This window comes from Heterodontus francisci, unplaced genomic scaffold, assembly GCF_036365525.1.
Source record: "Heterodontus francisci isolate sHetFra1 unplaced genomic scaffold, sHetFra1.hap1 HAP1_SCAFFOLD_63, whole genome shotgun sequence".
Lineage (NCBI taxonomy): Eukaryota > Metazoa > Chordata > Chondrichthyes > Heterodontiformes > Heterodontidae > Heterodontus > Heterodontus francisci.
In genome coordinates, this window is record NW_027142037.1 from 3,471,764 (window position 1) to 3,543,852 (window position 72,089).

Consider the following 72,089-nt stretch of genomic DNA (forward strand, 5'->3'; position numbering starts at 1 on the left):
CTCTCGGTCAGTGGGAATGGATGTGTCTGGCTGTTGATTTCTATGTGTGTGTGTGTGTTTATCTGGACATGTCATTCTGCATGTGTTTATTTGACTGTCATTGTGTCTGTGTGTGGCTTTGTCTCTCTGTGTTTGTGTTTCCAATGCTGGATGTGAGGGTGGGAGAGAACACCGAAGGACACTCTCTCATCCAGTGGACACCTTATGAGTGGAACTGAAGAACAGAAAAGTATAGAAAACTAGAATAGCTTTTGTGTATAGACCCCCTGGCAGCAGTTCTGAGGTGTTAGATTGTATAAATGTACAAATTAGACAAGTGTGGAACAAAGGCAGAGTAGTATTAATGGGGGATTTTAAATTACACATAGATTGGGAGAGGCAGACTAGCACCTGTCAGAAAGGTCGTGATTTTCTGGAATGTGTCCGGGATAGTTTCCGACAGCAATATGTCCTTGATGTAACGAGGGGACAGGTAATATTTGATTTAGTTATGAGTACTGTGCTAAATTTAATTAGCAGCCTAACTATGCGTGAACATTTATCAAACAGTGATCACAACATGATCGAGTTCAAGGTAACGTTTGAAAGTGAAAGGCACGAATCAGCTACGAGAATTTTAGACTTGGGTAAGGCTGACTTTACCGGGATGAGGCAGAGACTGTCCACGGTAAACTGGGGAGATCTGTTAATGGGTCAAACGACTGAAGAACAATGGAGAATATTTAAAGAAACATTTAACACAATGCAGAGCGAGTATATACCCCTGAGAGGAAAAAGCTCCACTTCACGGAAAAAAAACAGCCATGGACTACCAAAGAGATTCGGGACAGCATCAAAGTGAAAGCAAGGGCTGACAAAAATGCAAAACACAGCACAGATCCGGCCGAATGGCATCGCTACAAAGACCAGCAAATGGTCACAAAGCAGCTTAAAAGAGCTACTAAAAGGGATTATGAAAAGAAACTTGCAAGGAACATCAAAATCAATAAGAAGAAATGTTATAATTATATAAAGGGAAAGCGGGTGGTCAAGAGCAATGTCGGCCCACTGAAAGCTGAAAATTGAGATATTGTCATTGATAATGGGGAAATGGCAGACATGTTGAACAATTACTTTGCCTCAGTATTTACAGTTGAAAAGGAGGATAACAACCGGAAGTCCCGAAAAATTAATAGCCGATAGGGGACAGGGACTTAATACAATTAACGTTAAGTAAAACATCAGAAATTAATGCAATTAAATTGTGAGAAATCCCCTGGACCTGACGGTTTCCATCCGAGCGTGTTAAAGGAAGTAGGAGACCACATTGTGGATGCCCTAACTATAGTCTTTCAGAGTTCCCTAGATTCAGGAGTGGTCCTTCTGGACTGGAAAGTTGCACATGTCACTCCATTTTTAAAGAAGGGTGAAAGGGGGAACCAAGGAAATTACAGACGAGTTAGCCTGGCATCTGTGGTGAGCAAGTTGCTGGAGTCTATAAACAAGGACACAGTGACTAAACACCTCGAAAATTTCAGTTAATCAGGGACAGCCAGCATGGATTCATGATGGGAGGTCACGCCGGACAAATCTCATTGAATTTTTTTGAAGAGGTCAATAAGATACTGGACAGGTGAATGTCGATGGATGTTATTTATATCAACTTCCAGAAGGCATTTGATAAAGCCCCACATCAGAGACTGTTAACTAAGGTAGAATCCCAGGGAGTTGAGGACAAATTATTGACATGCTTAGGAAGTTGGTTGAGTGGGAGGTGACAGAGAGACGGGATATTGGGTAAGTACTCTTATTGGCAGGATGTAACTAGTGGCGTACCACAGGAAACTGTGTTGGGGCTTTAATTATTCACACTATTTATTAACGACTTGGATGATGGCATAGTAAGTCATATATCCAAATTTGCTGATGATGCAAAGTTAGGCGGCATTGTCGACCGTCTAGATGATAGCATAAAGTTACACGGAGATATAGAGAGACTAGGTGAATGGACAAAACTGTGGCAGATGGATTTCAATGTGGGCAAGTGTGAGGTTGTCCATTTTGGACCAATAAAGTGTCGAGAAGGGTACTTCCTAAATGGGAAGAGGTTAAGCACAGTGGATGTCCAAAGAGACTTGGGGGTTCAGGTGCATAGATCTTTAAAATACCACAAGCAAGTGCAGAAAATGATAAAACAGGCTAATGGAATGCCAGCATTTATATCTAGAGGAATGAAGTATAAAGACGCAGAGGTTATGCTGCAGCTGTACAAATCCCTGTTTAGACCCCACTTGGAGTACTGTGAGCAGTACTGCGCACCACACCTTAGGAAGGCTATATTGGCCTTGGATGGAGTGCAACGTAGGTTTACAAGAATGACACCTGGACTACAGGGGTGAAGTTACGAGGCGAGATTGCACAAATTAGACCTGTTGTCGCTAGAATTTAGAAGGTTCAGGGGTGATCTGATCGAAGTCTTCAAGATGTTCCAGTGAAAGACAGGCTAGATAAAGATAAATTAATTCCACTGTTCGAAGATTCTAAACCTCGGGTACATAGTCTACAAATTAGGGCCAGACCATTCAGGGGAGATGTTTGGAAACACTTCTTCACGCAAAGAGTGGTATAGGTTTGGAACTCTCTCCCACAAACAGCGGTTGAAGCTAGAACAGTTGTTAGCTTTAAATCTGAGATAGACTTTTGATAATAAGGGATGTGGGCCAAAGGCAGGTATATGAAGTTAGGCTGCGGATCAGTCATGATCGAATTGAATGGTGAGACAGGCTAGAGGGGCTGAATGGCCTATTCCTGTTGCTATCTTCCTATGTTCCTATAATCTCTTATTAAGGATCTTTCATCTTAACAACTCCGATGAATATACCGAAATATCCTGCACAAAATATCAACCAGTTGTATCATAATACTTGTCAGAACAAAAGCGCCTCTCTCAAATTCTGCATATGTTGGGTTCATATGGGCTGATGATGCAAGTTTAGGTGGGACAGTAAGCTGTGAGGAGGGCACAAAGAGACTTCAAAGAGATTGACAGGTTAAGTGAGTGGGCAAGAAATTGGCAGCTGGAATATCATGTGGAAAAATGTGAGGTTCTTCACTTCGGCAGGAAAAATAGAAACGCAGAACATTTTTCAAATGGTGAGAAACTGTCAAATGTTGGTGTTCAGGAAGGATATACTTTTCTTCGAGGCGAGGAGAGAGAGAGAGAGAGAGAGAGAGAGAGAGATAGAGATGGTGTGAGGGAGAAGGCGAGTATTAAATGTCCCAAAGATACTACACAGGGTGCATTATAAAACAAAAATTCTGACATCAAACTCACATAAGGAGAGATTAAGGCTGATGCCCAAAAGCTAGGTCAAAACGATTAGTTTTAAGGAATGTCTTTAAGCAGGTATGAGAGGTAGAGAGGCAGAGAAGTTGAGAAAAGGAATTCCCCAGTGTTAACAGCATTAATTCCTGATTATTGGTAGAGATTTGTTAGGAAAGGGTATCAACATTTACGGTGCCGAGACAGTTGATTTGGATAAGAAGCAAATCAGCTATGATCTGAGTGAATGGGTGGGACATGCTCGAGGGGCCGAATGGCCTCCTTCTGTCTTCCTCAGGGTTTTATTAATATCACTGCCAATGCAATGTTGGTTTTCTGTTTGAAAAGAGCTGAAAAGGTCGGGGTTCTCTCTGGTCTCCCTGAACCCTCCCGCCAGCCTTGGAACGACTCATTGATTCATGTCGAACGGAACCAGTCAAGGGTCCTGGTCTATATTTGCTGAGCCTTCCAATCTCACTCAGTTTCTCTTCTATATTCGACTGTACATCACCCTTACTGTGCATCCACTCTGTATCCCATCCACCTGCCAAATTAGTTTAACCACCCTCCACCCCCAGACAGCACCAGCAAACCTCCCAGCAAGGCTGTTGGTCCCATTGTAGTTCAGGTGCAACCCGTCTAACTTGTACAGTTCCCACCTTTGCCAGAAACAAACCAGTGATCCAGGAAACTAACGCCCTCCCGCTTGCCATGCATGCATATGCTCGATCCTCTTATTCCTATACTCACTAGCACGTGGCACTGGAAGTAATTCAGAGATTAGAACGTTTGAGGTCCTGCTTTTTAATTTGCTACCTAGCACCCTAAATACTTGTTGCATCAGCTCATCCCTCTTTCTGCTTATGTCGCTGATACCAATGTGTACCACAACCTCTGACTGTTCACCCTCCCCCTGCAGAATGTCTTGCAGCCGTTCCGTGAGATCCTTGGCCCGAGCGCCAGGCAAGCAACATACCATCCTGGAGTCACTTATGCGGACAAATGAACGCGTGTCTGTACTCCTTACGATAGAATCCCCGATCACAATAGTTCCCCACTCTTTTTCCTACTCTGATGTGCAGCTGAGCCACCGGTGGTGCCACTGACCTGGCTTTTGCCGCGTTCCCCTGCGAAGCTCTCTTCCCCCGACAGTATCCAAAGTGGAACATCTGTTAGAATTGGAAATGGACCAAGGGGACACCTGCACTATCTGCCTAGTTCTTCTACTCTGCATGTGGGGGTCACCCAATTCCCTTTCTACATGAGCAGTCTTTACCTGCAGTGTGACCACCTCGCTTTACGTGCTATCCACGATGATATCAACCTCGCAGATGTTCCACAGTGTCCCCAACCGCCGCTCAAGATCCGAAACGCGGATTTCGAGTCGCTGCATCTGGAGACACCTCCTGCACACGTGTTCGCCCTGGACACAGGAAGTGTCCCTGACTTCCCAGATCTCTCAAGAGGAGCATTCCAGGTTTCCGAGCTGCCCTGCCATAAATTACCTTTAATTTATACCCTTAAATTACCCAACAATTAGATTATTGACACAAAGGACCTTGGGTCCCGAAAAGAAACGACCGACTATATTAAAAAAAAACTGTAGACCTTTCCCTTTCCCTTTACTTTCCAAACCAGCTACTTGGAGTTGTTCTCTAACAACTGTTATGCACCAACTGTTGAGCATTGAAGAAACTTTATTATCCAATACAATATTTAAAATGCTTATTTTTTCTTTCAAGAATCAACATTCCATTTTATTCCAGGCTTCACCATGTTTTGTTTGTCTATTCATTTGATTCCTCCAAAAATCAGTCCTTTGTCTTTGTCTCAGCTGTTGTTGCACTTCTAAATCCCAGTGGTCATACTCAAATATTTTCTCTCTTATTTGCATGATGTAAGTTTGGTTAAAACAGAAACTGGATTATCTTATAACTCAAATGACTTATTGCAAGTTGCAACAAAATAGTTGCCTATTTAAAGATAAATGCAGCTCAACTGATTTTACCCCACATTAACACATTTATATTGTTGATGGATGTTTCATTGTGAATCCTAGGAAAAGTTACAAACCAGTTACTAATCATGTTATCATTCACAAAGTATGAAATTGACTAATTCCTTTCTTAATGAGTCCACTGATTAATTATTATGAGGATTAAGTAACGTTAGTCATTTTAAAACACCATTCCAAGAACCTCCAATTCCCCACAGGACAAAATCTGCCTCCTCCTTAATCTGATTATTGTTGTTGACCACTCTTTCTGTTCTCTAGCTCATGAGTGCTGTGATCTGCACAAATTTTGCATGTTCTTACCTTCTAAAATATCACAACCCGAAGTGACTACTCACGATGAAGAATGTTATTATCTGTTAAAACTTCATTGACACCCCTCAGATTGAAGACTGTCACCCCACCTGCTGATCACCTCACTCGATGACAGTCAGTATTCTTTCACAGTTGTGCTGTTAATTCCTAAACTATTATCATGTAAGTACATACAATTAAAACAATAGATTATGCAGGCTGGCTTATTATTTACCTCAGATACCCCTTTCCTGTTGATAGGAAATGTACCGAATCATACTGATTATTTTTTCATCTAAGTTTCCCAAATTCAAATAATGCTGTCATCAATTGATAATATCTTTCATTTAATTATCTGAAAAGGAGGTTTTCCTTAATATTCAGCAACAACCTCGACAGTATTCACATTAACTTTTTTGAAAATTACGGATGTTTATATCCCTTTAAACTAAGGTACATTTCCTTTTGAGTACTTGGAATAGCAACTCACATTAATTTATTTATTATTGATCTAAATGTCTTAAACAATCATTTCCATGTTTCGTGGTTTCAGATGAATTTGTCAGAGACACTACTGTCCACAGTTGTTATGCGAGCTATCTGCAAATAATTACAAAGACTTTCTCCAGAAAGATAACAAATGGAAACAAATGTATGAATGAATTAATGCCAATTCCTGACTTTTTATAAAAATAAGGCCAAACCTTCAGATCAAAATATTACCATGCTGTCATAAATGTTGCAGAAGTCTTAAACTGCTGGTGTTGATTGATCTCTGTGACCATATGGTCCAATAATTTAGAGAAACAAAGAACACAAGGTCCCTTTGGCTTGGAGCCAGATAAGTTCCTTCTGTCCAGATACACGTGGTAATTCAGGAATGGTAATTATCACAAAATCCTATGTGGACACAAAATTGGCTTTGTGGCAGGAAACAAAGGGTAATTGTTGATTTGTGTCTTAATGACAGGAGGGCTATTTCCAGTGGTATTCCGGGGAGCTCAATACTGGTCCACTGCTTTTTGTGGTATGTCTTAACGATTTGATGTAAATGTAGACCTCATGATCAAGAAGTTTGCAGACGAGACGAAGATTGGCTGTTTTGTGGATAGCAAGGAGGATAGCTGTAGACTGCAGGAAGATATTGATGGTCTGGTCAGATGGGCACAAAAGTTACAAATGGAATTCCAGCCGGAGAAAAACGAGGTGATGCATTTTGTGAGGTCAGACAAGACAAAGGAGTACACTTTAAATGATAAATCACTGAGAAGTGTAGAGGGAGTGAGGGGCCTTGGCGTCAATGTCCACAGATCCCTGAAAGTAGCAGGACAGGTCGATAAGGTGTTTCAGAAGGCATATGGAATCTTTTCCTTTATTCGCTGTGGTATAGAATATAAGAGCAGGGAGGTTATGCTGGAACTGTATAAATCATTGGTTAGTCCACAACTTGAGTACTGTGTGCAGTTCTGGTCACCTCATTACAGAAAGGATGTAATTGCACTTGAGAGGGTACAGAAGAGATTTACGAGGATGTTGCCAGGACTGGAAAAATGCAAGTAGGAGGAAATATTGGATAGGCTGGGGTTATTCTCCTTTGAACAGAGAAGGGTGAGGGGAGATCTGATTGAAATGTACAACATCTTGAGAAGCCTAGATCGAGTGGAGGTGAAGAATCTATTCGCCATATCAGAGAGCTCAGTGACGAGGGGGCACAGTTTCAAACTGATTGCTGGAAAAATAGAGGGTAGATGACGAAAAACGTTTTTCACCCAGTGGGTGGTAGTGATCTGGACCTCACTGCCTGAAAGAGTAGTTGAGGCAGAGACTCTCGACTTATTGAAAAGGAGTCTTGATATGTACCTCAGATGCCATAATCTGCAGGGCTAAGAACTAAATGTTGGAAGGTGGGATTGGAATAGGTGGATCCTTTTTTCGGCTGGCACAGAAACGATGGGTCAAAGTGGCCTCTTTCTGTGCCTTAAACATTTTATTTTTCTATGAATCCATGGTTCTTGGAAGGTTAAAATACTAAGTTATTCATCTTTTCTACTGATATTCGTTCCATGTTTTTGGCCAATCTTTTACCTCGTAATTCATCTTATTCTCCGGTCTTGCGGATCTATGTCTGGTTGTTCCCCTAATGGATTCCCTTCCTTGAATGAAAAAAGTTGGTCAGACTAATCAGAGCAAGATTCCACTCAACTTCACAGCCAATCATTTCGGTTTAGCCTTTTTCAACGTCTGGCCCCAGGTTGCACCATTGTATGTTTTGGGGTTTTGAGGCTTAAACACTTTTATTTAAAAATTCTCGGTTCTGAATTTTCAATTTATTACAATGGTGTCCTCAGTTGTGCCTGACCTAACAAGTTACAAATAACGGCTACTTATGAATCCAGTATAATTTATTAAGCAAGATGTTATAAATACTTAACAAAAGAGCACTGAAGACAACATGCAAGTTTCTTATCCTTCAAGGCCAGGATTCATTGAATGTTGCCAGCACAGGCGATCCCTTTGTTCTCCAGTCTCTGAATTAAATTCTGCTAATTTACGACCGATCCTCTTGCTCTGGACCCCCGCTACCCGCCACTAACAGCTCTAGTTTTTGTCTTTACTCCTGCAGGCCATTTTCTTCTTGATCTCCAGCGGTCACCTCTTGTCCATTAACCACTTGATCTTTAAGCTGGTCTCAGTTGCTTTGTTTATGAATTAATTTAATAATTGATGTAACTGTATATTTCACCGCGCTCTTTAACTGCTCTCTGAACTCGGACTGAGTGGCCACATATATAAATATGTTTGTACAGCAACTTAAATTCCGCAGCATATATGCGACATCTTCAAAGGTATATTAAGAATCATCATCTAAGAAATAACCAGCATCAAATATATATAAAATATACACCAGCCACAGAAATATGAAACTGCCAGATATGGTGAAGAGTAAAATCATAGACTTCCTTCTTCTCTCCATTTCAGAGTCACTGTGATTATCTTTCTTTCTCTGACGTCTCAGTCTCTGACGAACACGATTGGTCACTAAAATGTGTCTGAACGTCAGAGCGTTCAGCAACAGAATTAAAATGAATGGCAATAATGGTGTTAAAACTTTTTCAAACATTGCAAATCCAATCCATCGAGGGTCAGTAAAATAGCTTGGCTTGTTAGAGCAGCCCCATTGTACATCATCGATGACCCCTCTAGGGTTAAATCTAAAGTAGATGGGAATATTTTTTGGACAGAGGAGAATGCCGGTAGTTGTTAGAACCACAGTCGCAGTTTTCCTGGCACAATATTTTGATTTCAGCTTCTGGCAACAAATGGCGACAAATCGATCAAATGTGAAAGTGATGGTGAACCAGACGGAACAGTCGATGGCTGCACGGATCAGGACAGAGAGAGTGCGACAAACAGAGGTGAGGTCCAAGAAATGTAATGGGAAATAAAGGTTAGTGATTCTCCGGAGTGTGATCTCAGTGATAATGACCAGTAGATCCGCCGTTGACATGGCGACCAGGTAGCGGGTGGTGCAGGTGGAGAGTCAACAATTTCCCTTGGACAGGATTACAATTGACACTAAATTAACTGTAATGGAGAGAAAGGAGAAGTGGTTGCGAACTACTGAAAAAACTGAAAAACATTCTCCACTTCTCAACACAAGCTGGAAGGATTTTCGCACAAAAAACCGTGTGGGTTGGGATCAGGTCAGATCGGGTCCATGACACCAACCTGCACTTCCAGATTTAACAAATCCAGGAAGGGACGAACAACTGCTCACTGGACGCTGGTCATCCAGTTCATTATAGTGACGAGGAGCCAAAAAACGGGTAGATTGGTGAACATTACCCAGTCTTCAACAACTCCCACTGTCGGAACCCATCCCGGGCTCGAATCACTCCCTGGCATTGAAGTAATTTCAGCCTGATTCGAATCACTCCCTCGGATAGGAGGCACTCATACGTCTTTGCCCATTCCTTCTGATGTATAAATGATTGAAATTGAACAGGGATTTGCATGAGACAGTGCAAATATGATCAACGCACAGGCTTTCATTTCTACAGGAATATCATTAACATGTTAGAAAGGCGGTGATTGAACACATAAATAATAATGTACTCTTCTGGGCTACACATGATAAAAGTATCCAGGGTAACCAACAGGTGCACACATTCTTTACGAAAAATACAATAACTGAGAGATTATAATTATTGGGATATGTTGTGGCTCGATTCTTTTGATAAGAGAAGTATGTGTGTCCAACTAATAGAGGCCTTTGAAATTATATAGGGATTAGAGAAGGAAAACGTGGAACTGATATGTCCACCTTTGCTGGTGACCAGTTCAGTATTTCCTCAAAATAAGATGATCATCAATAAATGCACGATGGAATTCAAGAGAGACCTATTTACTTGGAGTGCTGAGAACGTGGAAGTTGCAATGGAAAAAAAAAAGAAGAAGCGAGGTGAGAAAATGAGGGAGACAGGATTGGAAGGATATACAGATGGAATTAGATGAGCGGGAATGAAGAGAGCATCGTGTAGAGAGGGAATACAGTCGTGATCTAGTTGTGCCAAATGTCCTGTTTCTGTGCTGTAAAATCGGTAACTTGTCTATTAACAAGTCATAGTCATCAGTATTATTCATAATATTGAAGAGGATTATTTATTATTGCAGTGCACTCATGACCAAACGCTTCTCAGGACCGTGCTCGGGAAGTCAATTAATCAGCATCTAATGTCAACAACACTACTTCGAGTAAGAGTAAGATGGGGACCAGCATTGAATACAATGACAGATACTCCAGAAAATACATGGTACCAAGTGTTACTTTGTCCACACCAGTTAGTCAGACACAAGCAGTGTAATTCTCGAGTGACAGAGACTCCCAGTTAGGCATGATCACTGAGGTCAGGGGCTCCACACCAGTTAGTGCACACACACTGTATAATTCTACATTAACAGATAATTGCAGTAATCCTTACCCTCTGATATTCTCCTGCTTTGAGCTGTGATTCTACAGAACACAACATTCCACATAATTCAATAACTTTACAATGCAGTGTGCCTTGAGCTAGGAACAGTTGAGACAACAGATTCAAACTGCACAGATAATTCAGGAAATTAATGCAATTATATTATTGAATATGTGTCTGTCTAACTGTAACCATTCGATCTCATGTAGTATTATTATTCCCATGGTAATGGAAGAAACCAGCTCATACACAGATTTGGCTGTAAAGACAAAGCTGCCACAGATTTCACATTCATGACAAACAGAAATCAAACACTCGGACTCTCTGGTGAATCAGATTCAATCCTATGTAAATACAAACATTTTTCTGTTTCAGAAAATGGGTGGCACAGTGGCGCAGTGGTTAGCACCGCAGCCTCACAGCTCCAGGAACCCGGGTTCGATTCCGGGTACTGACTGTGTGGAGTTTGCAAGTTCTCCCTGTGTCTGCGTGGGTTTTCTCCGGGTGCTCCGGTTTCCTCCCACAAGCCAAAAGACTTGCAGGTTGATAGGTAAATTGGCCATTATAAATTGTCACTAGTATAGGTAGGTGGTAGGGAGATATAGGAACAGGTGGGGATGTTTGGTAGGAATATCGGATTAGTGCAGGATTAGTATAAATGGGTGGTTGATGTTCAGCACAGACTCGGTGGGCCGAAGGGCCTGTTTCAGTGCTGTATCTCTAATCTAATCTAATCAATAATTTCGTTACCATTCTCGGGAAGACCAGTTTACATTTTGTTCCGAAATAGTTGTGTGATTTTATGTTTGATTTCGCACAATATCAGGATGGATCAATTCTACACTTACAGGCTTGACATTCAACAAACCCCCAAGACTTCAATGCAAATCTGTCAGCAAAAACATGCCCACTTCCTTCAGCCTCTCCCTTACATGAGTTGCAGTTATTGCAGATGTTTTACTTTGCGGTGAGAAATTTCCTCATTGGTTTGAATTACCCTGAGAGAAGGACTCATAGCCTCATAGAATATTTCATTCACCTGCCCTGCACGGCCTGAAGTCAGGCAAATCCCTCGCCCTGACAGCGATCAACAAAGGAGAATGAAGCATCCCAATTACACGATCAGATCCTGGGAAGGCGCAAAATGTAGGTTCATTATTTACAAAATTTGGAAAACATGCATCTGTCAAAGGACAAAGCAGTAACCAGTCTTACTTCCACAAAGGTTTATTCACAATACTCCATACAGCATAAGTGTAGACTACATTTCCCTTCTCCGGACCAGCTCCCCCGTACCCCTCCCCAGGTGGAAACTGGTTATTCCATATGTATCCTGATCTTTCCACAATTAGTATCAGCTGCTCTTAATCACAATTAGAGCATGCAGCTATACATACTCAATTGACAAATCATTTGCAACATTGGCTCATTAGCAGCATTTTATTATCAGTCCATCAGTGTGTCCTTTGTACTTTATTATTTTTCTTGTGATTCTTGTTCGAATAGACAAGTTGCATGTGAGCATTTCAGCTCCACTTTGAAGACCAGAACTGCTCTTCATATGTCCTGCATTGCATGAATGCACACCCTCTGGACTGTTCATTCAACACTCACCACGAAACCTAACAGTATGCTACTCAATCACACAGCGACATACACAAACACACGTAAGCAAAGTACAGTTGAAAAGAATAGTGCACTTGTAAAGTTTATAAACAAAATAATAGTTCATAATTCACATGGCTCGTTTTCGAAAAGACACAATGCAGACCTTTTGAAAAAGACGGCTTCCCTCCTGAAGTGTCATTAAACAGCTGGAGTCGCGTGCTGAAGTGGCTTTCATGATTCTCTTGAAGGGAGAGAATTTCTGCAGGCCACAAACTTGGTTGCTTGTAGTCTCGTTACCACGAGGTCACTTTGCAGTATTGGTGGGTCCGAAATGGAACAGGCTTGGAGTCCTCACCATGTTACAGTCTGCAATTATTTAGGCATAGATTTTGCTGCCCTTTCTGCTGCTGCTGTTGCATCTTTCTTCAGACAGCACTTAAATAATAAAAATAAACCAACATGGCTGCCGTACCATGTGAATTATCACATTACCCTTTCCCAAATATGGAGTTGGAAATAGGGTGATTATTCATCAACTGACTTATTACTTGATTACGGTCTTTGTTTCAGTAAGCCCCATTCAGTTCAGGATTGCCTCTTGGATTCTTAGTGAAGTGCCCTGTGATACAGAGAATTAGATTACATAGTTTGTACAGCATTTGAAATGTTCGGAAAGAACTATAAATGTTGTGTAATATATTAACTGGGGGTGGAACCAATATTGTTTCAATTGCACTAATTATTAATAGAGTTATCAATTACACTCACCAAAAATGATGCTACTGATCTCAGGGGGATTTGCTGTATGAGCTGTTTTATTGAATCACCGACAATCTTCAAAACTAGGCCTTTTTAGATTAAATCATTCTTTGTATTTCATACATTTATATACACGGTGCCATATAACAATTAGTATTTCTCAGTCTATTTCTAAATGATTCACACATTGCCTGGAGTATTTAATATCCGGACATGTTTCTGAATCTCTTTCCACATGTCTCATACTTTTTATATCGTGCAATACAGTGTTTAATGGAAGATCTGGAGTTATTTCCCAATCTCAGGGGAAAGGCTGGGAAAGTGGATTTGGGTCAGTAGATCAGCCCTGATCTTATTGAACGGCGAAGTAGGCTCGGTTGGTTGTCTGGCCTAATCCTACTCCTGTTAAATTCTTTAATGTCCTTCTATTTGTTCCATACCCTGGTCACCTGTGGAACAAATTCTGAATTCGTTTTCATATTTAAATTCACCAGACAGTGCCCAGAAGAACTTGTACTGTAAATGTTCGATGCGTGTTTGGTTATTTCTTCAGTGTTGCAGAGATAGATTGCTAAAAGTTTTAGTTTAGTTTGGAGATACAGCACTGAAACAGGCCCTTCGGCCCACCGAGTCTGTGCCGACCATCAACCACCCATTTATACTAATCCTACACTAATCCCATATTCCTACCACATCCCCACCTGTCCCTATATTTCCCGACCACCTACCTATACTAGAGGCAATTTATAATGGCCATTTTACCTACCAACCTGCAAGGCTTTTGGCTTGTGGGAGGAAACCGGAGCACCTGGAGAAAACCCACGCAGACACAGGGAGAACTTGCAAACTCCACACGGGCAATACTGATTCACTGAAGTTACTGATAATGCTGTTGACGCAAAGAATCCGTATTGTTTGATGTGAGTTCCTTTTGTCCGGCGCTTTGCTTGTGGTTTTCAGCTACAATAACTGTATTTTATTAATTAATTTGCTTCTGTAATCCACAAGATCTCACTTAATTGCGAATGTTGTTCAAATTGGACCTAAAATAGTTGGATATAATATAATTATATAGATTCTTCACCCACCTAATCATCTGCCATGAGAAGCAAGTACTTTTGAACTCTCCGTATTAACTGTACATGGTAAGCCCTAAACCAAACCTGTCCGTGGCTTTGTCATTCATTCAAGAGTTTAAATTTTGGGCTTTGAATATCCCACGTTTGTCCCGTTTCAGTTCACCTCCGTTGGGTTTGTTAGTTATTATTAATATTTCTCTATTAGTGTTTAGGTAATACGGTACAATCGCAAGTTAACATAAGTATAAAATGTTAAAATAACTTCACAGTTTGGCACCAAAACCATTAGTCTAAACGTCAGGAAGGCAACAGTGCGACCACTGAAATTTGAGGCGCTGGGATCCGGGAGTCGCCACAGACAGTGAGAGCAGGGGAAACGGATAAGCGGGACGGTCCATGCCAAGATAACAGCAGCAGCAGAACTGTCGATCAGCTGAAGTTTACCTAGAGTAGGAGGCCGACTAGAAAAGTGTGAAAATAGTATGAATGTTCTCTGTATATATAAGGGATTTGGCTAACGTTACACAAAGAAATGCATTCAAACTTTTTCAAGAACAACAATGAGAGCAGTTAGAAATTGTCAGGAAGCATAAAAGAGTGAAAGGAGGAATCAGCAGATATGAGGAGTATTGTAGATACATGGAAAAATAGTATGATTGAGAAAGGGGAATGACCGAACATTTATCTGAGACAGTAAGAGATAAACTTGACGAATAGGCAGGTATGGGAGTCTCGGTTACAGATTGTTTTGTTTCATTTTCGGGATGTCAGTTCGCGGACCCGTCGGAATTTTCTAAACAACCTTATTTGGCCAGAGAGGGTGGAAGGGTGTTTTCTTGAACCACTGTCGTCATTTTGGCGATATTTTTCTGCACCCATTAATTGTTCACCCCGAGTTCCGCTAAGAAGGTGTGCATCGCCTTAATCCTTGAACCAGTGGATTATCTGGAAAAAAAATCTGGCGTGACATGGGTGGTTACAGGCTGAATATTAAATGCAGGAAATGTTCAATAAATGACTGAGTGGATTGAAGAAGATTCACGGACCCTAGAGAAGCACTGAGGCTGGTCACTGTAAAAGGTGAATTTGCAGGAGTTGACTATTATCTGGAAAAGTTGGTAGGCATGCTGAGGCCCCGTGACTGGGGAGAAGTCACACAGTATTTACATTCCATAACTGGGAACAGAAAGAGACCAGTGAGTTTATAGTTGGGAAACTGTAGCATATTCAAGATTACTCGGTAAACACAGCTGAGGACAGGAATCGTTATCCCATTGTCTATAGTATATCACCAGCGTATACAAAGAGACAGCGGTACATGGGAGAAATATTATCACCAGGGAGATGGGGAGCAGGTCAACACATCGTCTAATGCATATTATGTTTTTAAGAGAAAAACACCTGGAAATCTATGAGGCACATTATCCTCAGGGGGATGGGAGCAGTCAAAACACTGAATGCATTTTTGAAAATTAGAAACGCTTAGCCAGTAAACGGGAGGACCACTGATCGAAAATAATTTACAGATAAAAGAATAGGGCAGGCGGGCGAGGGCAGGTTACAAGAGAATCAGAAGAGCAGGAGCATGATAGGAAAAAGTCAGCACGCAGTTAGAAGACTGCCAGAGCATTCATCTTGTTTTGTTTTGTTTGAGAAGCTATATAATTCATTGAACGACCAAATAACCCAATTACACCTTTACAGAAACTTTGAAAGTTACAGGTCGAAGACTTTGCAGTAAATTGAAAGGCATTGAAATTTACCACAGGATCAAAACATCTTTAATTTGCGTTGCCATCCCATCAGGAAATTTATATCAGACTGCTGCATTCAATGAGAGTGCCATCACCAGCGGGTTTAAAAGGGGCTCCATCAGTACCGTCTTCTCAGGGCAACAACACACTGGTCATCAATGGTCAGAGCGCCATCAGCTCAAATTTACAGGGTGATGGGGAAAGAGAATGGGACGAATTAGACAGCTCTTGCAAAGAACCAGCGTAGGCACTATGGGCTGAATGGCGTTCCTCTGTGCTGTTCCATTGTAAGATTCTATAAGTGAGAGGATCATCACCACCACCTTTTCAGAGCACCTTCACACTGGTAATACATGGGGCCCACCCACCGTCACCACAAGGAGAGAGTGTATCTGGGTGTCAGTGTGTGTATATGTGAAAACAATTCTGGATACATTTTGGCCCAATACCAACATTAATTTATTGCAGAAATTGTATTTTCGATTTAAGGAATGAAGAACAGATCAGATCACAGATCCCGATATAATTTCTTCCGCAGGGTGACGGGAATAATGACCCTGCAGTTAGTAGTATTTGTGCCATTTCTTTCTCACAGTTTCATTCATTTCTTGCTGCACTGAACTCTAACTGTTAACTTCCTATTTCAGGCAGACCTGGGAACAGTCAGGCTGACCCGTTAGATAATCGCCCTTTATTTTCACGTTATCTGTTATCTTTCTGTTCGAATCCACCCCATTCAATATAAAGCTTGGGCGACAATCTCAGTATGTTTTTGATCACAGATTAACCCGCTGCCCGATTGTAAGTCAGAAAAGGAGTGCGTCCCTCATAGTGTTCCTCAAGATCTTTAACTCTAGCTGGGAGATAACTGCAACCTTCATGCGGAGGGACCTTAACTGAGGGTCTTCAAAAGCAGAGTATGAAGGATCAGCTCCAATGACACCGGCCCAAAAGGTGCTCGCATTTTAGACATCACCAATCAGCGCTGGAATCCAGATTACATGGCAATCCAGCCATGGTGAGGGTGCAATTTCTTTTGCTCTTTCCTGGTTCTGGGATCTCACTGTGTTGGCCCAATCAGAACTGAGCACGTAAACATGTGATGATTACAGTCAAATAATAAAAGCAAAATACTGCGGATGCTGGAAATCTGAAATAAAAGCAAAAAATGCTGAAACCACTCAGCGGGTCTGTCGGCTTCTGTGGAAAGAGAAGCAGAGTTTACGTTTCGGGTCAATGACCCATCTTCGGAACTCACAAATGTTAGAAATGACACTAGTTATCAGCAAGTGAGGTACGGGTGGGGCAAGAGATAACAAAGGAGAAGGTGTAGATTGGACAGGCCACATAGCTGATCAAAAGTTCATGGAGCAAAGGCAAACAATATGTTAATGGTCTGTTGAAAGACAAAGCATTAGTACAGATAAGGTGTTAACGTATTGAAAATTGAACAGCAGCAACTGCAAACATGAAAAAACAAACAGCGGGTAAGCAAACTGAAGAAACTAAGATGAAATGAAATAAATGCCAAAAAAAAGATTGTAAAAAATGTAAAAAAGATAAAAAGAAGAAATAACTGAAAATGAAAGTAAAATGGGGGGTTGTCATTCTCTGAAATGATTGAACTCAGTGTTCAGTCCAGCAGGCTGTAGTGTGCCTAATCGGTAGATGAGATGTTGTTCCTCGAGCTTGCGTTGATGTTCACTGGAATACTGCAGCAATCCCAGGACAGAGATGTGAGCATGAGAGCAGGGGTTAGTGTTGAAATGGCAAGCAACCAGATGCTCAGGTTCCTGCTCGTGGACTGAGCAGAGCTGTTCGGCAAAGCGGTCACCCACTCTGCGCTTGGTCTTCCCAATGTAGAGGAGACCACATTGTGAGCAGCGAATACAGTATACTACATTGAAAGAATTACAAGTAAATCGCTGCTTCACCTGAAAGGAGTGTTTAGGGCCTGGGATAGTGAGGAGAGAGGAGGTAAATGGGCAGGTATTACACCTCCTGCGATTGCAGGGGAAGGTGCCATGGGACGGGGAAGAGGTGGTGGGGGTAATGGAGGAGTGGACCAGGGTGTCGTGGAGAGAATGATCCCTTCTGAATGCTGATATGGGAAGGGAGGGGAAGATGCTTTTGGTAGTGGCATCACGCTGGAGGTGGTGGAAATGGCGGAGGATGATCCTTTGGATATGGAGGCTGATGGGGTGGAAAGTGAGGGCAAGGGGAACCCTGTCACGGTTCTGGGAGGGAGGGGAAGGTTTGAGGGCAGAGGTAGGGGAAATGGGCCGGACACGGTTGAGGGCCCTGTCAACAACAGTGGGAGGGAATCCTCGGTTGAGGTAAAAGGAGGTCATATCAGAAGCACCGTCATGGAAGGTAGCATCATCAGAGCAGATGCGTCAGAGATGTAGAAACTGGGAGAATGGAATGGAGTCCTTACAGGAGGTAGGGTGTGAGGAAGTGTAGTCGAGGTAGCTGTGGGAGTCAGTGGGCTTATAATGGATATTAGCAGACAGAAAAGTCGAGGAAGGGAAGGGAAGTGTCAGAGATGGACCATGTAAAGGTGAGAGAAGGGTGGAAATTGGAAGCAAAGTTGATAAAGTTTTGCAGTTTGGGGTGGGAGCAGGAAACGGCACCGATACAGTTATCAATGTACTGGAAACATAGTTGGGGGAGGGGGCCTGAGTTGGACTGGAACAAAGAATACTCGACATATCCCACAAAATATCCCTTCTCTCCGTAACGCTGCACATTCGTCCTTTTCAGATAACTGTCTAATTCCGTTTGGAATACTTCAATTGAACCTACCTCCACCAAATTCTCAGGCAACGCATTGTGGACTTAATCACTCGCTGCGCGTAAACGTTTTTCCTCAAGCCATGTTTGCTTCTTTTACCCATTACTTGAAATCTGTGCTCTCTCGTTCTCGATCCTTTCACAGGGGTGAGGGGGGGGGGGGGGGTGCGGGGGTGCGGGGCGCAGTGTCTCTCTATTTACTCTGTCCAGTCCCCTCATGATTTTGAACACCTGAATCAAATCACCTCTCAGCCTTCTCATCTCCAAGGAAAACAGTCCTAACTTCTCCAATCGATCTTCATAACTGAAATTCCTCATCCCTAGAACCATTCTCCTGAATCTTTTCTGCACTCTGACCAATGCCCTCCTGTCTTTCCTCAAGTGAAGCACACAGAACTGGACGCAATACTCCAGCGGAGGCTGAATTCATGTCTTATCCAGGTTCAACATAACTTCTTGGCTCTTTCCCCCTATTAAGAAAGTCCAGGCCACAGCTCTCTCAACCTGTCCTACCACCCTCAATGACTTATGCACATGTATACCCAGGCACCACTTCTCATGCACTCCCTTTAGAATTGAGCCCTTTTTTATATTTTATCTCCATGTTCTTCCTACCAAATTGAATCACTTCACATTTCTCAGCATTGAACTTCATCAAATTGTCTATGTCCTTTTGAAGATCTACACTATCCTCCTCACATTTCACAATGCTTCCAAGTTTTGCATCATCTGCAAACTTTGAAGTTATTTCCTGTACACCAAAGTCTAGGTCATTAATATATATCAGGGAAAGCAAGTGTCCGAAGACTAACGCCTGGGGAACTCGACTACAAACCTTCATCCAGCCTGAAAAACATCCATTAACCACTACTCTTTGTTTCCTATCACAACGCCAATTCTTTGTTCTCCAAAGTACCTGATGCAACAAATCCAATTATTTTTGTCTACGCCCATTTAAATACTGGTTTCCCGCTTACCAGGAGGTCTGCAGATCTTGCGTTCAATTTCCCATAGACACTTCCTGTTCCTGTCCAACATTTTGCAGAGATATTCTGTTTTCTTTGGTCGGGTTCAACAGTCATATATTGATATAATTTGTAGTTTAGTTCATTGATCCTTGACAGACAACAGCAATTTTTAATGTCCCTCACAAGTTACGGTTACACATTCAGCATAAGTACTTCCCTAATCGCGCCAGGCTGCCTGGACAGAGAGGAATGCAGATTCTCTGTTCGGATATGTGGTTTACGTTTCTAAAATTACTCAAATATCTTCATTGTCAAAGACAGATTCTCTGTTCGGATATGTGGTTTACGTTTCTAAAATTACTCAAATATCTTCATTGTCAAAGACAGAGTCCTACCCTTTCAAAAGTACGTGATTCTGTTATACAAATAATATTACGCTGATTTACGATCATTTTATAATCAACACAACCATAGAACATAATTCTGCACGAATATACTGCATATTGGAAGGCTGATGTTTAAGTGTAGCACTTGTGGATGTTACATTCTCTGGCATGAAGCGGAAGTAATACATACAGTGGTTGAAACTTTAAACCCGAAAGGCACAGCGACATCTGGCGAACTATCTGGTAATGTAAACCTGAATGGATGAATCGCATAAAGCATCATCGGGTCCTGGGTTTCTTTGTAAAAATTGCTCATTAATCAAAGGTCATCCACGAAGGGAAAGAGCACGCACAGCATATCTTCTCCATCACAAATCTTCCTCCTGAACGACTCCCCTGCTTCGTCCACCCTCAACTCCAAAAATAAGTGAAAGGAGCTCATGGAGTTTTTTGATACAAAGTTTAAAAACATCCGTTCAGTCGCCTCTGTAGCTTCCCTTTCTTCCCCAACCCACCAGGCCTAACTTCCTATAAGTATCCTCCCATGCCATCTCCCTGAATTCGCATTGCTTCTGTCTCTCCTCGAGACCTTCACACACTCTCTGCAATTATGCTCTCAATGAAATCCACTTATTATTGTCTGCACCCTATTTCTATGAAACTACTGAACACACACATTCCCTTCCTGGTCCCCGTGTTAGCTGACAATATTAACGATTCTCTCCCTCGCTTCATGTTCTACCCCCTCTCCTTCAAATCAGCTGTATTCGCATCTCTCCTTGCAAATTACTGCCCCAGCTCCAACTGTTATCACTTCACTAAAGTCCTTGAATGTGTTGTCCCCTCCAAATCCATGCTCATATTTTAAGTAGCTGCATGTTTCAATCCCTCAAATCAGATTTTGAGGGATACCACAGTACCGAAACAACGCTTATCAAAGTCACAAATGGCATCCTAAATGATTGTGACTAATGTAAACGATTTCTCTTCCCCCTTCTTGACTTGGCTGCAGCCTTTGATATGGTTGGTCATGAAATTCTGCTCAAACTGTTCTCCATTAACACCCGCCTGGGGCATGGGGTGGAGGGACTGCACTCAGCTGGTTCTATTCTTATCTATGCAGTAGTCAGAAAGTGACCTGCAATGGCTTCTCTTCCCGCTCCTGTAAAGTCAACAAAGGATTTAACTTTCGACACCTCATTTCTCATTTACATGCTACCTTTCTGTGATGGCCACAAAGACGGCCTTAGTTTCCACATGTATCTCATGGTACCCAATTATACCTCAAATCCAACACTCTTGCTTCCACCACTGCGTGGAACCTGTCAGAAATGCTGTCTGACATTCAGTACTGCACCAGCAGAAAATTCCGACACTTCAGCATTGAAAAGATGGAAGTCATTGTCTTCAGTCCCCATCATAACTGTTCCCTTGCCGCCAACGCTATTTCTCCCCATGCCAACTGTCGTGACTGAACTAGACTGCTTGTAACCTTGGTATTATAATTAACTCCTCGCACATATCCATACCATCACTAACACTGTCGATTTTTACCTCCATAAATTCACCCGATTTTTCCCTTATCTAGTCTTACCCATTGCTTTGTTCTCTCCAGACTCGATGATTCTAATGCATTCCTGGCTGGCTACCCTGGTTACAACCTCTACAAACTCTGCTGCCTTGACCAAGTGCCACTCAGCCATCTGCCCTGTGCTCACTGACCTACATTGTCCATCAATGTGCGATTTAAAAAAAATCAACCTTCTTTTCAAATCCGTTCATGGCCTCAGGGTTCTAAATTTGCAATCGGTTCCAATCTGACATCTGACACTTCTGGCTTCTTGAGCATTCCTGATTTTAATTGCGCACCATTGGTGGGCGTGGTTTCAGCTGCGAAGGTCACATGCTCTAGAGTTACTTACTTAATTCTCTATACCTCTCAATCTCTCGTTCCTGCTGTCAGACGCTCCATAAAACCGAAATATTTGACTTAGCTTCTGGTCATCTGACTTCGTATATTCTTAGGTGCTCCATGTCAAACCTTTTTCGATGTTACTCCTGTGTAGCGCCTTGGGATGTTTCATTTCATTAATGGCGCTGGATAAATGCATTTCGCATGTTGTTCAAGATAAAGGAAATAAGAGATGGCAGTAAATGTCGGACCAAGATTATAAATAAGGGTAACATACATGGACAAGGAGCAGATACCATTATATAACATGAGTATAAATTAACTGTTAATCGTGTGAGTGATTCCCTTTACAACAACGTACACAGCGTTTGAAACATAAAAGGGGGACTGGAGGCCAGAACTTGTCAGAGCCAGATGTAGTAGGATATCTGAAACATTTCTGTACTTTACATTATATGTAATAGGTACGTTTCGACAGATATTCTGTTGTATAGTTTCATTTACCGATCACATGTGCATTTAAAATGCTTTTTTAAGCTGGTGATAGTACAATGAGTTGGATTGAGTGATGAGGTGAATATATATTGTCAGTATAATCCTCCTACATTGTTGTCCAACAGACCACGTGCAGTTAAGGCTGTCCGACGGTGGGAGCCCATGTACTGGCCGAGTGGAGATTTATTACAATGAGACATGGGGCTCAGTTTGTGATGATTCCTGGGATCTGGTGGAAGCTAACTTGGTTTGCAAGCAGCTGGGTTGTGGAAAAGCATTAGACATGGTATTTCCTGCATCTTGTGAACCAGTCACAGGGCCAGTTTGGTTGGATGAAATGAACTGTTTTGCTTACAAAGCATTTCTCTGGAAATTTCCTTCAGCATCGTGGAGTAATCCCGACTGTTCTCAGAAAGAAGATGTGAGGATCATGTGTTCAGGTAAGGGTGCTACGAATGTACTCCTTTTCTGTAGTGGTGTAAACGAGGGTGCACACAGAGGTTATGGTATAGAATTGCATAGAATGTGTCATGGAATTGTATCGTTTTGCTCGTACAATTAAAAACAATGTGCACCTTTAAGACTCTGGAAAAATAGAGCACCGTTAAGGGAGAGAACGTTCTGGAATTTCTAAGGCACAGTGTGCCAGAAGCTTCATTTTTGTTACCTCGGCGGCAGCAGGATAGAGAGGTCACATGGTGTAATTTTGCTACTTAACTTTGTGGAAAACTAAAAAAAACGGATGAAACCAGACTCACCAGCGAAACGTACTGAAGAGAAAGGAGCTGTTTATTCTCTCTCAGCAAAGTCTACAGAGAGCTCCCAGCCGAATTAATTGCCTAAAGAAGAAATTCCTTCTTTTTTCAAAAAAACGTTTCTATTGCTGAAGGAACTGTTGTTGCCGACTGCAGCCGAAAAATTAAACGCCTGTAAAGAACAGACCAGTGCATCCAGTCCTCATGATGACTTGGAGTGGCCTTTGACTATTTCCACATTAGAATGCTTCATCCACCAGGAATGTAACTTATTTTTCTTCCTTTTTTTTTGCATTCCTTTTTACATTTTTTACAATCTTTTTTTGCATTTATTTCATTTCATCTTAGTTTGTTCATTTTGCTTACCCACTTTTTTTTCAGGTTGTTTTTCTTCAGGTTTGCACTTGCTGATGTTCAATATTCAGTATATTCACACCTAATCTGCACTAATGCTTTGTCTTTCAACACACCATTAACATATTGTTTGCCTTTGCTCCGTGACCTTTTGGTCAGCTATGTGGCCTGGTCCAATCTGCACCTTCTCCTTTGTTATCTCTTGCCCAACCCCCACCTCACTTGTTTATAATCTGTGACTTTTCTAATATTTGTCAGTTCCGAAGAAGGGTCACTGACCTGAAACGCTAACTCTGCTTCTCTTTCCACAGATGCTGCCAGACCTGCTGAGTGAATCCAGCATTTCTTGTTTTTGTCTCAGATTTCCAGCATCCGCAGTATTTTGCTTTTATATTATTATGTAACTTATTTTATTTGTTCTTGAGAAGTAGCTAAATTTCGAAAACACTAATTTTAAAACTAGTTAACTACTGTTGATTTTTGATGCATGTGTGCGAATGTGGGAAGTTAGTTTAAAATAATAAGGTCTTTAGTCATAGGTTTATCTTAATAGTGTTTAAGATTTTTGTTTCAATAAACAGTTAATTTGCTGGTGTCTAAAGATACTTGGTTTGGTCTCTTTTATTCTGGGGTTACCAGAATGTTTATTTTGGCTGTTTGCCAATTGGGTGTGAAAGCTTAATAATATGCTATGACCTGTGGAGTGACAGGACTGAATTGACAGTGCATTGCTCCCACTGCGGTTGTAATATATTAATTGGATGGCTCGTCTGAGATCAGAATCAGATGAATTGAGGGTCTCATGTTTGGAATCATATTAATTACTTGTCTTTTGGGCAGCATAAAATTTTGGATCTTGTGTCTGGCAGCATATTAATTGCTGTCGGCTTTGGGATCATATTAATTGGAAACTTGGTTGTCAGGATCAAAATCTAACACCAATTATGAAAAAAGGGAACGAATTTTCTTGTATAATAAGGTAGAGTCTATAACATCAGAATGGCTCAGCAGTTGCAGCAGAGTTCTAGGGAAAGGAAAATGTTCCCCTCAGTGGCTTGATACCTTTAACTCAGAATGAATGAAAATTGTGGGAGGAATTGAAACTAGGTGTCAAAAATGCAGAGATAATTGACCTAATGGTTCAACATTTAAAATTAGAAGAAAAATACGAGGAACAAGAACATAGTAAGTCAGAGATTGACACAGTAGAATTGGCAAAAAATCAGTTACAGTTGAGTGAAGTGGAGATTCAACACGAAACAGAAAAAGAAACAACAGTAAAAAAACTTGAGGCTGGAAAAGAATTAAGAAAACTTGAACTTGAACAAGAGGAAAGAAAGAAGGAGAAAGAATTTAGCCTAAAAGAGATGGAACTAAGACAAAAGGATAGCCTTGAATCCAGGGAAATGTCAGGTCATGAAGAATCTGAATTCAGCCCAGGCCCCAGCAAAAACTGTTAAATTTATACAAGCTTTTCCGACGTTGGGGGAAAGTGACGTCGAGGCACTTTTTCATATGTTTTGAAAAAATAGTCAAACAGATGAAATGGCCGAAGGAAAGCTGGACACTGCGTAAGCAAAGTAGGTTGGTAGGCAGAGCTCATGACGTTTATGTCATGCGTCCTGAAGAGGCTTCTGCAGAGTGTAAATTGGCAAAAATCTTATTCACCTAGCGTATGAGTTAGCCCCTGAAGCTTACAGTCAGAATTTTCAGAACTTACGGAGTTTGGCTGAGCAGACATATGTAGATTTTGAGAGAGTGAAACAATTTAATTTTTACCGTTTGATCCGGGCAGTAAAGATGCACACCTCATATGATAAACTTCGAGAGTTAACTCGCTTAGAGGAATTTAAAAATTCAATTCCTTCAGTAGTGAGAATTCATGTAGATAACCTGAAAATTATGAAAGCTAGGCAGGCAGTGGAAATTGTGGATGATTTTGGCCTTGTGAATAAGCAAAACCTTTTGTCCATCACCCCCATAATCCCGAGAAGAATAGAAAGTGGGAGAATGACAGGAAGGCAAGTATCCGGGGACAAGAATGAACAGTTGGAAGTGTCCCAGTATCACCTCCTGAAGTCTGAAAGGAAGGTGCTGAGGGTAGAAGTGTGGTTCGCAAGCCAACGTTTTATCATCGCCACAAAACGCGACATCTTCATTCAGAATGCTGGAAATTGCGAGGCAAACCCATAGGATTTGGGATGCAAAAGGTTAGCGCAAATGTAAAGGCTCTGCCAAAGAGGATAGAAGACCAAGCTATCCCTTTAAAAGCAGGTTTAAAACCAGATATATAAAGTAAATTGAAGATAAAGGGTAAGAATACGATGTCCGAACGCTATTTAATTTTTCAACGGGGAAAGTAACTGCATATCCATTAGGTGAGGCAGGAAGACATATCATTATACTCAGGGACACAGGAGCAAACCAAACCTACTGGTAAAAGGTATAACGTATCTACCAGGGAGTGCCTGGAATGCTAACGTTTTACTTAATGGAGTTGGCAGGGAGTATACACCCGCATCTTTATATAAGGTACGCCTAGAGAGTGACTTAATATTGGTATGGTAATTGTAGACGTTAGAACATTGAAAAAATACAGAACAGAAGGAGGCCATTCAGTCCATCATGTCTGCACTGGCTGAATAAGCTATCCACCAAAACTAACCCCACGTTCTAGCACCAGGCCCACAGCCCCGCGGGTTACAGAACTTTGTGTGCATGTCCAGGTGCCTTTTAAAATAATTGAGGGTCTCTGCCCCCACCACTGATCCTTGCAGTTAATTCCAGACACCCACCGCCCTCTGGGTGAAAATAATTTTCCTCCTGTCCCCTTTAATCCTTCTACCAAAAACCTTAAATCTCTGTCCAGAGTTTGACAGTAAAGGGAATTGATCGACTCCGAGGAAATGATTTGGTTAGATCAAAAGGATCAATTTTCCCTACAATTAGCGAGGAACAAGTGAATTACGGAAACAGAGCAATTACAGGAACAAGTTGCAGGAATATTTCCTGTGTGTGTAGTCACCCGAGCAATCGCCAAACAGAATCCATTGTCGGAGGTATAAGTGGCAGCACAGATAGATAGCCAAGTATCTTAAACCTTATTTGGGGATGTATCATTGCATTACAGCAAGCTGGTCCAGAGATATATCGAATTGCACAAAGGCTCTGACAGAAGCTGAGGCAAAAGGCGTTCCAGAAGGCTATTATATGGCAAACATGATTGTGAGGAAGGAATAGAGACTGCCTCATAGACCTGCGGATGAAGACTAGACAGTTGTTGAACAGATAGTGGTCCCTCCTAATTATCACTCGGGATTCTTAAGGTGAGCACATGACATTCCTTTTGCATGGCATGGAGGAGTTCAGAAGACGAAATCATGTATAAGTCAACATTATTACTGGCCAGTTTTTACAAAGGATGTGAGAAAATTTTGTAAGACAGGCCAAACCTGTCAAATGGTAGGAAAACCGTAACCTACCGCAGAACGAGCACCAATAGTTCCCATACCAGTGATTGAGGAACCATTTAGCAGGGTAATGGTAGATTGTGTAGAATCCTGACCAAAATCAAATTCTGGACTTCAATACCTATTTAGTATCATGCATATAGCTACTACTGAAATTCCAGAGGCCATTCCTGTGAGGGCAATTAATGCTAGAACAGTAGTAGAAAATTTAGCACAAGTCTTTATAAGATATGGGTTATCATTTTATGTTCAATCGGATCAAGGTTCTAATTTCATGTCTAAGGTATTTCAAGAAGTATGGGCAATTGGGGGATTAGGCAGTTAGAATCTTCAGCATAAAACCAAAAGTCACAGGGTGCTTTAGAGATAAAGAACAAAGAAAAACAAAGCAAATACAGCATAGGAACAGGCCCTTCAGCCCTCCAAGCCTGCGCCGATACAGATCCTCTATCGAAACATGTCGCCTATTTTCTAAGGGTCTGTATCTCTTTGCTTCCTGCCCATTCATGTATCTGTCTAGATACATCTTAAAAGACGCTATCGTGCCCGCGTCTACCACCTCCGCTGGCAACGCGTTCCAGGCACCCACCACCCTCTGCGTAAAGACCTTTCCATGCATATCCCCCCTAAACATTTCCCATCTCACTTTGAACTCATGATCCCTAGTAAATGAATCCCCCACTCTGGGAAAAAGCTTCTTGCTATCCATCCTGTCTATACCTCTCATGATTTTGTACACCTCAATGAGGTCCCCCCTCAATCTCCATCTTTCTAATGAAAATAATCCTAATCTACTCAACCTCTCTTCATAGCTAGCGCCCTGCATATCAGGCAACATCCTGGTGAACCTCCTCTGCACCCTCTCCAAAGCATCTACATCCTTTTGGTAATGTAGCGACCAGAACTGCACGCAGTATTCCAAATGTGGCCGAACCAAAGTCTTATACAACTGTAACATGACCTGCCAACACTTGGACTTTTTGACCACTCTATTGACCTGCGTTGCCATCTTCAGGGAACAATGCACCTGAATACCCAAATCTCTCTGCACATCAATTTTTCCCAGGACTTTTCCATTTACTGTATAGTTCACTCTTGAATTGGATCTTCCAAAATGCATCACCTCACATTTGCCCTGATTGAACTCCATCTGCCATTTATCTTCCCAACTCTCCAATCTATCTATATTCTGCTGTATTCTCTGACAGTCCCCTTCACTATCTGCGACTCCACCAATCTTAGTGTCGTCTGCAAACTTGCTAAACAGAGCACCTATACTTTCCTCCAAATCATTTATCAGTGGAACACCACTGGTCAAACGTCTCCATTTTGAGAAACTCCTTTCCACTGCTTGTCACTGTCTAGTGTTGCCCAGCCAGTTCTTTATCCATCGAGTTAGAGCACCCTGGACCCCATGCGACTTCACTTTCTCCATTAGCCTACCATGGGGAAACTTATCAAACGCCTTACTGAAGTCCATGTATATGACATCTACAGCCCTTCCCTCATCAATCAACTTTGTCACTTGCTCAAATAATTCTATTAAGTTGGTAAGACATGACCTTCCCTGCACAAAACCATGTTGCCTATCACTGATAAGCCCATTTTCTTCCAAATGGGAATAGATCCTATCCCTCAGTATCCTCTCCAGCAGCTTCCCTACCACTGACAACAGGCTCACCGGTCTATAATTACCTGGATTTTCCCTGCTACCCTTCTTAAACAAGGTGGCAAGATTAGCAATTCTCCAGTCCTCCGGGACCTCACGCCTGTTTAAGGATGCTGCACAGATACCTGTTAAGGCCCCAACTATTTCCTCTCTCGCTTCCCTCAGTAACCTGGGATGGATCTCATCTGGACCTGGGGACTTGTCCACCTTAATGCCTTTTAGAATACCCAGCACTTCCTCCCTCCTTATGCCGACTTGACCTGGAGTAATCAAACATCTGTCCCTAACCTCAACATCCGTCATGTCCCTCTCCTCGGTGAATACCGATGCAAATTACTCGTTTAGAATCTCACCCATTTTCTCTGACTGCACGCATAACCTTCCTCCTTTGCCCTTGAGTGGACTAATCCTTTCTCTAGTTACCCTCTTGCTCCTTATATATGAATAAAAGGCTTTGGGATTTTTATTAACCCTGTTTGCTAAAGCTATTTCATGACCCCTTTTAACCCTCTTAATTCCTTGTTTCAGATTGGTCCTACATTCCCGATATTCTTTCAAAGCTTCGTCTTCCTTCAGCCTCCTAGACCTTATGTATGCTTCCTTTTTCCTCTTAGCTAGTTTCACAATTTCACCTGTCATCCATGGTTCCCTAATCTTGCCATTTCTATCCCTCATTTTCACAGGAACATGTCTCTCCTGCACGCTAATCAACCTCTCTTTAAAAGACACCCACATATCAAATGTGGGTTTACCTTCAAACAGCTGCTCCCAATCTACATTCACCAGCTCCTGCCGAATTTTGGTATAGTTGGCCTTCCCCCAATTTAGCACTCTTCCTTTCGGACCACTCTCGTCTTTGTCCATGTGTATCCTAAAACTTATGGAATTGTGATCACCATTCCCAAAGTAGTCCCCTACTGAAACTTCAACCACATGGCCGGGTTCATTCCCCAGCATCAGGTCCAGTATGGCCCATTCCCGAGTTGGACTATTTACATACAGACATACCATCAAACACTCAAAACAATGATTAGAACATACTGTCACGAATATCCACATGACAGGGATCAGGGTCCAAACTTTCTTTAATTTGCCACCAGAGACTTTACAGAATGAGTCCTGAATGAGTGAATTAGGTTTCAGTCATTTCAAATTGGTTTACAGCTATGAATTAAGAAGTCCTCTAAAATTCATGAAAGACAGATTGTTCGAACATAATATTGAATCTTCGAAGTTGGACTATATATCTGTGTTCTGGGAAATGCTCAGGAAAGCTTGTGGTGCGCCTCAGGAACACACTAAATCATCCCAAACCAATATGAATAAATGGGCAGACACGAATGCAAAACCCCGCGATTTTCAACCAGGAAATGAAGTATTAGTGTTTTTACTGTTACAGGGACATCCATTAAAAACACGGTTCAGTTGCCCACAGAGAGTGGCCAAAAGAGTGGGTAAGGTAGATTACTTGATTGATATCCCTGATCGTCGAAGGAAGAATGGTTGTATCACATTAATATGTTAAAGCAATATTATCTCAGTGAGGAGGATAAGGCAGTACCGATATGACAGGTGATCAGTACTGTTGTGAAGGGAAAGGAGAGTGAGGATGAGGCAGAAGGAGGCATGGACAATTCTCAGATTATACATCCAACACTCAGATTAGGGAGTACAGAACGGCTAGGAAAATTGTACAACATGATTTTGCACTTAGAGGCAAAACAACGTTATGAGATAACCAAGCTTTCTACAATAGTTAAAGGAGTTTGTAGGGATACACTGGGATGTACAACCTTAGTCACACATGATATAGATGAAGGGGGAATCGTTCCTTCAAAACGGCATTCTTACCGCTTAAGTCAGGACAGCCAGGCCCAAATAAAAGCTAAGATCCCATACATGCTGGAAAACAATTTGATCGAACCTCGTCAAAGCAGCTGGAGTTCACCAATAGTGCTAGTGTATGTTCTGTTGAAGGGTCACTGACCTGAAACGTGAACTCTGCTTCTCTCTCCACAGATGCTGCCAGATCTGCTCAGTATTTCCAGCACTTCTTGCTTGTATTTCAGATTACCAGCATTTTGTAGTATTTTGCTTTTGTATTGGGCTATTATCTATGCCTGAAGGGTGAACCCAATTTTGTATGGACTACAGAAAAGTCAATGAGTTAATGAAGGCAGAGTCCTACCCAATTCCGCGTTTAGAAGACTGCATTGACAGAATGGGCAGTGCTAGATTTATGCCAAGATCGACATGTTAATGGGATACTAGCAAGTTCCTTTGTCTCCTCGAGACAGATATATCAGCTTGTCTAACACCTAACGGTCATTCAGGTGTAAAAAAAGATCCCCAGCCTCATTTCAATGACTAATGATTCAGGTGTTCCCGACTGTGTAGTGTATCTCAACGATGTACTAATATACATTAATACTTGGCAAGAACACTTAAAATAATCACAAATTATGTTTAAAATCTTACAAACCATGGACTTAGTGATAAAGCTGGCAAAAGGCGAATTAGGAAAAGCTAGAGTAACATAGCTCGGACATATAATGGGGCAAGGACAGTTATTACCAGAAACGGCAAAGGTACTAGTCTTAATAGAGTTCCCTATCCCTGAAGCGAAGCAAGAAATAATGAGGTTTTTAGGGATGTGCGGTTTTTACAGGAAATATGTACGGATTTTAGTACTGTGGCTGCTCCATTAACCAATTTACTGCAAAAAAGAACAACAATGTAGTATGCTCAGATGATTGCCAGACAGCTTTTTAAAAGATGAAGGCAATCTTAACTAATGAGCCAGTGTGCGCTGCTCCAAATTCTTCTAAACCATTTAAAATAGCAATTGATGCTAGCGACCTGGGGTCACTGCAGTACGATGGCAGGATGACGAATCAGGCATAGAGTAGCCAGAAGGGTACTTTTTAAGAAAAGTAAGTTGTCTTCAAAGAATGTATTGCACTGTGGAATAAGAAATATTAGGACTTTTGCTGGCTCTCGAACATTTTGAAATATATGTCTGCTAAGAAGATAAATAAATACTAATATACACTGACCACTAACAATTAACGTTAGTGTAAAAACAATAAAACCGAAATGTTAGAATATTTAGATGGTGTTTGTTATGACAGCCTAATCATCCAAACATCTCATTAAGAAGGATTATACAGCTAGGACAACATAGGCCTGTTATCTCTGCCAACGAAAGGACCAGCACAGGCTCTGAAACAAGACATTCCTAAAGCTGATAAGATGGAACCTTGTACCCTCACTGAACAAGGGCCTGGCAGAAGTTTACAGACGATACCAAGCACGAGATAAGGTGAAAGGTGACTTTGGGGAGCATAGTCATGGACAAGGGGGAGATGACCATCCCGACACTCCACGTACCTTTCCTGTGTTCATTGGTAACAAAGGTTCGAACAAATGATTGACATAGGGTGACTACCAGCTCCCCAAAATAAGATACATCAATGGATGCTCGGAGGAGCAGAGACAGCATTGTATTTTGAAATTACTTGTGAGTTATCGACCACCTATTATGGGTAAACTGTGACTACCGCACCTATATCTTACACTATCTACACGGGTCTTTTCTCACACTGAGGGAACAGACCAAAGAACAATAAGCTCCTCGTTCATATTTCCAACGGATGCTGTCACAGAATCAGTCAACGTCATCCAGCTTCTCTTCAGCTGAATTCCACATGTGGGCCCAGAACAAAGTAATCAGTTGGAAATTGTTTCTCATGATACCCGCTCATTTCTTCTTTCCACCAGACTGCTGCAGATGAACATATCAGTATGCAGAAACAATAGACACATAGATATATACAAAAGTATGCACAACAAAACTACTCTGCATTCACAATACCTGGCTTTGTCTCTTTGCTGCCATTATCATTGTGATTTGAATGTGTTCGCAGATAATTTACTGTTAAACGCTCGTGGGTTGGAATAAAACATTAATCTCTCCATCCTCCATCCGACAGGTTTTGTCACTCGTGGAACGGGTTCTCCTGCTGGTTTGTACCAAGCAGTTTATGCAGAGATTGGGAATATTGCACCTGGCAAGGATTCCTCTCAGTTCTGGCGTTCAGGTCTGTGTTTTATGTTTCATACCGAATTTTCACTGGACAAATGTCACTTCCCCTTAAATACCCCATTTTAATGGTCCATTTGCTGACTGAAACTGTCAGAAATCCGCTCACTATCCCCATGTGAAGGGGTCCTATCACAGTGTGAGTGTGTCTATGTCTGTGTGTATAGGAAAGCGAGCAATGGGTTTGGGAAGATTTCTGCCGGTGGCTACTGCTTAAAGAATGTGCTTTCTGTTTGTTTGCAACTAGCAATCAAAGTCGTTGTTTCATTTTCCCTTCCGTCTGCAACGGACTGCCTCAGATATCTGAAACCCTGAATAATAAACACATTGGTTGTTCGTGTTATTTTTAAATTTTATATTCTCTCAAACAGCAGCTGAATCTCATAAATCGACTGAAATTATCTTTATTTTTTCATTTATCGTCACATCCTTTATATTCTCTATCTGCTGACTTTGCAGTCTATGTCACTACCATTTCATTTTATTCCCTTTGAGCTGGACCATAAACAGTCACTGCTCTCAGGAGGAGACATTCACATTGACTGACATTTTATTTCTCTAGGTGACTGGATTTCTGGATCGGAAACACGCTCCCATCAGGAACTCCTTACCTGAAATCAGTGGTTTCTACCCAAAAACTTATTCTAACACTTGGTAGTCTGAATTTTCACATTAACCTACCAATTCTACTTCACGAAACTGGGGTAACAACTCTTCTGAATCGACAATATTTGCTCTTGCGCTATATTTGGGAGGTGATTTAACCATCGAGATATATTTATTGGTTTAAAACAAAACACACACAGCAGGAAAAAAAATCCGAAATGAGCCTCCTTGCACTCTTTCCTGCCCCATTATCCGGGGTGGGGTAAAATTTTGGTGTCACCGCTGGCTGTTTGTGTCTCTGAAAGGGGAGGAGATGAGGACAGGGTGGACGGATTCTGGATTAACAATCTGACCCACCAGCTGTATTGAGTATTGTTTTGACTTCTCGCTGTATGAGCCAACATTTATGATCCATGACTAGTTTCTGTTAGAATTAGAATTAGAATTAGAATTAGAACATTACAGCGCAGTACAGGCCCTTCGGCCCTCGATGTTGCGCCGACCTGTGAAACCATCTGACCTACACTATTCCATTTTCATCCATATGTCTATCCAATGTCCACTTAAATGCCCTTAAATTTGGCGAATATACTACTGCTGCAGGCAGGGCGTTCCACGTCCTTACTACTCTCTGAGTAAAAAAACTACCTCTCACATCTGTCCCATATCTATCACCCCTCAACTTGAAGCTATGTCCCCTCGTGTTTGCCATCACCATCCGAGGAAAAAGACGCTCACTATCCACCCTATCTAACCCTCTGATTATCTTATATGTCTCTATTGAGTCACCTCTCCTCCTCCTTCTCTCCAACGAAAACAACCTCAAGTCCCTCAGCCTTTCCTCGTAAGACCTTCCCTCCATACTAGGCAACACCCTAGTAAATCTCCTCTGCACCCTTTCCATAGCTTCCACATCCTTCCTATAATGCGGTGACCAGAACTGCACGCAATACTCCAGGTGCGGTCTCACCAGAGTTTTGTACAGCTGCAGCATGACCTCGTGGCTCCGAAACTCGACCCCCCTACTAATAAAAGCTAACACACCATATGCCTTCTTAGCAGCCCTATTAACCTGGTTAGCAACCTTCAGGGATTTATGCACCTGGACACCAAGATCTCTCTGTTCATCTACACTACCAAGAATCTTCCCATTAGCCCAGTACTCTGCATTCCTGTTACTCCTTCCAAAGTGAATCACCTCACACTTCTCCGCATTAAACTCCATTTGCCATCTCTCAGCCCAGCTCTGCAGCCTATCTATGTCTCTCTGTACCCTACAACATCCTTCGGCACTATCAACAACTCCACCGACCTTAGTGTCATCTGCAAATTTACTAACCCACCCTTCTACACCCTCTTCCAGGTCATTTATAAAAATGACAAACAGCAGTGCCCCCAAAACAGATCCCTGCGGTACACCACTAGTAACTAAACTCCAGGATGAACATTTGCCATCAACCACCACCCTCTGTCTTCTTTCAGCTAGCCAATTTCTGATCCAAAGCTCTAAATCACCTTCAACCCCATACTTCCGTATTTTCTGCAGTAGCCTACCGTGGGGAACCTTATCAAACGCCTTACTGAAATCCATATACACCACATCCACTGCTTTACCCTCATCCACCTGTTTGGTCAATTTCTCGAAAAACTCAATAAGTTTTGTGAGGCACGACTTTGGAGTCCAGAACCAGGGGTCATAGTCTAAGGATATGGGGTAAACCTTTCAGGACTGAGAGGAGGAGAAATTACTTCACCCACAGAGTAATGAGCCTGTGCAATTCACTACCACAGAAATCAGTTGAGGCCAAAGCATCGTATGTTTTCAAGAAGGAGATAGATATAGCAAAATGGTTCAACGGATATGGGGCAAAAGCGGGAACAGGCTATTGAGTTGGATGATCAGCTATGATCATAACGAATGCCGGAGCAGGGCCGAATATCCTACTCCAGCTCCTATTTTCTATGTGTCTATGTTTCTATGATGAAGGTATTATGTTATTTGTTCGAACGTCCCTATCAATGTCTCCAATAACCATCCATAATTGCGTTTAACAGTTGCTGATTCCATTGAGTCCCTCAATCAGATTGAATATTACACCAGTCACAGTTTGGGTGACACAGATCCTGGAATTTCAGAAAATCCTGAAGGGAACTTCTCCAGTATTCAGGGTGGGTACATTGTAACTCGCTACCATCACTTTAAAAAAAAATCACCACACTGTCTGCTATCTAAAATCAACAACTGAATATCTCAGAACCTGGTCGCTGTAAACTGATGCTGCTGAAGACATGGAGATTCTCTGGGTGATTTTAGCTTTAAAGAATGAAGAAATAACTTTGATTCCTACAAAATCATCCAGATTGCACCCTGTACTTTAATGGAATGAAACTTTCAGTTCATGATGTCTTCTGACATTGTTGTCTGGGCGGTGAAATGTGAAATTTGTGTGCATGGTGGATGAGTGATTCAAGGGATACATGTGACTTTAAAACGGAGGGCAAAATGCTGGTGGATAGCGGTGTGAAGGAATCCCAACGTTTTTATGCTGCTGGGTAATATTTCTAGAGTCGCCCGAGCTGTTGGGTCGAGGCCGTAAGACGATGGGCTGGTAACTGAGCTGATAGAACAGGAAATGCAAGGCAACTTTCCAAGCTATTCCCAATTTAGTGAAAGTCGCACGAGGATAACGGAGTTTCAGAGTCTGGTCATCTATAAGGAGGGGGAAGGTCAGTGGAAGATCAGTTTTGGATGCAAGAAGCAGTGTAGGGAGGGTGAGAGATACTGAATTGCGGTATGGACTATCTGGAGGCTGACCAATCTTGGCGAGCACATCGGAGGCATTCAGGTTGAGCATCCACTCCGACTTGCAACTTATGGGCGGCACAGTGGCGCAGTGGTTAGCACTGCAGCCTCACAGCTCCAGGGACCCGGTTTCGATTCTGGGTTCTGCCTGTGTGGAGTTTGCAAGTTCTCCCTGTGTCTGCGTGGGTTTTCTCCGGGTGCTCCGGTTTCCTCCCACAAGCCAAAAGACTTGCAGGTTGGTAGGTAAATTGACTATTATAAATTGTCACCAGTATAGGTAGGTGGCAGGGAAATATAGGGACAGGTGGGGATGTTCGGTAGGAATATGGAATTAGTGTAGGATAAGTACAAATTGATGGTTGATGGTCGGCACAGACTCGGTGGGCCGAAGGGCCTGTTTCAGTGCTGTATCTCTGAAACTAAAAAAAACTAAAACTAAAAGCGCTTCCCTCCTTGCCCGTGCTACCTGGATGAGCACTTCCAGCATGGCAGGAGAAACTATCGGCGTCACCCTTGCTCTGGCTGCTGCCATCTGCCAAATACACCAGTTGTCAGTCCATCCACCCAATGTCCTTCAGAGCTCCTGCCTTTCAATCGATTGCTGGCTGTCTTTTAAATATGACACTGGCCTAGGAAGACTCAACTACCGCCACATGACCTGGTCCTACCATTCGCCATCATTTAATCTCACTACAGCTGAAGATCACAATCTACCCTGGCCGGCCCGGGTAGGTTGACATTTAACAGTATAGAACATAGAACAGTACAGCACAGTACAGGCCCTTCGGTCCACGATGTCGTGCCGAACTTTAAACCAACTCTAAGATCAAACTACCTAAATACCCTTCATTCTTCTATCATCCATGTAATTAGCCAAGAGTCGCTTAAATGTCCCTAATGTATCTACTTCTACTACCACCGCTGGCAGTGCATTCCACGCACCCACCACTCTCTGCGTAAAGAACCTACCTCTGACATCTCCCCGAAACCTTCCTCCTATCACCTTAAAATTATGCCCCCTGGTGATAGCCCTTTCCGCTCTGGGAAAAAGTGTCTCGCTATCCACTCTATCTATGCCTCTCATCATCTTGTACCCCTCCATCAAGTCACCTCTCAACCTTCTTCGCTCCAATGAGAAAATCCCTAGCTCACTCAACGTTTCTTCGTAAGATATGCCCTCCAGTCCAGGCAGCATCCTGGTAAATCTCCTCTGCAACCTCTCTAAAGCTTCCACATCCTTCCTATAATGAGGCGACCAGAACTGAACACAATATTTCAAGTGTGGTCTAACCAGGGCTTTATAGAGCTGTAGCATAACCTCGTGGCTCATAAACTCAATCCCCCTGTTAATGAAAGCCAACACCCCATACGCCATCTTAACAACCCTATCAACTTGGGAGGCAACCTCGAGCGATCTATGGACATGGACCCCAAGATCCCTCTGTTCCTCCACACTGCCAAGAATCCTGTCTTTAAGCCTGTATTCTGCATTCAAATTCGACCTTCCAAAATGAATCACTTCACACTTTTCCAGGTTGAACTCCATCTGCCACTTCTCAGCCCAGCTCTGCATCCTGTCAATGTCCAGTTGCAATCCACAATAGCCTTCCACACTATCGAGAATTCCAGCAACCTTTGTGTCATCGGCAAACATGCTAACCCAGCCTTCCACTTCCTCATCCCAGTCATTTATAAAAATCTCAAAGAGCAGAGGTCCCAGAACAGATCCCTGTGGACACCGCTGGTCACTGAGCTCCAGGCTGAATACTTTCCATCTGCTACCACCCTCTGTCTTCTATGGGCCAGCCAATTTTGTATCCAGATAGCCATCATTCCCTGTATCCCATGCCTCCTCACTTTCTGAATGAGCCTACCATGGGGAACCTTATCAAACGCCTTGCTAAAATCCATATACACCACATCCACAGCTCGTCCTTCATCAATGTGTTTTGTCACATCCTCAAAGGATTCAATAAGGCTTGTGAGGCATGACCTGCCCCTCACAAAGCCATGCTGACTGTCTCTAATCAAACTATGGTTTTCCAAATAATCATAAATCCTATCTCTCAGAATCCTCTCCAATAATTTGCCCTCTACCGCCGTAAGACTGACTGGTCTATAATTCCCAGGGTGATCCTTATTCCCTTTCTTGAACAAGGGAATACATTTTGCCACCCTCCAATAATCTGGTACTACTCCAGTGGACAGTGAGGACGCAAAGATCATCGGCAAAGCTGCGGAAATCTCTTCCCTCGCTTCCCGTAATATCCTTGGTTATATCCCGTCTGGCCCTGGGGTCTTATCTATCCTCATGTCTTTCAAAATTTCCAGCACATCCTCCCTCTTAACATTAACCTGTTCGAGCATATCAGCCTTTTTCACGCTGTCCTCACAAACGAACAGGTCCCTCTCACTAGTGAATACTGAAGCAAAATATTCACTTAGGACCTCCCCTACCTCCTCCGATTCCAGGCACAAGTTCCCTCCATTATCCCTGATCGGCCCTACCCTCACTCTGGCCATCCTCTTGTTCTTCACATAGGTGTAGAACGCCTTGGGATTTTCCTTAATCCTGCCCGCCAATAATTTTTCATGTCCCCTTCTTGCTCTCCTAAGTCCATTCTTCAGTTCCTTCCTGGCTGTCTTGTAACCCACTAGAGCCCTGTCTGATCCTTGCTTCCTCGAGCTTAAGTAAGCTTCCTTCTTCATCTTGACTAGCTGTTCCACATCTCTTGTCATCCAAGGTTCCTTCACCCTACCATCCCTTCTTTGCCTCATTGGGACAAACCTATCCAGCAGTCGCAGCAAGTGCTCCCTAAACAACTGCCACGTTTCTGTCGTGCATTTCCCTGAAAACATCTGTTCCCAATTTATGCTCCGCAGCGTCTGCCTAATAGCATTGTAATTCCCCCTCCCCCAATTAAATATTTTCCATTCCCGTCTGCTCCTGTCCCTCTCCATGACTATAGTAAAGGTCTGGGAGTTGTGATCACTATCACCGAAATACTCTCCCCCCGAGAGATCTGCCACCTTGTCTGGTTTGTTGCCAAGCACCAATCCAACATAGCCTCCCCTCTAGTCGGCCTATCCATATATTGAGTCAGGAAACCTTCCTGGACACACCTGACAAAAACTGCTCCATCCAAACTATTTGCACTGAGGAGGTTCCAATCAATATTAGGGAGCTTGAAGTCACCTATGACAACAACCCTGTTACTTCTGCTCCTTTCCAAAATCTGCCTCCCAATCTGTTCCTCCATGTCTCTGTTGCTATTGGAGGGTCTATAGAAAACGGCCAATAAAGTGACTGCTCCTTTCCTGCTTCTGACTTCCACCCATCTTGACTCAGTGGACAAACCCTCCTCGACGACCTCCCTTTCTGCAGCTGTGATACTATCCCTGATTAGCAATGCGACTCCCCCACCTCTTTTACCTCCCTCCCTATTCCTTTTGAAACATCTAAACACCGGAACATCCAACATCCATTTCTGACCCTGTGGTATCCACATCTCCGTAATATAATTCGATGCATTCAGCTTTACCATTTGCCATTTGATTTCTGTGAAAATCATTATTTCCTCTCAGGTCTGGTTCCCGGTGATTATGATGATGCTGAGAGTGGAGCCATTGACACTCAGGATGGTCACTTGTTGCTGGACAGTGGTCCTGGTGATCTCTTCACACTGACAAGTGCCGGCAGTGATCTCTCCACTCTCGGTGAGTTGAACTCCCACAGTCACCAGCTTTCATTTAATTTCATTCCAATCGGCGATCTCACAGACAGCTGGTTGATTGAAATTCACGTTATGATTAAAGGAAATTAGATTAAACAAAGCATGCGGCGGCACAGTGGCGCAGTGGTTAGCACTGCAGCCTCACAGCTTCAGGTACCCGGGTTCGATTCTGGGCACTGCCTGTGTGGAGTTTGCAAGTTCTCCCTGTATCTGCGTGGGTTTTCTCCGGGTGCTCCGGTTTCCTCCCACAAGCCAAAAGACTTGCAGGTTGGTAGGTAAATTGGCCATTATAAATTGTCACTAGTGTAGGTAGGTGGTAGGGAAATATAGGGACAGATGGGGATGTTTGGTAGGAATGTAGGATTAGTATAAATGGATGGTTGATGGTCGGCACAGACTCGGTGGGCCGAAGGGCCTGTTTCAGTGCTGTATCTCTAATCTAATCATGTCTTATTTTAGAAAAGACATTCTGATGCTATTCTGTGTGTGATATCTCTCTTATTAACACTCCCACTGCAAATCCTTCAAGTGCTCAATCTGAACACCCTGATCCAGGCTCAGCGTATCCATTTCATCTGCTGTCACCCAGCGGTAAAATACCACTCGGTGAATGCAGCTGGAGAACATTTAGAGGCCAACAAATTCCAATCCTCTTTACATTATTGACACTGAACCGCACTGATCCCGCTTTCAGTCCAATCATTAATCCATAATCTTTATTTCCACAGTACACAGCTCTCAGACCCGCACTGATTCCGCTTTTAGTCCAATCATTAATCCATAATCTTTCTCTCCACAGGACACAACTCTCTGACCCGCCCTGATTCCGCCTTTAGTCCAATCATTAATCCCTAATCTTTCTCCCCTCGCTTTGCAGCTCTCAGACCCGCACTGAACCCGCTTTACTCTTACCCTCCATTCCTGAAAACAACGAGGATATTCACTGTGACACGTTCACAACACCAGACTTTCCACCAACGATGGACAGTGACTGTATAGTTCAACATCTTACATGTCCATCACCCTGGTAAGACCAATGCTTTATCATTTGTTCTATGTATTTATGCTGACACTATAAAGTCCCGGCTGTTTCTGATGTTAATATGATAATTAATGGTGTTTTCAACGGTCAGTGATTCCAAAGTATCAGAGAGAACAAGTTCTGTACTTACGAAAGAAATAGGAGGCCTATTGAAGCAGAAATATTCTGAGGAGATCATATACTGTATTTGATGCATGTGTTTCATGGTTAACATTGCTGCAATCCTCACAAGTCGTTTTTGTTGTCCTTTCAGGTAAAAGTCCGCCTGACGGGGTATATCCAAGGATGTTATGGGAAGCAAGGGATGAAATTGCAGAGCCGCTGGCAATGATCTTTTCATCTTCTCTGCTGACGGGGGTGGTACCAGGTGATTGGAGGGTGGCAAATGTTGTGCCCCTGTTCAAGAAAGGGAATAGGAACAACCCTGGGAATTACAGGCCAGTTAGTCTTACTTCGGTGGTAGGCAAGTTGATGGAAAAGGTGCTGAGGGATAGGATTTATGAGCATCTGGAAAGACACTGCTTGATTCGGGACAGTCAGCACGGTTTTGTGAGGGGTAGGTCTTGCCTCACAAGCCTGATTGAATTCTTTGAGCAGGTGACCAAGCAAGTGGATGAGGGTAAACCAGTGGATGTGGTGTACATGGATTTTAGTAAGGCATTTGATAAGGTCCCCCATGGTAGACTTATGGAGAAAGTCAGGAGGCATGGGATAGTGGGGAATGTGGCCAGTTGGATTAAGAATTGGCTAACTGATAGAAGGCAGAGAGTGGTCTTAGATGGTAAATACTCAGCCTGGAGCCCAGTTACCAGTGGCGTGCCACAGGGATCAGTTCTGGGTCCTCTCCTGTTTGTGATTTTTGTTAACGACTTGGATGAGGAAGTCGAAGGGTGGGTCAGTAAATTTGCAGATGATACAAAGGTTGGTGGAGTTGTGGATACTGAGGAGGGCTATTGTCGTCTGCAAAGGGACTTGGATAGGTTGCAGTGCTGGGCTGAAAAGTGGCAGATGGAGTTTAACCCTGAAAAGTGTGAGGTCGTCCATTTTGGAAGGACAAACATGAATGCAAAATACTGGGTTAACGGTAGGGTTCTTGGGCATGTGGAGGAGCAGAGAGACCTTGGGGTCTATGTGCATAGATCATTGAAAGTTGCAACTCAAGTGGATAGGGCTGTGAAGAAGGCATATGGGGTGTTAGCGTTCATTAGCAGAGGGATTGAATTTAAGAGCCGTGAGGTGATGATGCAGCTGTACAGGACCTTGGTAAGGCCTCATTTGGAGTACTGTGTGCAGTTCTGGTCGCCTCATTTTAGGAAGGATGTGGAAGCCTTGGAGAGGGTGCAGAGGAGATTTACCAGGATGTTGCCTGGAATGGAGAATAAGTCTTACGAGGAAAGGCTGAACATTCTAGGCCTCTTCTCATTAGAAAGGAGAAGGATGAGGGGTGACATGATAGAGGTTTATAAGATGATCAGGGGAATAGATAGGGTAGACAGTCAGAAACTTTTTCCCCGGGTGGAGCAAAGCGTTACAAGGGGTCATAAATTTAAGGTGAAGGGTGGGAGATATAAGGGGGATGTCAGGGGAAGGTTCTTTACCCAGAGAGTGGTCGAGGCATGGAATGCCTTGCCCGGGGAAGTTGTTGAGTCAGAAACTTTAGGGACTTTCAAAAGGCTTTTGGATAGGTATATGGATAAAGGAGAATGATGGGGTATAGATTAAATTGTCCTTGACAGAGGACAAAGGATCGGCACAACATTGTGGGCCGAAGGGCCTGTTCTGTGCTGTATGTTCTATGTTCTATGTTCTATGTTCAACTCCTGCCTAATGATGTCTGGAGGCGGATCACAGACTGGTGAAAAATATTCTATGAAAGTTCTGAGAGAATGGCATGAACTTTTCCAACAGTGTGTACACGATGAATGTGATTTGCTTTCCTATATAAACATCACTTTATTTTAAGCAACCATCATTTTACTTTGTGTTGAAATACTAGATTTGGCTTTTCTCCATATTTTGTCTGAAAGTGCGTGTTTTCTTTTCAATTAAAATACCAAACAGAATGGATTTCGGATCATTTCTCTGTCTGTACTAATACTGAGATATATTACTTCGCATGTAATTACCAACACTGTCACAGAGATTAAAACCATTGCTTATTAATAAAGAGTTTATACAAAGTCCGTTTAGTAACCGACTCACATTTTCATATCCTATTGAGGAAGGTTTATAATACATCAGGCGACCAATGAATGGTCTATCTCTTTTATCTGCATTTATTGTAATTGCTTCCTCCACCGCCATATACTCAATGTGGACAAATTAGTGCAGTTTATAATATAAGTGCTGATGTATAATGGAAATAGCCTTAAATAATCATACAATATTTATTCAATGTTTTATTTGGAACTTATGCCTTTGTCAATATTAATGCTTGTATTATGTTTCAAGTGCTAAATATACACTAATTCCTAGATACAATATCTTGTTGTTTTACTGCGCTACACTATCCCTGAGGATTCAGTAGTATGTCGGGAGAGCAGGAGAATCTGATCAGAAATTAATGTGTTTTTGCACTATAATTCTAAATATTTCAGCAGAACGCAATTGTTGCTCAGTCGGGAGAACGTCTGCACCGGCCATTATTCTCCAACAGATTGTGATTTTTATGCCATTCCTGCACCTACTGAAACACCAGTATCCACCAGCAGAGGGCGGACCAGCCTGAGACGGGCAGCGGCGGCGGGAGATAAAAGCGGCGGCAGCGTGCCCCCTCTACATTTCCCCACATGTCAGAGCCGAGGTGTGACATCTCAGGTAAAGAGGTAGCGATTGCTGGGCATCTCCTTCGTGTAGCATTTGATTTGTCAAGTGGTTTAAATCAATGACGTTATTACAGCTGAAAAGTGCAGATAAGAAATTCACTTCTAAAATATTTAACATCGAACATAATTAATTAAGTAGAATAGAGAATGGCAGGGCAGTCGATGTGTTGCATCTGTGGTATGAGGGAGCCGATGGACGCCGGTGCGATCCATGCTGATCACATCTGCAGCAAGCGTTGGCTGCTCGAGGTACTTTCGGCTCAGAGTTCATGAGTTGGAGTCCGAGCTGCGGACAGTGCGACACATAAGGGAGGGGGAGAGTTACCTGGACACTGGATTTCGCGAGACAGTCACAGCCTTAGATTAATTGCATTTCATTTGGACCGTGGTCAGAGACAGGGAGTGTGACTGCCAATGAGGAAGGTATGGTGATCTCGCGTTTAGCTTTGGAGGAGAATCAGCCAGTGCCCTTAGTCAATAGATCTGAGGTTCTTGTTCCCGGTGTGGACGAGGAGGCAGACTGCAGGGAGGATGAGCGAACTGACCACAGCAAGGTGGTTCAAAGCGCCAATCCAATGAGAAGATAAAAGAGACATGTAGTAGTTATTGGGGATGGCATATTTAGGGGAATAGATACGGGTATTAGCAGCAAAGACAGAGGGTTCCAAAGGCTGTGTTGCCTACCTGGTGTCAGTGTTCAGGACATCTGTTCTGGGTAAGAGAGGAACTTGGAGTGGGAGTGGGAGGATACAGTTGTTGTTTCACGTTTTTACCAACGATATTAGGTAGGAATAGGAAAGAGGTTCCTCTGAGGGACTATGAGCAGGTCGGGTCTAAATTAAAAAGCAGAACCAAAAAGGCAATAATCTCCGGATTACTACCTGAGGCACGTGCACATTGCCGTAGAGTCAATGCGATTAGAGAGGTAAACACGTGGCTCAAAGATTGGTGTGGGAGAAATGGGTTTCGATTCATGGGTCACTGGCACCAGTACTGGGGAAGGAGAGAGATGTTCTGTTGGGATGGGCGTCATTTGAACCAAGCTGGAACCAGTGCCCTGGCAAATCGTTTAACTATGATTGTAGATCGGGCTTTTAACTAAATAGTGGTGGGGTGGGGGTGGGGGGTTGAGGTGGTGGGGTGGGGATCAATGGAAGGGAAGTTTAAAAAAATCAAATAAGGGGCGAGAGAGCAGAGCTGCAGGGTCATGAGGAAGCGAACGCTAATCAAAGTGTGACAGGAAGGTGCAGAAAATATAAGCAGAAGAGTGCAGCAGTAGTTCGAACCTGAATAGTATTAATGGTTAAAAAAAAGTCAAAGCTTAAGGCTCTTTATCTGTATGCACACAGCATTTATAGCAAGATAGATGATTTGATGGCACAAATAGAAATAAATGAATATGACTTGATAGCTATTATCGAGACGTGTTTGCAGGCTGAACAAGACTGGGAACTCAATATTCACGAGTATTTCGCGTTCTGGAAAGATAGGCAAAAAGGAAAAGGAGGTGGGATAGCTTTGTTAATAAAGGAAGGTATCAGTGCGGTGGTGAGTAGTGATATAGGTGCAGTACATCGTGATGTGGAATCAGTTTGGATGGAAATAATGAATAGCAAGGGGAAGAAGTCATGGGTGGGAATCGTCTATAGGCCCCCGAAGAGTTGCCTCACTGTAGGACAAATTATAAATCGGGAAGTAATAGAGGCGTGTAAGAAGGGCGCTGCAATTGTTATGGATAATATTAATCTGCATTTTGACTGGACAAATCAGATTGGCAGAGGTAAGGAGGAAGACGAATTTGTAGAGCGCATCAGGGATTCATATTGAGAGCAGTACTGATCTGGGAACCGTCTATTTTAAATCTAGTAATGTGTAATGAGGAAGGATTAATAAGAGATATCGTAGTTAAGGATCATCCGGGGGTAACGATCACAAGATGGTATAATTACAAATTCAATTTGAAGGCGATCAACTCAGCTCTCAAACCAGTGACCTCAGCTTGAACAACTCTAGCCAAAGATCAGAAACATTCAGTCACTGCCCCACATGTGTTTGATTTGAATTTGAGGAACACGCAATTTTTCTCCCATTTAGACCTTTAAAAAACACGCATCAGCGAGAGGCTGGAGGCGAAGGTGAGAGGACCAGGAAAAGGGAATGTGAGCGCGGGAAATGAGGTAGCAGAGTGATAAAGAAAGAGAGGGAAAAGGAGAGGAAGTGAAAGGTGCAGGGAGTGAAAGAGGGGCAGACTGAGTGAGCGGAAGTGAGAACACAGTTAGTGGCAAGCAATGAGGGGGTAGGGAGAGGAAGTGAAAGGCAAAAGGAAAGAAAACAATAAAGGGGTAGGGAGAGAGAGGGAAGAAAGAGAGTTCAGAAGTGAGGGGCAACGGGAAAAAAGGTGAGGGGCACGGAGACGGGAAAAGTGCGAAGGGCAGCGAGAGAGTGAAATTGAGAGGGCCAGGAAGAGTGAAGGTGAGAGGGGCAAGGAGAGAGCGAGATAGGGCAGAAATAGAGAGAAAGTGTGCGGGGCAGAGAGAGAAAGAAAACGTTCTAGGGCAGACAAAGTGAGAGAGGTGACGCATGCTTCCTCCATGGACGAATGTCTGAGGGGTAGCTGGGATAAAAGTGCCATACTTAGGAAACATAATGATCCCCTAAATATTTTTTTCAATTGAATTCTCTTTTTTCATTGGTCACATTCAGCATTTTAATCCTGGCCTGTTTGGAAGTTTATGTTTTCGAATTATTTTTCTCTTTGTCCCTTCCAAAGATGGTGGGCGCTGAGGGGAAATGAGACGAGCCCTGGTGGTCATAGCTGACGAAGAGCAGTTAGGAGGAGAAAGGAATGAACGAAATGTACTTGTTTTACCAACAGCGCCACTGATAGCTTTTGGCCATCCAGCTGTAGCAAGCAGATTGTTTTGTTTAAAATAGCTATGAAAAAAATCTATACTTTCTTCTTGCCATTTCTTCCTCAGCTTCTAACATTCAAGTGGCCCAGACTTCCTCTGTAAAAACAGACTGGGAGATTTGACAGGCTTTTCGACCACCACATTCTGAACAACTGGGCCTGATTCAGTAACTCCTTAAATATCAGCAACTGGGGGAGCTCCCTCACCAAAAGGGATAGCAACTGGTTCAAGATGGAAGGTCCAAATAGCACTTTCTTAAGGGGAAATTAAGGAAGGGCAATTACCGCTGGCCTAGCCAGGGGCACCCGCATCCCACGAATCAATCTGTACAGTGAATGCATTTTGGAAACAGACGGCACATATTTTTCAGTGTTTTTCACAGACTCTGGTGAATGGGGCGAATTATTCTGCAGTATGTATGCAGGGCATTCAGGTACATGTGGCGTATGAATGAGTTAATGTGCAGTCTCAACCTCACTTTGTCATTGAATGTGAGCAGATGGTTGTATAATTTCTGTTTCTTCCACTGCCTCAGCTCGTTTGTCACACAGCTAATGTCATTCTGTAAGCACTGAGGCTGACGGGTGAACAGGACATGGTATGAGTTGGGACACTGGCTGCAAGGGTTTTTGATGCCCTCAAGTTTACCACGGTTACAATGCGTGTCATGTGTGTAAAGCTGTCAGGAATGTTTTGGAATAGTTAAGTTTAGAGGATACATCGGCAGAGATGAAGGCTTCAGCAGAAAATTAGCTGAGTCAGTGGTGAAGTCGGGCAATGTTGGGCAAGCGGTAATGTGCGGTGCGAGTGATGGCATGGATATGTCGTCATAAATGCATCTTGGGATGAGATATGACACCAGAGTTGTGAACAGTATGGATCAGCCTCAGCCTGTATAAGAATGCAGGAAGTGTCAGAAAATCCATTGCAGGTGACTCCCTGGATACGATTAGATAGATAAGAATGGAATGGGACGAGGCCTGAGCAGTAACACCCAGCTGGACAACAGTGGAGAGGCGTTGGAGGTGAATGGCGTGGTCAACAGTGCCAAAGGCTGCAGATAGGTCGGGAATGACGGGGTGGAAGGAGGGGTGGGGGTGAGTTTAAAGTGATCAGCATCACATAGGACATCATTAGTGACTTTCAAAAATGTCACTTCTGTACTGAGCCAGTGGTGGCGACCTAATTGGAGGGATTCAAACATCGAGTTTCAAGAAAGATGGGAAAGGATCTGGGAGGTGCAAACACATGCCAGGACTTTTGAGAATTAATGGGAGGTTGGTGATTGCTCAATAATTTGCAAGGATAGAGGGGCCAAAGGTTTCTTGAGGAGTGGGGTGATAGCTGCTGATTTCAAGGAGTGAGCAACAGAGCCTGAAGGAAGGGAACCGTGAACAATATGACCTGAAACGGGAGTCAGGAAGGGGCTCAGATCAGCCCATCTGAGAAGCCACTAAGCTGAAACGACAGTGTTGACGATCCCGCTCCTTCCCCCCGTGTCGCATCTCGCACCCTAGCTCCTACGCTGGGATTCTCCAGAAACAAACCACCCACACAACACCATCTGACTCGGTGAGAGAGAGCTAGCGATGCCAGTGTGAGGGCGGGGGAATGGAAGGGAGACAGACTCAATAAAGTGTCTCCACAAAATAAAACAATTAATAATCATCAAGTGACAGGAAAATATTTGCAGCATCTGTAGCATTTTGCTTTGTTACATCCAATGCGAGAGGCATATCAAATAAAGTTCCCCAGCTACCAGAAAATTGCCAAATCAAACACGTTATTTGTCCCCCAAGATAAAATACACTGCACTAGGTTTTCTTAGACAACAAAAAAATGAACTATTTACCAATTAACTAAATCTTTAACAATAATGACATTAATCTATATACAAAAATAATTATAACTCCTTATTCTTCATAACTCTTATGCACACAAACACACACTCAAATACAACTAACCAGGGGAAAAGGCTTTTTAAGTTTATAACTGTTCGTTAGAAATAACTAAATAACCTGTTTTTACAGTCTGTTAGGATATTTCCAGGTCGGTGAGCCAAATAGTCGGATGTTCACGCAAAGCCTATCCAGGCAAGGTCAATGAACAGTCTGTGTTGAGTAAGCATTCAAGGCAATTCATCTGCAGCAGGCATCTCACAAGTTCTTCCATCAGAGATGCTGCAACAGATGTCAGTTCTCAAACTCAATGCAAAAGTCGCTTTTAAAAAAATAAAATGCTGGATTTCTGCCAATTCAGGACTTCTTCCAGCAAAGGATACAAGAGGCCAGCTTAATGCAGACATTCCTCAGAGACAGGAGACAATAGGCCAGCTTAATCAGAGATTCTCCAGAGACATGAGGCAGCAGTAATCTGTCACACCTGAAATGCAATGCTTCCTCTCTTCAGGCAGACAGAGCAACAAGGGCTTATTTCCCATGCATCTGATTCGCAACTGATTAAAAGTTCCTTTAACTTCATGAGGAAATAGGAATTACACTTGTTGCAAGAATTACATTCAAGAGAAAGAGGTTTTTGGCTATCCTTCTGGCAGGTCAAGCACCAACCGAACACAATCCAAAAGTGAAACTATCTTTTAAAACAGTCAATTCACATGACAGCCGTAAATCATCCTGACATTTGAGTTACTTGTTAATAGGTGCCCTGCAGTGTGTGTATACTTCACTCAGTCAACAATTCAAATATCAGCTCTTAAAGCAATGATTTCAAAGAAAAATTGAAGCACTCACATAACAGCTTTCATAAGAGCAAGTTTTGTTTTCAGACCAGAGTTCCGGAACTGAGAATGGAACCAATGGAGGTGGAGGACAGAATGTGGCTGTCGTTTCTCCTTCTGTCCTGCAAGGATCTCGTTGACCATCATCCTGCCTCCTTCCTGTCCGGTCCACCACAACTGACATTGTCCCGCTGCCCCACTGTCCTATGCTATATGTGATCATGAGCCCTCACCCCACCCACACCACCAGTGGATTTACAGTAACTCAGCTGTTAGTGACCTCTTGGCTCCTGTCTCGCTGCTGTTGGGCGTGTGTGATCTACCCCCACCAGTGTATTTCAGGTCATCCGGTTGTCAGTCACCACTGGCCAGTTGGGGATAAATATTGCATTCATGGACTAGAAGCACTGCGACTGCCTCTGGGCGGCTCTTAGTTATTGTGTTTATTCATTAATTGAATAATTTATGTGCACGGATATTTCACCGCGCTCTTGACCTGCTCTCTAAACTTTGACTGAGTCACCATATAAATAAATGTGTTTGTGCAGCAACTTAAATTCATCAGCATCCATCCGACAATTCGAAATATATATTCAGAATCGTTGTACTACCAAGGATTTCTTCCTGCAATGTAGTAATATAAGTATTCTATAACAAACACCAACCACAGAAGTATGAAGTTACCAGATATGGCGAAGAGTAAAATCACAGACTTCATTCTACTTTCCATCTCTGGGTCACTGTGATTCCCTCCCTTATTGTGACCCTTCAGTCCCTTACGGACTCGACTGGTCACTAAAATGTGTCTGACTGTCAGAGTGTTGAGCAACAGAATTAAAACAAAAGGGAGTCATGGTGTTAAAACCATTTCAAACCTTTCAAATCCCTTTGATCCGGGCTCAGTAAAATAGCTTGGCTTTGAAACACAGAACCACGGTACATTGTCGATTATGTCTGCAGGTTTATATGCAAAGTAATAAGGGACATTTTCTAAACAGAGCAGAATGCAGATTGTTGTTAGACCACAGTTTTCTCAGTGCAATATTTTGCTTTGAGCTTCACGCAACAAATGGCCACAAATCGGTCAAAGGTGAAAGCTACGGTGAACCAGACAGAACAATCTCCAGCTGCACGAGCAAGGACAGTTACAACACTGCATACAGGGGTGATGTCCAGGAAAGTTACTGGAAAATAATAGTAACTGACCCGCGTTAGTATGACCTCCAAGAAAATGACCAGCAGATCCGCCATTGCCATGGCCACCATGTAGAGAGTGATACATGTGGAGAGGCCACATTTACCCTGGGACAGGATCACAATTGCCAGTAAATTAACTATAAGTGAGAGAAGGGAAAAGAGACTGGAAGTTAGTGATCAATATTATCCATATCTGCGCCAAAGAATAGATGAAGGACTTGAATACCAAAAAAATTTGTTTGAGGCCAGGGAGAAGACTCAATGAGCAGAGTTCCGGACTGGTAAGAATAAAAACCTTACCTCGGGGATTCGCAGCCTCCATCCAGGGAGAAAACTCGGAGGGATTTCCGGACTGGTAAGTTACCTCGGGTGGGAAAAAAAAACTAAAAGAAACTGTAAGTGAATTCACAGGAAAACTGTGACCTGATTGGCTGGTAGGGAATCCGTACTGAATTTGAAAATAAAATTGATTAAAATTGATTAAAACCCTAATTAACTAATTAATTAATAAGTCGAGAGTAACTAAACCAGAGGGAGGAGATTACCGTATTTAGCATTTAATATTTATATCACAAATCTAGCATTAGGGACCATATAGTTAATTGTAACTTAATTTAGTAAGGATATAATAAGTATTTAATTAACTATTTTAAATTAATGATTAATTCGTGCTCGAAATGTCAGTTAATGTAAAGTGCTTCACCTGTGAGATGTGAGAGGTCCGTGATGCTTCCAGCCTTCCGGATGACTACATCTGCAGGAAGTGTACCCAATTGCAGCTTCTCGCAGACCGCATGGATCGGTTGGAGCAGCAATTGGATGGACTTAGGAGCATGCAGGTGCAGAAAGCCTCATAGGCAGGAGTTTTAGAGACGTGGTTTCACCCAAGATGCTGGCAGATAGATGGGTGACCGCTAGAAGGCGCAGGCAGTCAGTGTAGGAATCTTCCTGTGGCTACCCCCTCTCTAACAAATATACCATTTTGGATGCTGTTGGGGGGAGGCGGCCTATCAGGGGAAAGCAACAGCAGTGGCACCACGGCTGGATCTGCTGTTCAGCAGGGAGTGGCAAAGCGCAGAAGAGCAATAGTTATCGGGGACGTTATAGTCAGGGGAACAGATAGGCGTTTCTGTGGACATGAAAGAGACTCCAGGATGGTATGTTGCCTCCCTGGTGCCAGGGTCAAGGATGTATCTGAACGGACAGGGGGCATTCTGAAGGGGGAGGGTGAACAGCCAGAGGCTGTGGGACACATTGGTACTGTCGACATCGGCAGGAACAGTGACGAGGTCCTGCAGTGGGAGTTCAGGGAGTTAGGAAGAAAGTTAAAAGGCAGGAACTCCAGGGTTGTAATCTCGGGATTCCATTCTGTGCCAAGTGCCAGTGAGGCTAGAAATAGGAAAATAGTGCAGCTAAACACGTGGCTGTACAGCTGGTGTATGTGGGAGGGTTTCAGCTATCTGGATCATTGAGTTCTCTTCCGGGACAGGTGGGCGCGGTACAAGAAGAATGGGTTGCATCTAAACTGGAGGGGCACAAATATCCTGCCTGCGAGGTTTGCTCGCGTCACTCGAGAGGGTTTAAACTAGTGTGGTACGTGGTGGGAACCAGAGTAGTAGGGCAGCAGGTGAAATAACTGAGGGGGGACCAGTAAATAAGGCCAGTAAGATTGAGAGGAAGAGCAGGCAGGGAGATGTTGCTGAGCACAACGTGACTGGTGATCTGAAAGTGCATTTGTTCAATGCGAGATGTATAACAGGTAAGGCAGATTAATTTAGAGCTTGGAATATTACTTGGAACGATGACGTTGTTGCGATGACAGAGTCTCAAATTCCACATTCCCATCTACTGAATAACCCTTGATCCCCTTGCCAAACCTAGTTTTGGGTTTAACCGAGTCAGGATGGAGATGGACGGACAAAGCGCTCACAAAGGGTTCATTGGAAATACAAATGTTTAAATGAGTCTGGAAGGCTCTGATTTAATCTGTTTTGTATGTTTAACTCTGGCTGGCTGGTTATCCCCATTATAACACACACTGTATGAAAAGACAGCTGGGTATTTGTAGTCAGAACTGACACATGCTCTAGGATCAGATACTTCCTCTCCACTAAGATTTGATACCCCCATGAGATTGGATTCTCCCCAGGATCAGAGCAACCAACCAAGACCGACAACCCCTCTCCACAAAATTTAAATCTTGGGATCAGATCCCTTCCACAGTTTTACCACTCTGCTCACAGTTGTGCCACCTTCCCCGCTCCCAGGATTCGACATTCTGTGATCAGAGGCCCCCAGGGTTTGGACAATCCCTGTGCGACTATAATAACACCCGCGGATCGGACGTCCCGCGTATCCGCTCCCTTAATCGAGTCTTGAATCATCACTCCTCGTGCCGCATCCACCTAACTGAGCTCAGACCGCACTCCAGGATGGGGGACCAGTCCCCGAGGTTGGGATCACTTTCCCTCCCCAGAACTTTCCCTGGCGCACGTGTCCGATCACTGTTCAGCATGGGTGATCCGTCCCTGGAGGACAGGACCAGCCATTCTCTCTCCGACTGCCCCACACCAGACTCAGAACATGCTCTCCGATAGGAAACCCTTCCAGTGGTTCAGAATCTCCAGTCCAGCGAACAGTGATGTCAGCACCTTCAACACCTCTGGGGTTCGTGATTTCACACTCCCTGATTTCAGAGAGCTCCCCATACCCTGGGGTCATGGTTTGGACTGCCCTGGTCATGACTCGATCTCCAGAGTCCTCCCTGCCCAACTGGAAGCAAAGCCTGTCATTCATCCTGACGTCAATGTGGAAACCAGTCAAGGTAAAATCAGAAGTCTGTGGAGTTCAAACTCTGAAACTCTGCACCCCACCTATGCCATTCATCCCTGTTAATAAACCAGGCATGAGTACAGAAGTGAAAACAAAATAATGGAACTGTCATAAATCTGTTAAAAATAGGAGAATGCTGAAAACGCTCAGCAGTCAGGTAGCATCTGTCGAGAGAGAAACAGAGTTAATGCTTCATGTGGATAGCCTTCCATCAGAACATGAATGAAGAACAGAATAACAGTTTTATAACAATGGTTAAGCCAGTGAAAAGTAGGGCCTCGGGGTAGAGGGATTTATGGGAAAGGTCTGTGATTTATGGAGGAAAGGCATGATTCAATGATAAAAGGGATGATGGTGCAAGACGAATGAGACAATTAAAGGAACAGAGGATGGACCCAGAGGAGGTGTAAATGGTTACAGCTTAATAACAGAGGGGGGAGGGGAACATGGAAACTGTGGCAAGTAGGAACATGTTCCATTCGCCAAGAAAAGTGTCAGAGAATTGTGGCGAAACTCCATGGATGTGGACCGGCCTACCAGCTGTGTACCAGTAGGTGATCCCCATCTCAAGCACAAGCGCACATCCCCTATATTCCCAATGACTCTTGGATGATAGCCTCCATTACCTGCACAGGCCGTCCGAGAAAGTGGAAGCGATGGTCATAATTTGAAGCTTTCAATCTCCTATTGAGCCTGACAAACAATATAAGGTCTTCTTCGAAAGAAAACGGTGCTGTTCCTGAATGAACTTCAGTGGAAGCGTGGTAGAGGTCGAGGATAGAGAGGTCAGAGTGGTAGAGGGATGTAGAATTAAAGTGACAAGCGAGTGGATGCACAGGGTCATGCATGCAGACAGATTGGGGAAGTCCAACAACAACAAAAATAAAACTCGATCTGAATTTGTTCCTCTCCCAATGTCCAGGAGACATCATTGTGTGCAGTGAATATAACTACTATTTCGTAAGAAGTACAAGCAGATCCCTGTTTCCTCTGGTAGGAGAGTTTGGGCCTTGGAGTGTGGGAGGCAAATAGTCAGAGTGTAGTTTCATAATGGTTTCATAATGGGTGGGGACGGTAGTGGAGCAGAATATAGCATGGCAGGTGGGCATAACTGGATGTGGCTGAATGTTGGAGGATTGTGAGTTGAATATGGAGGCTGATGCGTTGGAAGATGAGAACAAGGGGAACTTTATCGTGGTCCTGGCACGGAGGGGAGGGGGTGAAGGCAGTAATGTGGCAAATGGGATGGACATGGTCAAGGGCCCTGTTAAATGCAGTGGAGTGAACCATCAGCTGAGGAAAAATTATGACTTTTCAGAAGCACTTGTGTGGAAGATGGTATCTTTGGAACAGATGGAACTGAGCTGGATAAACTCGGAGAATGGAATCGCACATTTCCAAGACGTGGGGTCGGAGGCACGATAATTAATGTAGCTGTGGGGGCCAGTGGGATTAAAGTAGATATGGGTGAACAGCCAGTCCCCTGGAATGAACGTGTAGAAGTAGAGGAAGGGGCAGGAAATGCTAGAGATGGACCTTGTGAAGATGAGGGCGTGTTGGAAATTAGAAGCAAGGTTGATGGAATTTTCCAGTTCAAGGCAACAGAAGGAAACAAGCACAGTAATCGAAGTAGCGGGAAAAATAATGTTAAGAAGAGGACCTCGGTAGGATTGGAATAAAGAATGGCCCATTTACCATACAAAAACGCAGCATAGCTAGGAATAAAACTGGTTCCATAGCGACATCAGTTGAGTATGGAATATCCCAATGTTTACACTGGAGGTCCATCGACGTACATTTTGCACACATCATTGTGGGTATACCTACCCGAAATGCTCTGCAGCGGTTCAAGAAGGCAGCTCATCACCACCTTCTCACGGACAATTAGGGATGGGCAATAAATGCTGGCCTGGCCAGCGACACCCACATCCCATGAATGAATAAAAAAAGAGTGTTACAATGACTATACACAGATTATAAAATGTCATTATAAAGTGGATTAGAATACTGTTATACTTCTGAAGTCCTGCTGTTAAACTATCAGTAAGCAGGTAACATCTGTTTCTGTTGGACCAGTTCAATGGGAGATTGAGAAATACAAATATAATTCAATTTCTAACCGTATCACAAAATTTCAGCAAAAATTATCACCATATAGAATACATTACATTCGTAAAATACAAAGGAAACTCCAAGGAATGGAGAGATCAGTCACCCAAAGCAATTATTCTGCAACAGAACCGGGATTGTGCAATCATACTCTGTACAACACTCCAGTGATAGATGCTCCCAGTAATACATGACTACTGGAGTCAGGTATTCCACTCCGGTTCGTGACCCACATTCTGTACAAAACTACAATGACAGAGGATCCCAGTAATGCATGGCAACTAGGATCCCATTAGTGACCTACATTTGATTTTACACGAAGTGATGCTCCCACTAATACCTTCAGTCAGTGAGTTGCTTTCACTTTTGTCTAATTCAACATTACACGATATTCCACTGTGTGTAATAATGTGCTTATGCAGAGACCTTGTCAGTTACAGACATAGGTTTATTTTTAGTTGAGAAAATGGAATACCACCGAAGAGATAATTCAGGATATTTGAAGTAAAAAAATGTTGATGTAGATCGGGTGTCTCTGTATCACACACCACGAGATCAGTTTGTAACATTATCAGTCACAGATTGAAAGCAGAGACCAGCTCATGCACAGATCTGCATAATTTCAATTGTTATAGTCACTTACCAGGAACACCAATAACTGCAAGCAATAGGTAGTATATGTTCTCGATACTGTAAGAAGTTCCAATCCTGTGCCCTGTGATGTGATCTGTCTGAAGGTACTGCAGGCAATCTCTCTGGATTGAACTCTGAGGCAATACATTCCCAGAGCGTGTAATATGTACCCTGTGGAATCTCCATGGGGATATTGAGGATTGCTCATTTTTCAAACTATGTGTTTTTAAAATAAACAAACAGATTACGACATTGAGTTCAATCTGCATTCTGATAGAATCTGTTTATTTCCGAGATTCTTTTGGAAACATCCAAAGACTGGACAATTCTGAATACATTAATTAAATAATGTAAACTTGAAGCTGTTTTCTCCCAACAAAGAGGTTTCCTATTCAACCACCAATCAATCCCATCTCTCGATCTCATTTTTTTTTCAGTGATTTCCTTCAGCTGATTTTGTTGTCAAGAGTAGATTTCAGTCATCGTCCATCTGGGCCTTAAGCTTCAGCCTCTCAATGTAAAGCACGGAGAACTGGGACTGCGGGCAACAAAACTCCAGGGGGTCTCTCACTGTGAAGTGTCTTCAGCTGTTCCGGGGGAGGGAATAGAGAAGAGAAGAGATCGGACAAGGGCATGGTTAACCAGAGGGAGAGATTCACTGCCCCACAACACGTTTGACCAATTAAACTAAATACATCAACAGGAGAAGGCCAATCAGTGCACCGAACCAGCAATGGAGGATTGCAGTCAGCCCCTCGACCCTGTTATACAAGAACTGGAGGAGGCCCATTCAGCCCCTCGAGCCAGTAACACAGGGACAGGAGTAGGCCCATTGAGCCCCTTCTCGACCCTGTTTCACAGGAAAAGGAGGCCATTCAACCCCTTCTCGGGACTGCTACACGGGAACAGGAGGAGACCCATTCAGCCCCTCGAGCCTGTCACACAGGAACAGAAGGAGGTCATTCATACCCCACGTGTCTTTTGCACAGGAAGAGGAGGAGACCATTCAGCCCGCTCGGGCCTATTGTACAGGAATAGCATTCGGCCATTTAGCCCCTCGAATCTGTTACACAGAAACAGGAGGAGGTAATTCAGCCCTTCGAGCATGATCTGTCCTTGGACGGAAGATATGGGGTAACAGGAAATTAGGTAGTCTAGATGCGACAGAAGTCATCACAGCGGGAGTAAGGGTAATGGAATTTTCCCAACTCGTGAACGAGTGTACAGCACCTCAGTATGATGTCTCATCCACAAAGCGGCACATTCAACAATGCAACATTCCCTCAATACTGTCCCACAAACCAGACTGCGCTCCCATAAGTATTGACTCTCCGACAGTGCAGCGCTCACTCAGAAGTGACCCTCTGACAGTGCAGCGCTCCCTCAGTACTGCTCCTCTGGCAAGGCACTGTCCCTCAGTACTGATCCACTGATAGGGCACACTCCCTCATTACTGACCTTTCGACACTGCAGCGCTCCCGCAAAAATGACACACAACGCCGCCCGCCCCCCGCCCCCTCACCCCCACCAACCACAGTGGAGTAATCCCTCAGTACTGACCCCGAAGCGAACAGCACACCCTCAGTACTGACACTCCGGAGGCGAGGTTGATGAATAATCTTATATTTCTAAGCGTTCAAGGCAATTCGACTGCAGCAGGCGTCATTCAGCCTGTCACAGCAGGTCTGCTCAGGACACATTACACTGGTATCAGTGTATGTCTTTGTTACTGGGTGTCAGAGTGTGTCTTTGTGACTTGGTGTAAGTGTGTGTCTGTGTTACTGGGTATCAGTGTATGTCTTTGTGACTTGGTACCAGTGTATGTCTTTGTTACTTGGCGTCAGTGTATGTCAAAATACTTGGTGTAAGTGTATGTCTTTGTTACTTGGTGTAATTGTCTGTCTTTGTTACTTGGTGTAAGTGTATGTCTTTGTTACTTGGTGTCCGTGTATGTCTGTGTTACTTGGTGTAAGTGTGTCTCTTTGATACTTGGTGTAAGTTTATGTCTTTGTTACTTGGTGTCAGTGTATGTCTTTGTTACTTGGTGTCATTGTGTGTCTGTGTTACTGGGTATCAGTGTATGTCTTTGTGACTTGGTATCAGTGTATGTCTTTGTTACTTGGTGTCAGTGTATGTCAAAATACTTGGTGTAAGTGTATGTCTTTGTTACTTGGTGTAATTGTCTGTCTTTGTTACTTGGTGTAAGTGTATGTCTTTGTTACTTGGTGTCAGTGTATGTCTGTGTTACTTGGTGTAAGTGTGTGTCTTTGTTACTTGGTGAAAGTGTATGTCTTTGTTACTTGGTGTCAGTGTATGTCTTTGTTACTTGGTGTCAGTGTATGTCAAAATACTTGGTGTAAGTGTATGTCTTTGTTACTTGGTGTCAGTGTATGTCTGTGTTACTTGGTGCAAGTGTGTGTCTTTGTTACTTGGTGTAAGTGTATGTCTTTGTGACTTGGTGTCAGTGTATGTCTTTGTCACTTGGTGTCATTGTGTGTCTGTGTTACTGGGTATCAGTGTATGTCTTTGTGACTTGGTATCAGTGTATGTCTTTGTTACTGGGTGTCAGTGTGTGTCTGTGTTACTGGGTATCAGTGCATGTCTTTGTGACTTGGTATCAGTGTATGTCTTTGTTACTGGGTGTCAGTGTGGGTCTGTGTTACAGGGTATCAGTGTATGTCTTTGTGACTTGGTATCAGTGTATGTCTTTGTTACTGGGTGTCAGTGTGTGTCTGTGTTCCTGGGTATCAGTGTATGTCTTTGTGACTTGGTGTCAGTGTATGTCTTTGTTACTGGGTGTCAGTGTGTGTCTTTGTGACTTGGTGTCAGTTTATGTCTGTGTTACTGTTTCTTAGTGTTTCTCTGTGTTACTGGGTGTCAGTCTGTGTTTGTTTGTGTTACTGGGTGTCAGTTTATGTCTTTGTTATTTGGTGTAACTGTGTGTCTGTGTTACTGGGTACCAGTGTCTGTCTTTGTTACTTGCTGCAAGTGTGTGTCTTTGTTACGTGGTGTAATTGTATGTCTTTGTTACTTGGTGTCAGTGTATGTCTGTGTTACTTGGTGTAAGTGTATGTCTTTGTTACTTGGTGTAAGTGAGTGTCTGTGTTACTTGGTGTAAGTTTGTGTCTGTGTTCCTGGGTATCGGTGTATGTCTTTGTTACTTGGTGTCAGTGTATGTCTGTGTTAGTTGGTGGAAGTGTGTGTCTGTGTTACTGGGTATCAGTGTATGTCTTTGTTCCTTGGTGTCAGTGTATGACTGTGTTACTTGGTGTAAGTGTGTGTCTGTGTCACTGGGTGTCAGTGTGTGTCTATGTTACTTGGTGTAAGTGTGTGTCTTTGTTACTTGGTGTCAGTGTATATCTGTGTTACTTGGTGTAAGTGTGTGTCTTTGTTACCTGGTGTAATTGTATGTCTTTGTTACTTGGTGTCAGTGTATGTCTGTGTTATTTGGTGTAAGTGTATGTCTTTGTTACTGGGTGTCAGTGTGTGTCTGTGTTACTGGGTATCAGTGCATGTCTTTGTGACTTGGTATCAGTGTATGTCTTTGTTACTGGGTGTCAGTGTGGGTCTGTGTTACAGGGTATCAGTGTATGTCTTTGTGACTTGGTATCAGTTTATGTCTTTGTTACTGGGTGTCAGTGTGTGTCTGTGTTCCTGGGCATCAGTGTATGTCTTTGTGACTTGGTGTCAGTGTATGTCTTTGTTACTGGGTGTCAGTGTGTGTCTTTGTGACTTGGTGTCAGTGTATGTCTGTGTTACTGTTTCTTAGTGTTTCTCTGTGTTACTGGGTGTCAGTGTGTGTTTGTTTGTGTTACTGGGTGTCAGTTTATGTCTTTGTTATTTGGTGTAACTGTGTGTCTGTGTTACTGGGTACCAGTGTCTGTCTTTGTTACTTGCTGTAAGTGTGTGTCTTTGTTACGTGGTGTAATTGTATGTCTTTGTTACTTGGTGTCAGTTTATGTCTGTGTTACTTGGTGTAAGTGTATGTCTTTGTTACTTGGTGTAAGTGAGTGTCTGTGTTACTTGGTGTAAGTTTGTGTCTGTGTTCCTGGGTATCAGTGTATGTCTTTGTTACTTGGTGTCAGTGTATGTCTGTGTTAGTTGGTGTAAGTGTGTGTCTGTGTTACTGGGTATCAGTGGATGTCTTTGCTCCTTGGTGTCAGTGTATGACTGTGTTACTTGGTGTAAGTGTGTGTCTGTGTCACTGGGTGTCAGTGTGTGTCTATGTTACTTGGTGTCCGTGTGCGTCTGTGTTACTGGGTGTCAGTGCATATCTTTGTTACTTGGTGTCAGTGTATATCTGTGTTACTTGGTGTAAGTGTGTGTCTTTGTTACCTGGTGTAATTGTATGTCTTTGTTACTTGGTGTCAGTGTATGTCTGTGTTATTTGGTGTAAGTGTATGTCTTTGTTACTTGGTGTAAGTGTGTGTCTGTGTTACTTGGTGTAAGTGTATGTCTGTGTTCCTGGGTATCAGTGAATGTCTTTGTTACTTGGTGTCAGTGTATGTCTGTGTTACTTGGTGTAAGCGTGTGTCTGTGTTTCTGGGTATCAGTGTATGTCTTTGTTACTTGGTGTCAGTGTATGTCTGTGTTGCTTGGTGTAAGTGTGTGTCTGTGTTACTGGGTGTCAGTGTGTGTCTGTGTTATTTGGCGTAATTGTGTGTCTTTGTTATTGGTGTCCGTGTGTGTCTGTCTTACTGGTTGTCAGTGTATGTCTTTGTTCCTGGGTGTCAGTGTATGTCTTTGTTACTTGGTGTAAGTGTGTGTCTGTGTCACTGGGTATCAGTGTATGTCTTTGTTACTTGGTGTCAGTGTATGTCTGTGTTAATTGGTGTAAGTGTATGTCTTTGTTACTTGGTGTAAGTGAGTGTCTGTGTTACTTGGTGTAAGTTTGTGTCTGTGTTCCTGGGTATCAGTGTATGTCTTTGTTACTTGGTGTCAGTGTATGTCTGTGTTAGTTGGTGTAAGTGTGTGTCTGTGTTACAGGGTATCAGTGTATGTCTTTGTGACTTGGTGTCTGTGTACGTCTTTGTTACTTGGTGTCAGTGTGTGTCTGTGTTATTGTGTATCAGTGTATGTCTTTGTGACGTGGTATCAGTGTATGTCTTTGTTACTGGGTGTCAGTGTGTGTCTGTGTTACTGGGTATCAGTGTATGTCTTTGTGACTTGGTATCAGTGTATGTCTTTGTTACTGGGTGTCAGTGTGTGTCTGTGTTACTAGGTATCAGTGTCTGCCTTTGTTACTTGGTGTCAGAGAGTCTCTTTGTTACTTGGTGTAATTGTATGTCTTTGTAACTTGGTGTCAGTGTATGTCCGTATTACTTTGTGTAAGTGTATGTCTTTGTTACTTCGTATCAGTGTATGTCTGTGTTACTTGGTGTAAGTGTGTGTCTTTGTTACTTGGTGTAAGTGTATGTCTTTGTTACTTGGTGTCAGTGCATGTCTTTGTTACTTCGTGTCAGTGTGTGTCTGTGTTACTTGGTATCAGTGTATGTCTTTGTGACTTGGCATCAGTGTATGCCTTTGTTACTGGGTGGCAGTGTGTGTCTGTGTTGCTGGGTTTCAGTGTATCTCTTTGTGACTTGGTATCAGTGTATGTCTTTGTTGCTGGGTGTCAGTGTGTGTCTTTGTGACTTGGTGTCAGTGTATGTCTTTGTTACTTGGTGTAAGTGTGTGTCTGTGATACTGGGTATCAGTGTATGTCTTTGTTACTTGGTGTCAGTGTCTGTCTGTGTTACTTGGTGTAAGTGTGTGACATTGTTACTTGGTGTCTGTGTACGTCTTTGTTACTTGGTGTCAGTGTGTGTCTGTGTTATTGTGTATCAGTGTATGTCTTTGTGACGTGATATCAGTGTATGTCTTTGTTACTGTGTGTCAGTGTGTGCCTGTGTTACTGGGTATCAGTGTATGTCTTTGTGACTTGGTATCAGTGTATGTCTTTGTTACTGGGTGTCAGTGTGTGTCTGTGTTACTAGGTATCAGTGTCTGTCTTTGTTACTTGGTGTCAGAGTGTGTCTTTGTTACTTGGTGTAATTGTATGTCTTTGTAACTTGGTGTCTGTGCATGTCCGTATTACTTGGTGTAAGTGTATGTCTTTGTTACTTGGTGTAAGTGTGTGCCTGTGTCACTTGGTGTAAGTGTGTGACTGTGTTCCTGGGTATCACTGTATGTCTTTGTTACTTGGTGTCAGTGTATGCCTGTGTTACGTGGTGTAAGTGTGTGTCTGTGTTACTTGGTGTCAGCGTATGTCTGTGTTACTTGGTGAAAGTGTGTGTCTGTTTTACTCGGTGTCAGTGTGTGTCTGTTTTACTTGGTGTAAGTGTGTGTCTTTGTTACTTGGTGTCCGTGTGTGGCTGTGTTACTGGGTGTCAGTGCATGTCTTTGTTACTTGGTGTCAGTGTATATCTGTGTTACTTGGTGTAAGTGTGTGTCTTTGTTACTTGGTGTAATTGTATGTCTTTTTTACCTGGTGTCAGTGTATGTCTGTGTTACTTGGTGTCAGTGTATGTCTGTGTTACTTGGTGTATGTGTATGTCTGTGTTACTTGGTGTAAGTGTGTGTCTGTGTTACTGGGTGTCTGTGTATGTCTGTGTTACTTGGTGTAAGTGTGTGTCTGTGTTATTGGGTGTCAGCGTGTGTCTGTGTTACTTGGTGTAAGTCTGTGTCTTTGTTACTTGGTGTAAGTGTGTGTCTGTGTTACTGGGTGTCAGTGTATGTCTTTGTTACTGGTTATCAGTGTATGTCTTTGTTACTTGGTGTCAGTGTATGTCTTTGTTACTGGGAGTCAGTGTCTGTCTTTGCGACTTGGTGTCATTGTATGTCTTTGTTACTTGGTGTAAGTGTGCGTCTGAGTTACTGGGTATCAGTGTATGTCTTTGTTACTTGGTGTAAGTGTGTGTCTTTGATACTTGGTGTAAGTGTATGTCTTTGTTACTTGGTGTCAGTGTATGTCTTTGTTACTTGGTGTAAGTGTGTGTCTGTGCTACTTGGTGTAAGTGTGTGTCTGTGTTCCTGGGTATCAGTGTATGTCTTTGCGACTTGGTGTCAGTGTATGTCTTTGTTACTTGGTGTAAGTGTGCGTCTGAGTTACTGGGTATCAGTGTATGTCTTTCTTACTTGGTGTAATTGTCTGTCTTTGTTACTTGGTGTGAGTGTATTTCTTTGTTACTTGGTGTCAGTGTATGTCTTTGTTACTTGGTGTCAGTGTGTGTCTGTGTTACTGGGTATCAGTGTATGTCTTTGTGACTTGGTATCAGTGTATGTCTGTGTTACTGGGTATCAGTGTATGTCTTTGTTACTTGGTGTCAGCGTATGTCTGTGTTACTTGGTGTAAGTGTGTGTCTGTTTTACTGGGTGTCAGTGTGCGTCTGTTTTACTTGGTGTAAGTGTGTGACTTTGTTACTTGGTGTCCGTGTGTGTCTGTGTTACTGGGTGTCAGTGCATGTCTTTGTTACTTGGTGTCAGTGTATACCTGTGTTACTTGGTGCAAGTGTGTGTCTTTGTTACTTGGTGTAATATTATGTCTTTGTTACTTGGTGTCAGTGTATGTCTGTGTTACTTGGTGTAAGTGTATGTCTTTGTTACTTGGTGTAAGTGTGTGTCTGTGTTACTTGGTGTAAGTGTGTGTCTGTGTTCCTGGGTATCAGTGTATGTCTTTGTTACTTGGTTTCAGTTCATGTCAAAATACTTGGTGTAAGTGCATGTCGTTGTTACTTGGTGTAATTGTCTGTCTTTGTTACTTGGTGTGAGGGGGTGTCTGTGTTACTTGGTGTAAGTGTGTGTCTTTGTTACTTGGTGTCCGTGTGTGTCTGTGTTACTGGGTGTCAGTGCATGTCTTTGTTACTTGGTGTAATTGTATGTCTTTGTTACTTGGTGTCAGTGTATGTCTGTGTTACTTGGTGTCAGTGCATATCTGTGTTACTTGGTGTAAGTGTGGGTCTCTGTTACTTGGTGTAACTGTATGTCTTTGTTACTTGGTGTCCGTGTATGTCTGTGTTACTTGGTGTAAGTGTATGTCGTTGTTACTTGTTGTAAGTGTGTGACCGTGTTACTTGGTGTATGTGTATGTCTGTGTTACTTGGTGTAAGTGTGTGTCTGTGTTACTGGGTGTCAGCGTGTGTCTGTGTTACTTGGTGTACGTCTGTGTCTTTGTTACTTGGTGTAAGTGTGTGTCCGTGTTACTGGGTGTCAGTGCATGTCTTTGTTACTGGTTATCAGTGTATATCTTTGTTACTTGGTGTCAGTGTATGTCTGTGTTACTTGGTTTAAGTGTGTGTCTTTGTTACTTGGTGTAAGTGTGTGTCTTTGCTACTTGGTGTAAGTGTATGTCTTTGTTACTTGGTGAAAGTGCGTGTCTTTGTTACTTCGTGTCAGGGTATGTCTTTGTTACTTGATGTAAGTGTGTGTCTTTGTTACTTGGTGTCATTGTATGTGTTTGTGACTTGGTGTCAGTGGATGTCTTTGTTACTGGGTGTCACTGTATGTCTTTGTTACTTGGTGTAAGTGTATGTCAAAATAATTGGTGGAAGTGTATATCTGTGTTACTTGCTGTAAGTGTATGTCTTTGTTACTTGGTGTCATTGTCTGTGTTTGTGACTTAGTGTCAGTGGATGTCTTTGTTACTGGGTGTCACTGTCTGTCTTTGTTACTTGGTGTAATTGTCTGTCTTTAATACTTGGTGTCAGTGTATGTCTGTGTTACTTGGTGTAAGTGTGTGTCTTTGTTACTTGGTGTCCGTGTGTGTCTGTGTTACTGGGTGTCAGTGCATGTCTTTGTTACTGGGTGTCAGTGTATGTCAAAATACTTGGTGTAAGTGTATGTCTTTGTTACTTGGTGTCAGTGTTTAGCTTTGTTACTTGGTGCAAGTGTATGTCTTTGTTACTTCGTGTCAGGGTATGTCTTTGTTACTTGGTGCAAGTGTGTGTCTTTGTTAATTGGTGTCAGTGTGTGCCGGTGTTCCTGGGTGTCAGTGTATGACTTTGTTACTTGGTGTAAGTGTATGTCTTTGTTACTTGGTGTCATTGTATGTGTTTGTGACTTGGTGTCAGTGGATGTCTTTGTTACTGGGTGTCACTTTATGTCTTTGTTACTTGGTGTAAGTGTATGTCAAAATACTTGGTGTAAGTGTATGTCTGTGTTACTTGGTGTAAGAGTATGTCTTTGTTACTTGGTGTAAGTGTGTGTCTTTGTTACTTGGTGTCAGTGTATGTCTGTGTTACTTGGTGTAAGTGTGTGTCTTTTTTACTTGGTGTAAGTGTATGTCATTGTTACTTGGTGTCAGTGTATGTCTTTGATACTTGGTGTAATTGTGTGTCTTTGTTACTGGGTATCAATGTATGTCAGTGTTACTGGGGGTCAGTGTGTGTCTGTGTTACCGGGGGTCAGTGTGTGTTTCTAACTGGGTGTCAGTGTATGTCTTTGGTACTTGGTGTAAGTGTGTGTCTGTGTTACTGGGTATCACTGTCTGTCTTTGTTACTTGGTGTCAGTGTATGTCTTTGTTACTTGGTGTAAGTGTGTAATTGTGTTCCTGGGTATCAGTGTATGTCTGTGTTACTGGGGTTCAGTGTGCGTCTGTGTTACTGGGGGTCTGTGTGTGTCTTTGTTACTTGGTGTAAGTGTATGTCTTTGTTACTTGGTGTCAGTGTATGTGTTTGTGACTTGGTGTCATTGTATGTCTTTGTTACTGGGTGTCAGTGTATGTCTTTGTTACTTTGTGTAATTGTCTGTTTTTGTTACTTGGCGTAAGTGTATGTCTTTGTTACTTGGTGTCAGTGTATTTCTTTGTTACTTGGTTTCAGTGTATGTCTTTGTTACTGGGTGTCAGTGTATGTCTTTGTTACTTGGTGTCAGTGTATGTCTTTGATACTTGGTGTAATTGTGTGTCTGTGTTACTGGGTATCAGTGCATGTCTGTGTTACTGGGGGTCAGTGTGTGTCTGTGTTACTGGGGGTCAGTGTGTGTTTCTAAATGGGTGTCAGTGTGTGTCTGTGTTACTGGGTATCAGTGAATGTCTTTGTAACTTCGTGTAAGTTTATGTCTTTGTTACTTGGTGTCAGTGTATGTGTTTGTGACTTGGTGTCATTGTATGTCTTTGTTACTGGGTGTCAGTGTATGTCTTTGTTACTTTGTGTAAGTGTATGTCAAAATATTTAGTGTAAGTGTATGTCTTTGTTACTTGGTGTAATTGTCTGTCTTTGTTGCTTGGTGTAAGTGTATGTTTTTATTACTTGGTGTCAGTGCATGTCTTTGTTACTTGGTGTCAGTGTATGTCTGTGTTACTTGGTGTAAGTGTGTGTCTTTTTTACTTGGTGTAAGTGTATGTCATTGTTACTTGGTGTCAGTGTATGTCTTTGTTACTTGGTGAAAGTGCGTGTCTTTGTTACTTCGTGTCAGGGTATCTCTTTGTTACTTGATGTAAGTGTGTGTCTTTGTTAATTGGGGTCAGGGTGTGCCTGTGTTCCTGGGTGTCAGTGTATGTCTTTGTTACTTGGTGTAAGTGTGTGTCTGTGTTACTGGGTATCAGTGTCTGTCTTTGTTACTTGGTGTCATTGTATGACTTTGATACTTGGTGTAATTGTGTGTCTGTGTTACTGGGTATCAGTGTATGTCTGTGTTACTGGGGGTCAGTGTGTGTCTGTGTTACTGGGGGTCAGCGTGTGTTTCTAACTTGGTGTCGGTTTGTGTCTTTGTTACTGAATATCAGTGTATGTCTTTGTTACTTGGTGTAAGTGTATGTCTTTGTTACTTGGTGTCATTGTATGTCTTTGTTACTGGGTGTAAGTGTATGCCTTTGTTACTTGGTGCAACTGTCTGTCTTTGTTATTTGGTGTAAGTGTATGTCTGTGTAACTTGGTGGAAGTGTGTGTCTTTGTTACTTGGTGTCCGTGTGTGTCTGTGTTACTGGGTGTCAGTGCATGTCTTTGTTACTGGGTGTCAGTGTATGTCAAAATACTTGGTGTAAGTGTATGTGTTTGTTACTTGGTGTCAGGGTTTAGCTTTGTTACTTGGTGCAAGTGTATGTCTTTGTTACTTCGTGTCAGGGTATGTCTTTGTTAATTGGTGTAAGTGTGTGTCTTTGTTAATTGGTGTCAGTGTGTGCCGGTGTTCCTGGGTGTCAGTGTATGTCTTTGTTACTTGGTGTAAGTGTATGTCTTTGTTACTTGGTGTCATTGTATGTGTTTGTGACTTGGTGTCAGTGGATGTCTTTGTTACTGGGTGTCACTGTATGTCTTTGTTACGTGGTGTAAGTGTATGTCAAAATACTTGGTGTAAGTGTATGTCTGTGTTACTTGGTGTAAGTGCATGTCTTTGTTACTTGGTGTCAGTGTATGTCTTTGATACTTGGTGTAATTGTGTGTCTTTGTTGCTGGGTATCAATGTATGTCTGTGTTACTGGGGTCAGTGTGTGTCTGTGTTACTGGGGATCAGTGTGTGTTTCTAACTGGGTGTCAGTGTATGTCTTTGTTACTTGGTGTAAGTCTGAGTCTGTGTTACTGGGTAACAGTGTCTGTCTTTGTTACTTGGTGTCAGTGTATGTCTTTGTTACTTGGTGTAAGTGTGTAATTGTGTTACTGGGTATCAGTGTATGTCTGTGTTACTGGGGTTCAGTGTGTGTCTGTGTTACTGGGGGTCTGTGTGTGTCTTTGTTACTTGGTGTAAGTGTATGTCTTTGTTACTTGGTGTCAGTGTATGTGTTTGTGACTTGGTGTCATTGTATGTCTTTGTTACTGGGTGTCAGTGTATGTCTTTGTTACTTGGTGTAAGTGTATGTCAAAATACTTGGTGTAAGTGTCTGTCTTTGTTACTTGGTGTAATTGTCTGTTTTTGTTACTTGGCGTAAGTGTATGTCTTTGTTACTTGGTGTCAGTGTATGTCTTTGTTAATTGGTGTCAGTGTATGTCTGTGTTACTTGGTGTAAGTGTATGTCTTTGTTACTGGGTGACAGTGTGTGTCTGTGTTACTGGGTGTCAGTGTATGTCTTTGTTACTGGGTGTCAGTGTATGTCTTTGTTACTTGGTGTCAATGTATGTCTGTGTTACTGGGGTTCAGTGTGTGTCTGTGTTACTGGGGGTCAGTGCGTGTTTCTAACTGGGTGTCAGTGTGTGTCTGTGTTACTGGGTATCAGTGTATGTCTTTGTTACTTGGTGTAAGTGTATGTCTTTGTTACTTGGTGTCAGTGTTTGTGTTTGTGACTTGGTGTCATTGTATGTCTTTGTTACTGGGTGTCAGTGTATGTCTCTGTTACTTGGTCTCGGTGTATGTCAAAATACTTGGTGTAAGTGTATGTCTTTGTTACTTGGTGTAATTGTCTGTCTTTGTTACTTGGTGTAAGTGTATGTTTTTGTTACTTGGTGTCAGTGTATGTCTTTGTTACTTGGTGTCAGTGTATGTCTGTGTTACTTGGTGTAAGTGTGTGTCTTTGTTACTTGGTGTAAGTGTATGTCATTGTTACTTGGTGTCAGTGTATGTCTTTGTTACTTGGTGAAAGTGCGTGTCTTTGTTACTTCGTGTCAGGGTACGTCTTTGTTACTTGATGTAAGTGTGTGTCTTTGTTAATTGGTGTCAGTGTGTGCCGGTGTTCCTGGGTGTCAGTGTATGTCTTTGTTACTTGGTGTAAGTGTGTGTCTGTGTTACTGGGTATCAATGTCTGTATTTGTTACTTGGTGTCATTGTATGTCTTTGATACTTGGTGTAATTGTGTGTCTGTGTTACTCGGTATCAGTGCATGTCTGTGTTACTGGGGGTCAGTGTGTGTCTGTGTTACTGGGGGTCAGTGTGTGTTTCTAAATGGGTGTCAGTTTGTGTCTGTGTTACTGGGTATCAGTGTATGTCTTTGTTACTTGGTGTAAGTGTATGTCTTTGTTACTTGGTGTCAGTGTATGTGTTTGTGACTTGTTGTCAGTGTATGTCAAAATATTTGGTGTAATTGTATGTCTTTGTTACTTGGTGTCAGTGTATGTCTTTGTCACTTGGGGTAAGTGTGTGTCTTTGTTACTTCGTGTCAGGGTATGTCTTTGTTACTTGACGTAAGTGTGTGTCTCTGTTAATTGGTGTCAGTGTGTGTCTGTGTTCCTGGGTGTCAGTGTATGTCTTTGTTACTTGGTGTAATTGTATGTCTTTGTTACTTGGTGTCATTGTATGTGTTTGTGACTTGGTGTCAGTGAATGTCTTTCTTACTGGGTGTCACTGTATGTCTTTGTTACTTGGTGTAAGTGTATGTCAAAATACTTGGTGTAAGTGTATATCTGTGTTACTTGGTGTAAGCGTATGTCTTTGTTACTTGGTGTAAGTGTGTGTCTGTGTTACTGGGTATCAGTGTCTGTCTTTGCTACTTGGTGTCAGTGTATCACTTTGATACTTGGTTCAATTGTGTGTCTGTGTTACTGGGTATCAGTGTATGTCTGTGTTACTGGGGGTCAGTGTGTGTCTGTGTTACTGGGGGTCAGTGTGTGTTTCTAACTGGGTGTCAGTTTGTGTCTGTGTCACTGGGTATCAGTGTATGTGTTTGTTACTTGGTGTTAGTGTATGTCTTTGTTACTTGGTGTCAGTGTATGTGTTTGCGACTTGGTGTCATTGTATGTCTTTGTTACTGGGTGTAAGTGTTTGTCTTTGTTACTTGGTGTAATTGTCTGTCTTTGTTACTTGGTGTAAGTGTATGTTTTTGTTACTTGGTGTCAGTGTATGTCTTTGTTACTTGGTGTCAGTGTATGTCTGTGTTACTTGGTGTAAGTCTGTTTCTTTGTTACTTGGTGTAAGTGTATGTCTTTGTTACTTGGTGTCAGTGTATGTCTTTGTTACTTGGTGAAAGTGCGTGTCTTTGTTACTTCGTGTCAGGGTATGTCTTTGCTACTTGATGTAAGTGTGTGTCTTTGTTAATTGGTGTCAGTGTGTGCCTGTGTTCCTGGGTGTCAGTGTATGTCTTTGTTACTTGGTGTAATTGTATGTCTTTGTTACTTGGTGTCATTGTATGTGTTTGTGACTTGGTGTCATTGGATGTCTTTGTTACTGGGTGTCACTGTCTGTCTTTGTTACTTGGTGTCAGTGTATGTCAAAATACTTGGTGTAAGTGTATGTCTTTGTTACTTGGTGTAAGGGTGTGTCTGTGCTACTGGGTATCAGTGTCTGTCTTTGTTACTTGGTGTCATCGTATGTCTTTGATACTTGGTGTAATTGTGTGTCTGTGTTACTGGGTATCAGTGTATGTCTGTGTTACTGGGGGTCAGTGTGTGTCTGTGTTACTGGAGGTCAGTGTGTGTTTCTAACTGGGTGTCAGTTTGTGTCTGTGTTACTGGGTATCAGTGTATGTCTTTGTTACTTGGTGTCATTGTATGTGTTTGTGACTTGGTGTCATTGTATGTCTTTGTTACTGGGTGTAAGTGTATGTCTTTGTTACTTGGTGTAATTGTCTGTCTTTGTTATTTGGTGTAAGTGTATGTCTTTGATACTTGGTGTCAGTGTATGTCTTTGTTACTTGGTTACTTGGTGCAAGTGTCTGTCTTTCTTACTTGGTGAAAGTGCGTGTCTTTGTTACTGGGTGTCAGTATATGTCAAAATACTAGGTGTAAGTGTATGTCTTTGTTACTTGGTGTCAGTGTTTAGCTTTGTTACTTGGTGCAAGTGTATGTCTTTGTTACTTCGTGTCAGGGTATGTCTTTGTTACTTCGTGTAAGTGTGTGTCTTTGTTACTTGGTGTAAGTGTGTAATTGTGTTACTGGGTTCAGTGTGTGTCTGTGTTACTGGGGTTCAGTGTGTGCCGGTGTTCCTGGGTGTCAGTGTATGTCTTTGTCACTTGGTGTAAGTGTATGTCTTTGTTACTTGGTGTCATTGTATGTGTTTGTGACTTGGTGTCAGTGGATGTCTTTGTTACTGGGTGTCACTGTATGTCTTTGTTACTTGGTGTAAGTGTATGTCAACATACTTGGTGTAAGTGTATGTCTGTGTTACTTGGTGTAAGTGTATGTCTTTGTTACTTGGTGTCAGTGTATGTCTTTGATACTTGGTGTAAGTGTGTGTCTGTGTTACTGGGTATCAGTGTCTGTCTTTGTTACTTGGAGTCAGTGCATGTCTTTGTTACTTGGTGTAAGTGTGTAATTGTGTTACTGGGTATCAGTGTATGTGTGTGTTACTGGGGTTCAGTGTGTGTCTGTGTTACTGGGGGTATGTGTGTGTCTTTGTTTCTTGGTTTAATGTATGTCTTTGTTACTTGGTGTCAGTGTATGTGTTTGTGAAATGGTGTCATTGTATGTCTTTGTTACTGGGAATCAGTGTATGTCTTTGTTACTTGGTGTTAGTGTATGTCTTTGTTACTTGGTGTCAGTGTATGTGTTTGCGACTGGGTGTCATTGTATGTCTTTGTTACTGGGTGTCAGTGTTTGTCTTTGCTACTTGGTGTAATTGTCTGTCTTTGTTACTTGGTGTAATTGTATGTTTTTGTTACTTGGTGTCAGTGTATGTCTTTGTTACTTGGTGTCAGTGTATGTCTGTGTTACTTGGTTTAAGTGTGTGTCTTTGTTACTTGGTGTAAGTGTATGTCTTTGCTACTTGGTGTAAGTGTATGTCTTTGTTACTTGGTGAAAGTGCGTGTCTTTGTTACTTCGTGTCAGGGTATGTCTTTGTTACTTGATGTAAGTGTGTGTCAAAATAATTGGTGGAAGTGTATATCTGTGTTACTTGCTGTAAGTGTATGTCTTTGTTACTTGGTGTCATTGTCTGTGTTTGTGACTTGGTGTCAGTGGATGTCTTTGTTAGTGGGTGTCACTGTATGTCTTTGTTACTTGGTGTAAGTGTATGTCAAAATAATTGGTGGAAGTGTATATCTGTGTTACTTGCTGTAAGTGTATGTCTTTGTTACTTGGTGTCATTGTCTGTGTTTGTTACTTGGTGTCAGTGGATGTCTTTGTTACTGGGTGTCACTGTCTGTCTTTGTTACTTGGTGTAATTGTCTGTCTTTAATACTTGGTGTCAGTGTATGTC

General features: G+C 42.7%; 1 pseudogene; it reads right to left on the minus strand.

Annotated features, from left to right (window-relative positions):
- Positions 1 to 8,349: 8,349 nt before the first annotated feature.
- On the minus strand, positions 8,350 to 56,385 carry LOC137366337 (probable G-protein coupled receptor 139; annotated as a pseudogene).
- Positions 56,386 to 72,089: the final 15,704 nt, after the last annotated feature.